The 71,789-nt window shown below is 49.2% G+C and overlaps 2 long non-coding RNA genes across 2 annotated transcripts; one reads left to right on the forward strand and one right to left on the reverse strand.

Annotated features, from left to right (window-relative positions):
- Positions 1-4,114: 4,114 nt before the first annotated feature.
- LOC309862340 lies at positions 4,115-24,997 on the reverse strand. The gene is made up of 3 exons (XR_014310475.1): positions 24,938-24,997; positions 6,270-6,414; positions 4,115-5,476 (listed from the first exon to the last, which is right to left on the reverse strand). It is a non-coding gene; the product is annotated as an uncharacterized lncRNA (long non-coding RNA).
- Positions 22,883-33,539, forward strand: LOC309862338. The gene is made up of 4 exons (XR_014310472.1): positions 22,883-23,037; positions 25,124-25,412; positions 32,417-32,614; positions 33,332-33,539. It is a non-coding gene; the product is annotated as an uncharacterized lncRNA (long non-coding RNA).
- Positions 33,540-71,789: the final 38,250 nt, after the last annotated feature.

A 71,789-nucleotide genomic window follows, 5' to 3' on the forward strand; every position in this document is an offset into this window, starting at 1 on the left:
GGAAGGGACAGGTCAATTGCTAAACTCAATAAAAATTTGCATGCTGGGGAGCCTGGGTGGCTCAGTGGGTTAAGCCTCTGCCTTCGGCTCAGGTCATGATCTCAGGGTCCTGGGATCGAGTCCCACATGAGCAGAGATCGCTCTCTGCTCAGCAGGGAGCCTGCTTCCCTCTCTCTCTCTCTGCCTGCCTCTCCGACTACTTGTGATTTCTCTCTGTCAAATAAATAAATAAAATCTTTAAAAAAAAAATAAAAAAATAAAAAAAAATTTGCATGCTGAGCCCTGCACTAGACCTTGGGGATACAGAGATCAATGAGGCACGGCTCCTGGTTCCACAAGTTCACAAGCAAGCTCAGAAGCAGGCTTATAGGAAGATGGCAAAGACTGTAGAGGAAGCCAAGTTCTGTGGCTCGATTTGTCTAGCAAGAGTCTCTGGGAGCACCAGAGCAACCTCCCTAGCCCAGGGACATGGAGAAGGCTTTCTAGAGATAGTGACACTGGAGCTGGGCCTTAAAAGATTACTAGGAGTTTGCCAGCTAGAGATTGTGGAACTCTCTTAACTCCATTATTCCCTCTTATTAAGACTGACTACACTGTAGTTACTTAGCCAATGTCTATCCTTTCTGCTGAGCTCCATAGTCGCGGGCACTCTGTCTGTCTGGTTCACTGAGTTTTCTCCTGTTCCAAAAAGAGTGTCTGGCATACAGTAGGTGCTCAATAATGTGTGTATGTGTGTGTGTGTGTGTGTGTGTGTGTGTGTACATGAGAGAGGAGCTTGTGCAAAGACTCAGTGGAGGGTGCACATACAGACAGCAGTACAAACTGGTTTGGGATAAGATGGATAGGACAGGCAGAGCACAGGGCAGAAATGACCCTGACTGCCCATCTGAGTAGTCTGGATTTTATCCTCTGAACGGGGAAGGACATAAACAAATTTGCATTCACTCCTTTATTGACAAATATTTATCAACCACCTACTATGTGCCAAGTATTGCATTAGACCCTAGGGGACATCATGAGAGCAAGACCAACTCCTTCCCCGTGTAAAGCCTACATTTTCCTGGGAAACCAGAGAGCAAACTTGTGAGCCATTAAGAAAGAATATCTTTTCAGCTAGTGATGAAGTACTAGGTAGAAAAATTTAAATGGGTAAGGGATCAGAAAGCGATGAGAAAGGGAAGGCTCAGGGCAGATGGGGAGTGTGTCTGTGTATAAGATTGTGTTCAGCTAAGTGCAGCAGAAAACCTGACTCACAGTAGCCTAACATATAGGAATCTATTTATATCTTGCAACAGGAAGTCCAAGAGGTAAGCAGTTCAGGGCTGGATGGCAAATTGGTGGTGATGTCAAGAAACCACGTTTGTCCATTCGTCCATCTTCCTGTTCTACGTCCTTAGCATTATCTCTGATGCTTTAACTTTTTTTTTTTAATGAGAAGGAATGTATGCATTTCATATTTATTTAAAGGTTCATAAATAAAGTAACTTAAGTTGATGCCTCACTGACATGGAAATTACTCCGTCCAAAAAAAATTTGGGGAAGTCTGATGCTCACAAAGATGACTGGTATGAGTTTTCTGGGGTGTAAAATAAAGAAAAGGACCAAATCCAGATCTGGGTTGATGTGATACAGGATTGTACCCCCCCAGTGGGTGGGTGTGGCTGTTGGTGTGCGTGCAGAGTCTTCGATTCCTATACTAGACTCCTTCCAGTAGAAACAGGTATTCAGAGCAAGAAATGTCCATGAAGAAAATAACCCTTGCCTCTTCCCACCTCCCACAAAGAAACTTGGAAAGATTTTAGGATGAGTATCAGGCTTCCAAAATTTCATTGAATGGGAGATGCAGGACAAGCTGATTGCAGCTGGTACTGGGCTTATAAAGGGATCGCTCTGGGACAGTAGGAAGATGGACTTGGGGACAAAAGTCTGGAAGCTCTAGTTCTGGGAGAAAAGGAGAAGCCCAGGCTTCTTCTTAGGGTGGGTGATAGGGATGGAAAAGAGAGAGCAGCTGTGACGCCTATGGAAGGGGGTGCAGAAAGGGTGACAGTTAATGTAGAGCTGAATGAAGGGTCTCACTGAGGTGAGGGGACCCAAATGCTGCTGGGACTGGTGGGCCAGTCCCAAGTCACCAACAATGTTGGCCTCTCCCACTGGAGAGTTGCTATTTAAGAGGCAAATCTCAAGATCGTTTGTAGACTTTTCTGGATGCTAAGAGGTTCCTAAAGTCAGCCTGCCCTTTTTTCACTGGGTACTGGGCATTCATTAGTGTCTTGGTGGCCAGTGATCAGCCCATTAAAAAACAAAAACATGACAGCAGAACTTTGCGGACTTTGGGAATGTGGACCAAATAACCTAGCCCTTGGGAACCTAGGCACTGGGCACTTGAGTTGGTCACAGACTGGGGGAAATTCTATGGAGAGGTGGTAACTCTATTCCAAACAACTTGGGGCCATGACTGTCATTTCCTTAACAAGGAAGGGAGGTTGACTGGCTTCAGAAAAGTCCCTTTCCAATAAATTATGGATTGTATTTGTTTGTCTTTAAAGTAGCCAGCTAAAATGGTTTCAGGGCATCAAATATTCTAGCTTTCCTGGGCGAGGCACTAAATAGTACTGGGGAACAAAACAGACAAAATGTCTCCCTCCAGGGAACTCTGACCGGAGGAGGTACCCAAAACCCCCAATAAACAAGTAGTCTATATAAACTAGTTGTTTCCTTTTGTTTTTCGATGTTAAGCAGGGTTCTGCAAACAACTTGGAGCCAAACACATCCTTCATTAAGTAATTTACTTACAAGTCATGCTGTTTTCTTCTTCAACTATGCTGTCAAAAGGAGATCTAGTGGGGTGACTGGGTAGCTCAGTGGGTTAAACCTCTGCCTTCAGCTCAGGTCACGATCTCAAGGTCCTGGGATCTCTGCTCAGCGGGGAGCCTGCTTCCCCCTCTCTCTCTGTCTGCCTCTCTGTCTACTTGTGATCTCTGTCTGTCAAATAAATAAATAAAATCTTTAAATTTAAAAAAAAAAAAGGAGATTTGGTTCAAACATGCGTCAGTCAATCAACAATAGGCAAAGTTCTCGGTACCTGTTGCTTCCACGTTTTTCATTCTAGCATTTGGGAGTATTAAAAATGGGAGCATTGAAGCCCCGAAGGTGAATGTCCAAAGATCAGCCAATTGAAAAACAAGACAAACAAGGCCCAGGTATCCAATCATGGGCTCCACATGAGAGGGTGCACATTTCCATCAGCTGATCATAAGTCTATCCATTCTCTGCTCCGAGCCAAGCTGGTGGTCTGTGGGTGGATATGCCTATGTGTCTGGAAAGAGATTTGGTATATAGCTCTTGGTAGGTGATAAAGCATCTTCACATTTATCTCTCTATATACTCTACATAAAGTTGTACATGTAGCAAGTAAAGTTACAGGACATCCAGTTAAATTTGAATGCAATATTTGGGACATAATTATATTATGAGGAAATCATCTATCTGAAATTCAAATTTTAACTGGATGGTAAATTTAGTTCAGTTTGGTGCATTTGGGCTGCTGTAACAAATTCCCATAGCCTAGCTTAAAAACAAATTTTAATTCTCATAATTCTGGAGGCTGGGAAGTCCCAGATCTAGGCGCCAGCAGATTCGATGTCTGGTGAGAGTCCTCTCTCTGGTTCACAGATGGCTGCCTTTTCTCTGGGTCCTTCCATGGTGGAGTCACCATGACCTAAGACCTCCCTATGCCTCCACCTTCTACTGCCATCACACTGGGCGTTAGGACTGAACACGTGAATTTGGGTGAAACACAGTCCACAGCATGGGACATTCTGCACCTTATCTGGAAATCCTAGCTATTACCCTCAGAGGTGGGCATAACCCTCCATTTGGCCACTGAGGCTCAGCAAGTAAATTTTTTAAGGTCAACAGACCAAGAGCATGTCAGAACTGGGAACTTCCCCTTCACTGGTCCCTGCTTCCGCTCTGTGTGGCATCTCTAAGGCATCAAGGATATGCTGGGGCAGAGGAGGAGGATCTCAGGGCTAGAGGGGAGGCCGTGGAGGGAGCCACTACCATGATTAGCAGAAGACCACGGTCTTCCCATGAGCGATCAGAGGAGGGAGGGTTTCCACTCTTGGTTGCAACATGTTTTCGGTTTTAGTGTACTGTACCAGGGCCCCGGGACCCCAGCCAACAAGACTGGAAAGGCAGGAAGCCATCTGGAGCGGCAAGCTGAGTCACGGGGCCTGGAGAAAAACAAGAACATCATGACAGCCGCGCAGGGGGTGGGGAGCAACCTCCCTCGAGGTGGAGATTGAGGTGGGTGCCGGAAATAGAAACTGCTCCCTCTGAAGCGCCTTTTTAGAAGGCCCAAGATCACCATGCATCTGCAATTCAGTTCCTATTAAGCGCCTACTGAATGCAGAGGTCTGAACAGTCTGTGAAAATGTCAGTAAATCAGGTGATATAACGGAAGTTTCTGGGTTTTGTTGTTGTTTCAAATCCAGGCCTCTCCTTTTCTCTGACTACCCATTTGCCTTTGGGCAGTTTACTTAAACTTTCTGACCCTGTTTCCTTTTTGGTAATAATAACTCTTATCTCCCTGAGATAGAGTGAGGATTTAAATGAAATCACATTTAAAAAAAAGTGTCTCACAAAGGCCTGCCACGCACTAGGTCGTCAACAAATGGTGTTATTATCAGAGAGACATAAAAATATCTTCCTGTCAGGTGGGTGTGGGGATTAAATCAGAGAACCTATCTTCACTCTCCAAGAGCTCTGGACCAACGTCTGAGGGACGATTCAGCTCCTGGTAGAGACTCTTTTCTCCTCCGGCCCCGAGATCCTGAGGTGACTGGTTCTGGTTTCCCCGAGTGCGGGTGAGCGAAGCTCGGTCCACACACAGGGAAGGCTCACATGACGTCCGTTCATTCCATTCCACAAATATTTCCTTTATCGTTGTGCCTGTTACCGGCTCAGCCTGTGCAGAGGTACAGAGGAACAAAATGAAGATAAACACTATTTTCTGTTGTTGTGTGCAGCAACTGTTCTGTGCCAGGCATGAAACGAAGGGCTTTATACGAATTCCCAGAACAACACTTTCGGGTCAGTACTATAATAATCTCAGTTTTGTGGATGGGGAAACTGAGGTCCGAAAGGATTAAAGAGGTTGTCCAAAGACACAAAGCGAGCAAGTACCAGAGACCAGTTTCCATCTCAGGCCTGATTCTCCCAAAGGTTCTGACTCAGACTGTGAACGAGTTCCTGGAGGGAGAAAAGCCCTGATTCAATGCCACAGGACAGGTGCGTGGTCAGAGTTGTAGCAGATCTGGGCTACTGAGGGGCTTCCTGGTGGGGAGCAGCGCTCGGCCTTGGGACAGGAGATGGAGCAGGGCACGGAGCAGGCAGGTGAGCGAAGGCACGGAGGAGTCGGCCAGGTAGAGGCAAGGTTCAAGCAAGAAGCCAGCTGGCCCATCCCAGGTGTGTTCTGGAGAGCAAAAGAAAAAACATCCAGGTCACAAGGTGTGTCTGGGCCAGGCTGTCATTAATTTCCAGAATGAGAAGTGCCTCGGCCTGGCTACAGTGACTTCTAGCCTTGGTGCCTTACCACCTGAAAGGATCGCTACACATCACAGATTGGGCCTGGTCAGTAGGGCTCAAAGTGTAGCTATTGTTGGGAAGGAAAGAGGTTTTTGCTGATTAAGTGGGTATGACCTGTCTTGCCCAATGGCCTCAACCTTAGCTCACTCCTGGATGAGGAGATAAGGACATTCTCTTTGCCTTCAGAGGATTCTACCAAGACTAGCGCAACTATGGGTCATTAAAACAAATTTGGAGACAGTCAGACTTTTCCTCAAGTCAGTCTGGCAATCCATATCAAGAGGGTTAAAATCCATACCCTTGGATCCCAGGGTTTCACCAGCAGGAATTAATCCTAGGGAAACGACAGGGAGGTGTGTGAAGCCTCGCTGTGTATGTACAAGGATGGTTGCTGTAATATTACTTACAAACACACCAATGAGAAATGCCCCAACTAATCAGTAACAGGGGCTTGGTTAAAAATGGTGATGTGTCGATATAATGGCGTACCGCACTGCCATTAAAGTCATTGTGGTCACATCATATTAAGTGAAAAAAATCAAGTTGCACAATATTGATCTAGGATGATCCCAGCTTAGAAGTGCATTAATCTAATCCATTCACTTATTGAATAGTTAAAGTGCTGTGTGCCGGGCAATATTCTGGGCACAGTGATACAGAAGGAAACGAGGTCAGCGTACCATGTGGGGCGAAGTCAGAAAACCAACAAGATAGTTACTAGCAGTAGGGCGATGCCATGGAAAGGACGTAGGATGGGCTGGTTTAGACGGAGTGACGGAGTGACGAGGAGAGAATGACCCGTGGCCGTGACATTCCGATCTTGACCTGCATGTTGCAAAACATCCATTCATGAGGATCCAGGAAAGAGCATTTCAGGCAAAGGGACAAAGGCCTTGAGGGGTGACGCAACTGCAGTTTGAGAGAGAAATAAATAAAGGCAGAGACACAGTGTGCAAGTGGAAAGAGGTGAGGTGGGAGGGACGCAGGCGCAGGCCACACGACACAGGGATGAAAGCCCAGGTTGGGAGTCTGGATTTTACTTCAACAGCAGGCGGAAACTACGGGATTTTAAGTCAGGCAGTGATTATACTTACATTTATTTCATATTTAGGAACCAGAAGGAAATACACCAATGGGTTAATAGAGATCACCAGTGGGTAGGGGAGGGTCATGAATGATTTGTATTTGCTTCTGTGTGCTCTTCTGTAATTCCCAAACTTTGGTAATTAGAAAAAAAACAGTGTATTTCTATTTTAAGGTAACTTGCAAGGGAGACACGTAAACCAACGGCGACACTAATGTGGAGCTTCAAGGTGAAAAGTCTTTCACCTACACACCCTTGTTGGACTTTCCCAATAACCCTGTGAGTGGAGTCAGGTCATTGGAATTAGCTCTGCTTGGCAGGTGAGGGAGCTGAGGCTGGGAGGGGCAAAGAGGTACAACTGAGGCCAGATTGAAGGTTCTGGAAGCCTTGCCCAGGCTTCCCGATTTTGCCACAGAGCAGGGCGTGCGGGCTGGTCTGGCTTAGATTTAACCAGAAATCCAGAGGTCCCAGGGAGAGGTGCATAGGATGACTCCCCGCCCTGGGGGAGGGCAGGGATGGACCCACAGCCCTCAGAGAGCACACGTGTGCTGGAAGAGGAGCCTTCCCCACAGGACAGAGGCTCCATAAGCATTTGTTGAATTAACAAAATAACTTGCTTTCCGGAAAACACCACTCTTGGGAGGTGGGTTATCTGACTTGACAATTCGGTAGCTGTGTGATCTTAGACCTGAGTCCTCCTCTGTAAAATGGAGATGAAGTTTAGGGCCGCCCACCTCCAGGAAACATTAACAGGGGCATGCGCAGAGCCAGACGCCCTGGACTCGATTTTCCGCCTACCTCGTGCTCACTGTGACCTTGCAGAGCTCCTGTTTTCTCATCGGTAAAGTAGGGGTGATTATACCTGCGTGAGGGCTGGCGAATGGGCCGACAGGCGACCGGGAACGTATGAAGAGCTTAGCGCAGGGTGCCCGCACGCGGCGGCTGCTTCTGCCCCTCCACCACTGTTCCTGCCTGTTATCACTCCTTCAGAAGTTCTCCGTAGGAAAAATACACAAATTCCCTGCCCATCTCTCCCTTGAGGGAGGAGACCCCTTACCCACGAGGATGGTCCTCTGCCGAGTTAAACAGACCCACTCTCTCTCATCTCAGGTTTCTGTCTGTTCAAAGGCTTATGAAGAGCTTCCAGGGTCTGTTTCTAATTCCGTGAAGGAGCCACCTTTTAAATCTTAAGCTTGCCTTTTGCTCTGGCCGGTGCCCCTAGAGTCACCGCGCCTCCCCTCCGCTCCCAACCCCAGGGTGCAAGCGGCAATCATGCGAGGACGACCTGGAGCGAGGACCACCGATCCTGGAGCGGTTCGCTGCATGCCACTTGGCCTCGTCTCTCCCTCATTATTTTTCTTTAATTTGTCTCACATTTAAAACTTAAATACATTTGTTCAAAAGGGAAATGTACTCATTACCATAAATGGAAGGCCAATACCACCTGCCAGAAAAAGAAGCTATCCATAAAAAGAAATACCCTGGAAAATAAAGCAATATTACTAAACTCTGGGGGAACAGGGGTGCCCATTGAAGACTCTAAGCTAGAGGGCTGTTTGATTTCCATTTAAAAGGGCGATCTGGAGAGGTGTTAAAGTTTCAGAGAGGTGCTAAAGACCTGTTAGTACCAGAGTGAGATTGCCTTCTTGGTGTGATAAGGACAGAAAGAGAATTCAAAGAGGAAAAATGCTCGAACCTCTTGATTTAATGTTTTTATTTCGTTGTGTGTTCACCTTCTAGAACTTTCTCCTGTCTGCCAGGAGGAGCAAGGGGCCCCCTTTTACGTGATTCAGTTCTTTATTGAGGAAAGCTAAGGAGGGAGCCGCCCACCCTCGGCTTCTCACTTACTAGGTCGTTTTAGGAACAGTCCTTCTCTCTGAATTGAGGGAGGTGAATCAGAGAAATGTTCTTCTCAGAGGATCACCAGGTCCTCAAAGTCTGGGAAGCCTCTTCCGAAAAGGGCTCCTGGCTGTGCATGGATGTCCTCTTACCTACTGGTTGGACAGGGGTGACGTCTCCCGGGAGGACAGCCTCGTGGCATGGTTTGGGTTGCTGGATCTCTGCAAGGAGCAAAGCTGTGGGATTCATCGCACATCCGCAAATAAATTCACGTTTCCTGGGGGTGGATTTTCTGTTTGTTGAGTTGAGCAGATGGCTGTGCTTGAGTTGAAAAAGGAGGTAGCCAAAACCGCTCTGTGCCTAGCCTAGACCCTAGGAAGAAAACGAGCAAACAACTCACGTGGACTTCAGGCTCCGTCCCCCTGCTAGGCAGCGCCTGCAGATGCTTCCTTTAACAGTGGCTGGTGGACAGCCGCTGAGGCATCACTCCTAAATTATGCTGTTTTCGTATGTCCTCCCTCCTGCTCCACCAGCCAGGATCTGCTACACCTGCACGGCATCCAGATTTCTCAGTCCAGCATTCGAGGCCCCCTCTCCAGTCTAGTTCCAACTTACATTTCCAGTCCTGGCTGCTGGGACACCCTTTCCTGAATCCCCCGCTTCTGACAAGCTGGTTACTGGGCACAGTCGGTGTGAAGAAATGCAGAATGAAAGAGTATGCCTTTGGCTGGGCTGCTCTACAGTTCATTTCAATATATATGTCTTGAATGTCAGGGACAAATGGTGCTCGAAGGCTTCTTCTATGCCAAGCCCTGGTAGGGTGGCCGCTGTCTTGATTTGCTGGGCATTTTCCTGGTTTTAGCACAGGCAGTCCCTGTCCCAGGAAACAGCCCGGGGGACAAAGGCAAACCGGGAAGGTTGGTCACCTTACTGGGTAGGTTCCCTATACTCCGTCTTCGTGGGCCTTCGGCATGGTGGGGGAGAATGGCATTAAGCAAATGATCCCACAAAGAAATGGGTAGTTACAAACCAGGGTGAGTGTAAAGCCAGAAGCCAGCCCTGAGCTGAGTGCTGTGAGGAAAAGCCTTCTCCCCACCCTGGAGAAGCTCCTGGTTGCTAGGAGATAGAGGGACATACAGCTTATTTAATATAAAGTGGTGAGTGCCGTGAATCAGAAATTGACACTCTCTTTTCCCTGTCCACATTTCACGATTTGTATTTTAATTGGGATTTCAAGCATCAGAAATCCACTGTGGTGAACTCAAAGGATATATATTGAAAGGGCGTTAGAAGGAAAAACAGAAATGAGGCTTTGGAAGAGAGAGAGAAAAACAGGTTGTTGAGAGAGCAGAAAATAATGACAGAACAATGTTCCGTTTTCATTAGAAAAATGGACTCTAGCCATTCTCTGCCTTTGGGTTTCTCTGCCCAGTATTCTAATTCCAGGAAGAAAGAATCTGATAGCCAAGCTTGGGTCTCATGCCAAGCCCTTGGCTAGACCAGGGGGCCACAGTGATTAGAAATTCCACGAAAATTGTGTGCTGTGCGGCTGGCGGGGGTTCGGGGGTGGGGCAGGATATTGCTGATGGAAGACAGAAGGGCTGGAATGCTTGGAAGGTGAAGGCTTCCCTTGTCTGTATCTCCTCTTCAAAAGGGCGCTCAGACCTCCGGCACTGCAGTCACTACCCTCAGAGACCCTACTGCTTGCCTTCTGACCGGAATATCCTGTGTTACCATGGACAGCCCCATGCTGACAGCTGCCTTCCTGGACTCAAGTGTCTCATCCAGCTGCCCCAGTTGTGATCACCTTGGGGCATGCACCATGACTTTGGACACAGCTGGTACAATGCCTGGCACAGACAAGAAACTCTGTAAGTGTAAGTGTGCTGAGTGGTTTTTAGAGAGTTTTCAAGAGCTGTGACAGCCCTGCCACCCCTATCCTGGCCCCCTGCCCTCCAGCCAAACTGATCTTCTTCCTGTTTCTCAAAGGCTCAGCCCGCCTTGCTTTCCCTTCCACCCACAGCGCTTGCCTTGCTGATCTCATGACTCAGGGATTCGCAACTCCGGTGATTTCACCATTCAGGGACATTTGGCAAGGTCACACTAGAGAGGGGCTACTACTGGCATCTCGTGGGTGGAGGCCAGAGATGCTGCCCAACAGCCGATTGTGCCCAGAACAGGCCTCTTAACAACGACCAGGCCCACAATCTCTCCGGTGCTGAGGCCAAGAAACCCCATGCCATTGCTGAATGATCCCATCTCTGCTCAGAGGCCCTGGGCTCCAGGAGACCTGCCCTGACCATCACCCATTTCTCCCTCTCATACCCCTCATTGTATTTTCTTTGCAGCATTTTACCACCACCTACAACGATCGCATCTGTTGTGCTTGTACTAGACATTCAGCCCTCTGAGAGAGGACCCCAGTGGGCTTTGTTCTCTGTTGGCCGCTCAGCAGGGAGAGCAGAGCAGCGCCTGGCACACTATGGGCTGCTCAGGAAAAGTATTTCGAATGAATGTTTCATAAAGGAGAGTGCCCTCGACACCTCGAATATCAGAGGTCAGAAAGCCCAGCTGGGAAGCCTGGCTTCTCTCAGGCTGGCCATCTCCATTGTGACTGTTTCCCCAACCAGTTCAATTCAGCCTGTGCTGTTTGCAGCTGCATGATCATCAGCAAACTTCTTAAGCCTTCTGGGCCTCCATTTCTGTATCTGTAAAGTGGGGCTGTTATTATTAGCCCCTTCCTTGCAGAGATGTAATCATGTGAAATGAATGACTCCAAAAAACCTTAAGGAAGTGTCTGACTCAAAAGAGCCTCGATCAATGTCATCTACCATCACCATCACCACATGATTTGGCTGGGGTAGGCAGTGAAGATGACAGAATGGGCTCTGGGGTCCTACCAGAAGATTAGGGGATTAATACCATTTGCAAGAACAACGCTATCCCTGTTTGGTTTTGCCAACCTCTCGATCCATCCGTAAAATAAACCGGATGAAGCCTTTATCCATCTCTTGTTTTGAGAAGGAGGCTAGCAGGGAACATGGATTTAATGTGGCAGATGGTGCTGTCCTTGAATTATGAAACCAAAGGAGGAAATTAAAGTGCTTGGTTGCAACAGCTATGGGCCAGCCAGGGTAGAGGCCAAGGGGTGAGGCATCAAGGAGGACAGAGGGTGTGTTGTATCGTCCAAGCACTGGCTATTCTTGAGGGTAGCGGGAGTCCTAGAATAACATAATTTTATAGCCTAAAATAATTTTAGGCTACCCCCTTCATTTTATATAGGCCAACGAGGCCCAGAGAGGGAAAGTAACCCCCAATGTCACACAGTGAGTGGCAGAACAATCCACACTGGGATTCCTTGAAAAGGGTTCTTTAATGGCTCCAGGCCACAGCCAGCAGCAAACCCTGTTCCACGGCATCCTGCCTTTGGGCTCCTCTGCTCTGCACCCATGGCCCCTCTCAGCATCTCAGGGCGAATATGAGTCAGAGCCCTGGAGCCATTCGAGCTGGTTGTGCAACAAACAGGAGCCAGTTTCATACCTCCTGGAAACTCAGTTACCTTGTCTGTCAAATGGGAATAATCGTAAGTGGTCACTGTGAGTATCTGATGGATGACTATCACGGACAATATTTAGCCTGGGCATTGGTGCAAAGTAAATGCTCAATAAAATATAAGTACCTATTGTGGAGCCAGAAGAGACTTCAGGTTCTAATGGTTCCCTGAGGTTGTGAGCCCCTCAGAGGGCGTGCCCTGGGTATTTATGGGACATCTTTTGCGCTCTACACCTTGCAGAGCAACTGACACCTACTGAGGACCTCTGTAAATGGTCGTGGCCAGCGACAGGCTCCTCCAGGGACGCCCATGTCTCAGTCGGCACCACGAGGAAGCCCAGGGACTGCCGCCAGCAATGCATGCGACTTTTTGTCCCTCCTTTAGACTTTAATCCTAAAGGGATAAAGCAGCCCTTGCATCCAACGGTGAGCTGGGCTCCTGATGAGGGCTGTGTTTGTTTTCCCAGGCCTTTAGTACAGCCAACGCCTTTCCCCAACTAGGCTTTGGGCTATTTGCATTTAAATTGGTTTTCTCTCATTATAGAAATCTCTTAGGTCAGCTGGAGTTTCCATTTTCCTCAGAATCGGTTTGGAAGCTCCATTTCTCGCTCGAGGGTCCCTTATGCCCTCCTCCCTCCCGCTGACAGTGAGATGTGGTCACAGATCCTCCTCTCGTTGTGGAGAACAGATAGCCTGAGAAAGTCGCCCCAATCCCTCACAAGTTTGGCATGTTTCTCACAGGAGAAGGTAGGGGTGAAAGGCAGGTGGGGTGGGGTGGGGTGGGGTGGGGGAGGGGCAGGAGGGTTCTGGCCCCTGTAACTGTAGGAAGGGGGCCCTGTGGTGGTTCAGCTTCAGGACCTAGACCTCGTTTTCTCATTTATTGGAAAAAAAAAAAATCAACTAAGGCCAGTGCTGGGCGCTTGGAATACAGATAATAAGACATACTTGCTGCCCTCCCGGAGCTCCCTGTCTAGTAAAGGAGAGAGGAAAGCAAAATAATCTTTTAAAATCATAATACAGTCAAATAATAGTCTTAATAAGGATCAGAATCGATGTGAGCCTGAGAAGCAGCTTTCAGCAAGTGCTCATCAAAACCACAGCCACACACACGTGCATATACACACGTGCTCCCACACACACATGCACTACCTCAAAAATGTTTACAGCACTTGCCATGTTGCTGGTAGCTTTGTAAGCTATGTATACAATTTATACACATATCTTAATATATTCATTGAATCTTCATGACAAGCCGTGAAGAAAGTTCTATCATTATCATGATTTTTCAGGTGAAGAAACTGAGGCACAGCGATTAAATCACTTGCCTAAGGTCATTGCTAATAAAATGGAGAGCCAGACTTGACCCCAGGCAGTGTGGCGCCAGAGCCTGTGTTACTCATCCTACGCTATGACAGCACCTGACTGAGGGCAGTGCACTCCTGTGTTTTCTAGACTAGTGCCTCTTTCAAACTGGTCAAGCTCCACCACCCTTGATTTCCTGACCCATGCATACGCAGTGAACTGTAGTGTGTGAAGACGTTTGAGAGGCTTGTGGTGGACCTGACAGAAGACTAGAAAGTTTTCCAATGAATAGAAGAAGGAATAAAGTATTTGATGAAGGACAAGACTGTGCCAGTCCCCAAAGTATGAACAGCATGGAGGTCTAGGTCAGGGGTACTCCAAGTTGTATGACAGTGCTCTGCTGCGAGGTAGGCTGAGTATGTGCTGAGGCGTGGGCCTGTGGGACTGGCAAAGACCAGACCATGACAGGCCTTAACTATTATGCACATGGGCTCTGTCATGAGGATGAGGAGAGCTATGGAGGGGTTGAGCAGGAGAGGGACACATCCTGTTAGAAAGCTCACTCCGGCTCTAGGGTGAAGGACTACCTGGATAGGGAAGTGAGGAGAATGTACAATCAATAGGTATAACCAGAAGGTGTAAGAGCTGTAACTGAATGGGTATAATCCATAAGGTCACGTGGCTTTTTTCCCTGATGTCACTGTGTGTGTCATGGAGCTGTAGCTACCCAGAGAAGACATCTTTATGTCTTCTAATTCACCCAGACATCTTAGAGGCTAGTGGTGGCCCTGGTGTGTGATAGTCAAGAGGGGTGGAGACAGAGCTAAACTAAAGCAGTGGACTTTGAGAAAGAGATGAGGGGGAAACATATGAGATATAGTGAAGCAGATAATCTGGTCTCGGTGAGCAACCTGATGTCAGGGCTGAGGGAGAGTGAGGAGATGGGATGATGCTCAGGTTACTGATTTAGCTCCACCAGATTATTTTTTAAATCCTGTTTCAATGGACTACCAGGTGTTGCCAAATTTTCCCTGCAAAGGTCCAGAGAGAAAACATTTTAGACTTTGCAAACCTTATAGTCTCTATTATAATTACTCAATTCTGCCATTAGAGTTCAAAAGCAGCCATTGACAAGATGTAAATGAACGGGCATGGCTGTGTTCCAATAAAACTTTATTTACAAAAACAGGTTGTGGGCCAGATTCGGCTTGAGGGATGTCATTTGTTGACCCCTGCTCTCCACCATGAGGTGGCCCATGTGCCAAGTTGATTGCCAACTAGGAGAGTCAGGTGGCTGCTGAGTGAGAGAAAGGCTCACACTGAAAGGCTCACACCTCATCAGGCAGATAGATGAATGTCTCTCCTCAAATGATGCCCACCTGACCATAAAAAGACTCATCTGAAATTGCAGAGTAGTTCCAACATCTTGTCCTGGTTGCCCAGCTCTGCAGAATGGAGGCAGAAGTTTGACTCCAAATGCTCAGTCTCTGTTCCAGACACAGCAGAGGTCCTGGTCTTTTGTTTCCATTGGGTACAAGTATAATACAGTAGGAACACTAGCCCACCTTCTCCGAACACTCACTCTCCACCAGGCACTGGGTTAAGGGCTTTACCTGAGCGATCTTTTTTAATGCTGACAAAACCCTGGTGTGGCAGCCGTGTATTATGATGTAACCTCATTTTACAGATGAGGAGACTGAGGTACAAAGAGGCTCAATACCTCCGGGACTTGGAATCAGGCAGTCCAATTCCAGATGCTGGGCCTCCAGCCACCCTCCAAAACTGATGCTGCGGGCTCACGCGGACACCCATGGTCACTGCAGCAAACCCACACATCCGCCCCAAAACACAGGCTGAAATGGGGCAAACACTTGGGCATCTTTTGTCCTCTGGCCTGTGTGGCACCGTGATTGGAGACAAGCAGTCCAGAGGAGATAAGCCCACCTGTTTCAAAAGCAAAACCCAAACAAAATCAACAGACACATCTTTCTAGATCTCTGTTATTGGACAAAATGGTTGTCAGAAGCGGGTCCAGATGAAACGAACACACTGCTGTCTAAAGGTATTGCATCTGAGGGAGGAGGGGGAGGAGACAGCTAATGTCCATGTGCTTGCTTTGCAGTCACTTAGGGCTCTGCGGTCCCCGTCCCTGCCTACTGGAGGGCACTGGATGGGAGGGAGTCAGGCGCAGAGAAGAACTTTCAAGCACCCTGGACGTCATGCATGGTGGAGTGAATGCACAGTGGACTGGGGGCACAGGGCAGGGACTTAGCCTGGGCAGAGGCACCTGGAGCCCAGCCCAGGTGATCTGGGGTTAGAGTGGTGGTGAGGAACATTCCAGGAGAGGGAAAGGCATCTTCCAAGGCAAGGGGGATTGAGGCTGGAGTGAGGAGATCATGTAGAAGAGATGCAGTTGGAAGGGCTGGGGCAGGTCCTGGGGAAGTCAGCCCCTAGCAGTTAGCTCTGGGCTGGAGGCTGTCTTGTTCTTAGCCTTTTGTGCAACCAGAATGGTCTCTCAGCTCTAGATGAAACGCAGAGCACTTGCCAAGAATATGGTGATGCCAAGAACACTCTACTGACACTGCATCTTGAAATAGTAAAAATAAATAATAGTAAATCACTTCCATCACGCTGCCCATGTCACCCTGCACTTCCAAAGGCTGTTCATGCTTATTATACTCACTGAAAGTTTGAAAGTACACAAATATTAATACTGCTATCACACTTGTTGTATTATTAAAAATATTAAGAGCTCTCATTTTGGGGGCCCTCGTGGTGGCCAGCCATGCGCTAAGTGCCTTATATATAATATCTTATTTAGTAGGGAAGCGATCTGAGGCTCCAAGAGGTATAGGAACTTGCTCTAGGTCACACACTGGGAAAAGAAGGGAGCCAGGGCCCAAACCCAGAGTTCCTTATGTCTGAGGCCCGAGTCCTCCTGGGGGGTCTCTCTGCCTTGACATCATTGCCATTGAAGGACTTTGTGGATTTCTGAGAACGTTTTCATCTGTTATTATATTTGTCCCTCCAAAGAACTTTCTGAATTTAGCAGAAAATGAACCGCGGCTCAGAGAGGTAAAGTGTCCTCTCCAAGGTCACACAGCTTTTGAAAGGTCCCACTGAAGATTTGAGCCAAGGTCTTTCCATTTTAAAGCCAAGGCTCTATCTCTTTTTCCATGACTTCCACGTCCACGGCAAAGAAACAGACAGCTAATGTTCCACCCCTAGTATGATTCTTTAAAAAAAGAAAGAAAGAAACCCAAAACTCGTGTTCTCTTAATCTCTGCATTGGCAGGTATTCATCAGGCAATCAAAAGACAAATACCTAAGAGAGCAGGACACGCAGATTACAGCCAAAATGACATCATAAGGAGCAGACTGTGCCAAGCAAATCTAATTTCCTCTGACAGAGTGGCAGGCTGCGAGATAAGGGGAAAGTCACTGCCATTGCCGTGTCCCCAATTCTGAAGGACAAGTTAGATCGGCTCCACAGAAACAACTGGGGGGGGTGGGGGAAGGGAACACGGCACACAGCACCCCCCACCGAGGCATGCACACATGCAGACACTCATGAACACTGGCACACGAACACATAGAGCCACACAGACACACAAAGACAGATCAACACGGGGAGACGGATACCAAAAAGCACTCACACGTGCAAATACACCCACATGTCTCCAAAGACACACATGCGGGTTGAGAGACACACACACAAATCCATACACATACATACACACAAATCTACCCACACACCCCCAACTCAGACACACACACAGGGTCACTAGCCCAGACACACACACGGCTGGAGACACATATAAATACAGAGCTATATAGACACACAGAGCAACACACACAAATACACAGACACACATACAGACAGGCACACCTGCCTGCCTCCCCTCCACAGGCAAAAGACATACGGATACACACACGGGGACAGAGATACATGCACAGAAATACGCACGGATACACGCATCTGCTCACAGACATGCGCGCACGCACACACACACACACACACACACACACCCCAACATACATCCAGCAACCCTCGGCAGCAGGAGGTGCTGACTTTTCTCAAATCCTCTCCTCTGTACCCTGAAATTACATCTTTCCCAAATTGGAGACTAAAAATTGAATACCTCGGTGTCTGTGGATTTTCTCAGCTCTGCCTGGCTGGATGTCTTCATCCAAAAGCTTGGAACACACCCTGACAACTGTGTATTGTTGAGAAAGCCTGGATGTTGGACTCGCGCTGGGGTGGGTGCCAGCTGAGGCTCTCCCACTCACTAGGTGTGGGGACCTGGGCCAGTCTCACCTTTCTGGGCTTCCATTTTCCCATCTACAGGGGGATTGACAATCCTGGTGATGAGCCCATTGGACTGGAACCCCTCAACCTTCTGGCATTCAGCAAGAACCCATCCATGCTGCACATTTTAGTCCTGTGAATGTTCGTCTTCCTCGCCAGGCAAGAGGACACCTTACGGGCAGGGGTCTCGCCTGCAGCCTCCTTAGTCTGTCCTCTAGGATGCAGCAGTGTCTGCCAGGCACATAGTAGGCGCTCAGCGAATATTCAGGAAATGAGTCAAACAAGTCAGTATCCTTAGTGTCTAGCATGGACCTGGCACGAAGTAAGTGCTCCCTCACAATTCAAGTGTGTTGAGAAAATTAAGACATGAAAATGTCATCACAACCACTAACTACATGCCCTAGCTGGGTCACTTCATTCCGTCCTCGCCGTGAACCTTCATCCCATCCTCTCTGTTTATAGATGAGGAAACAGAGATCCAGGGAAGTTAAATAATTTCCCCAAGGTTACTTCCTGGGGTGGCAACTCAAAAAGGATTATGACTGCTAAAGGCACGCTCAGAGCCCCACTGCTGTAGACTTCATGCATATTTTCCACCAGTGACACAAGTCACCTGATGACTCCTACAGCCAACCTCGCCTTCTCTAGGTGCGGAGTGACTCTTTAGACTGAATCACATTTTATCTTCTGTCCTGGGTTGACTTCTCAGCCTCCAGCCTCCATTGAGAGCACCTTGCGTAAGCCCACAGGGTTGCATTTTCCCCCTACAAATTCCAAAAACTCTGATGTCTGCATTTCCCCTTGCTCCCTCCCAATAACATCCACCCATCCATCCATTTATCTCCCTGATCACCTGACCATTTTCCATTTGAAGCCATTCTGCCCCCAGATGTTTTTTTTCTGTGTCCGTGTAAACCACCCAGCCCCATCCTGAATTTGTCCAATCTTGCATTGGTACAATTTCCTGGGTTTTAAAAACCAACCTAGGGGTGCCTGGGTGGCTCAGATGGTTAAGTGCCTGACCCTTGCTGTCAGCTTTGTCTTGATCTCAGGGTTGTGAGTTCAAGCACAGCATGGAGCCTCCTAAGGAAGGAAGGAAGGAAGGAAGGAAGGAAGGAAGGAAGGAAGGAAGGAAAAGAAAGGAAAGGAAAAAGAAAAGATGAAAAGAAAAGAAAGGGAAAGGAAAGGAAGAAGAAAAAACCAACTCAACCAATCTATAGGCCAATTAAGCCACCTGACGCAACGACCACACTGGGCAGTACTTGATGGCGTAGTTAAGCACTTTGCAAATCCCGAAAGGTTCTTAGATTTGCACAACCGCACTTCTCCACACCTCAGACTTGCTCAAATCCCCCCGACACCCCCGCCCCCAGTTTCCCTTAAAAAAAAAAAAAAAAAGAGGGTTTTGTGAAAGATCTCTACCTCTGTCTGGGCGGGCAGAATGGATACAGTCACAGGGCATGGAGGCCATAATTATCCCTCTCCACAAAGGAAAACAAAAATGTCCAAAGATAGTGGCCACCTGGCAGGCAGGGGACCAGGGCAGGCAGCGGTGACTCATCGGGCACACCAGGCAGTCGGTCTCCCCCTGCAAGCAGGCTCCAAGCTTACTCACAGCTTTGCCAAGTTAACGAGCAGGAGAACAGAGGCATCTGAGGGCGAGGGAGGCTCTGTTTCTGCTGGCTTGAACTCTAACGTGACACAGGTAGCTTTCAAGACTTTTTTTTTTTTTTTTTTTTTTTAAATCACTCTCTTGCTTCCCAGTTAGGACTCTATTCATTGGGATAGCCCCATGTGATCAGAGTAGATCTAAGCTATATATATATATCAAGCAGCCCAGATTTCCCCTGTCCTTGTCATCTCAAACCACTGTCCCACTCAGCATCTGCACAAAATTCTACCACCAGCAGGTCATTTCATGGGGCTGGACTGGGTGTTTTCCTGGGGTGTTCTTTAAAACGGCGTCATACCCTCGTGTGGATTAAGGTGAGTGGGGAAGTGTGGGCACTGAAGTGGTTAAGGGAAGGCTACTTCATGCCCAGAACTGTGCCAGGCACTCCATAAGAGTTATGTCCCTGAACACTCACAGCCCCTGATGGTCTCCGTTTCAGAGATGCTAAGAGACATTCAGAGAGGGGAAGTGACCTACTCAACATTCACAGAAAGGCCAGGATTCAGGTCTGTTTGGCCCCAACGGTGACACTCTTCCCTTGGGTCCCTGTCACCTCCCAAACAGTTTACAGTCCTCCTGAAATGCTGCGGAGACACACCACACTTTGCTCACACAGAAATGACAAAGAAATGCCATCTCCAGTGCCAATGCCAACATCCTGGCTGAACTGGGAAACATGTCCTGTTTCCTGGAACACTGGTCTAGTTCTCTGAAACTCTGAAATCTAGGATGTGGCGTGCATCTGCTAGCAAGAGGGATCGACTTGGAGACCAAAAGTCCAGAGCGGGGTGGAGCAGAAAGCAAAGGACATCCGGGTCCCTGATGGGAGAGCTGAGCACCTGAAAGCACCCCTTGACCTCTCTTCCTCCATGAGTCCTGATGTCTGGCTTTATCTGGGTCATGGTCGTCTGCATTTTATGGTCATCTGCTGTTAAAACTGCTTCATTGACCACAGTCGGTAGCAACTGTTAGAAAGTACTAGAGTTCTCAGGCTGCCTCTTTGGCGCACTTCTGATGTGGGCTTTTCTGCTCCAAAGTCTTCTGCTGAGGTTCCAAACCAGACGACCAAAAAGTCCCGTCTCCACAGAATCCTGAACTTCAGACTAAACTAACTCTTGCCTCCTCTCTGACCTTTCCCTCTTGGGGCTGCTGTCCTGTCAGCTCAGGAAATAGCAACCATCAGAGGCCCTGGAGTTGTCCTTGACTCTTAACTCTCTGCGCCTCCACAGCTTCTCAGATACCAAGCCGGGAAATCTGCCTCCTGCACCCCATCTCCATCTTCCCACTGCAGCCTTGTCTTTCCATGCCCAGGCGGCCATAGCGGGCTCCTCACTCGAATGCTGGCTCCAGCCTGCCCTCCACTTTGACTCAGAGAGAACATTCTGATGTACAAAGCTGGCCACATCACTGAGTGTTTAAAAATACTCCCATGGATCTACATTTCCTGAAGATAAAATTTGAATGCCTGGGCCTGACATCCAAGAACTTTCGTTACCGGACCCCCACTTATTTCTCCAACTTTATCTGAAGCTACTCCGGAGACACGACTTGTGGCGTTCCCCATCCCACAGACGCAGGGCAGCCATTCAGAGGCCGGCCTCCAGACCTCCCCCCTCTGAACAGGATCTTCTCTTGGCTGGAGAAGGATGCCCTCTCCTCGCTTGTGGAACTCCACTCATCTCTCAGCTCAGCTCTGGCCTCCCAGGCCCATCCTTCCCAGAAGGTCAGCCCAGATGGGCTGTCTCCTCTGGGCCTCCACACCCTCCGGTGTCCCATATCACACTGGCTCAGGAGTCTTTCTTGCCTTTTGAGCTTCCAAGACCAGACTCTGAGAAGAGTAGAAAGAACTCATGGCTTAGCCAAAAACATGTGGAGGAAGGCAATCACGAGCAAAGCAAGGTGTTCCCTCCCGCCTGCAGACAGAAGAATGTTCCCAGGAATGATGTGCAAAGGGCTGTGAGAGGGAGTGACGAGCGGGCCCACACTCTGTGGGAGGCCTGCACGCTTGGTTTGCAGGGCCAGGTGTGCGGCAGGAGCAAAGTCCCAGAGTCTTTGGGGTCTATGGGGTCTCTGAGCAGAAGGGACGAGGCAGTCCCAGGGAAGCAGGAAGGCCCAAAAGAGCAGAAGTGGCCACATGGCATCTAGGCAATAGGGGCTTGGATATTTCTTAGTTTCCTACAACAGTACATTGATTGGTTCTTCTAAATGGCCCCCTCCTTCCCCTTGAGGTTGGGCTGGACCTAGTGACTTGCTTCTAGAATAGACTAAAATAGCAATGGTATGCCTCTTCTGAGAGCAGCTTATCAAAGACTTCCTTTTTGCTCGCACTCCATCTCTGGCTTTCTCACTGGTTTGTCCTGAGGAAGCGAGCCGCCATGTTGTGAGCCACACCACAGAGAAACTCATGTGGCAAGAAACTGAGGGAGCCTCCAGCCAACAGCCAGTGATGACCTGACTCCTGCCAAGAGCTGCATGAGTGAGCTCGGAAGCCGAGTCACCCTGAGAGGAACCTCAAGATGACTGCCACCCAGATGATGGCAGTCTCCTGAGAGACACTGAGCCGGAAGATGCAGCCGAGCCACACCCAGATTCCCAACCCACAGAGACTGTGACAACGTAAACCTGTGTTGTTTTCTAAGCCACTGAGTTTCGGGGCCATTTGTCACACAGCTGTAGATAACCAACGCAACTAATCAGGTAGGGAGGTATGAGATAATGCGGAATAACTTAGATTGTGGTGGTTATTCTTAGGGTTTTCGGCTGTACCATAAAAGTGTTCAACCTGGGACCTATGTGTCAGCCAGCTAAGTTTCTGATTCTGAACCTTTCTGGCTCATAAGACCTATGTACCATCTGAAGTTGGGTGTAAGATTTACTAACAGTTGGATGTCTGATTTACTCACATCAGCGTGTGGGTGGGCAATGGGAGGTTGCAAGGGGCAGGACAGGGTCACCTTTGCTGACAACCCGTTCAGCACCAGGCCCTTGCTGGAGGCCCTGCCTTATGCATCTCACTGGTCCTTATGCGAATCCATGTTCCCCGAAGGAGTGCAGTTAAATAACCCACCCAGGGACAGCCAGTCAGTAAGACGTGCGGCCAGGATCTCTGCTTGTGAAGTCAGCTGTCTACCACAGCCCTCTGATATCACTCTCAACCAGTGAGTGGCCTTTCCAGAAATAGCTGGTCTGCTGGGTGAGAACTGATGGTAGAGAAGGCAGAAAACCAAGATGCGTTCTTGTTCCCGGGAAAAATACTCCTGATGTTGGTCCAGGCAGACCTGCCCCATGAAAGGAAAGAAGCTGCGGTACTGGCTACATATGGCAGGGATGACATTCTCCTATTGGGAGTGTCTACCCGCCCAGTACATTTCCCAGCCTCCCTTGCTTTAGGGGGTGACCAATAAGCTGAAAGTCATCGGGTGGACCTTCTTGTCATTTTTTTTTTTTTAAGTGCTGACTCATCTAAGAGGTAAACACTCTTACACTTCTCCTTTTCCTTTCTGTGCCTGGAATGTGGCATAATGGTTGAAGCTGAGCAGCATTCTACGGCCACACAATGACCTCAGTGATGGAAACTACATTCTAAGGACCGCAGAACACAGATAAAAGGAGTCTTGGCTCCTTGGAGGGGATGACCTGGGAGCCAGTCCTTGACTATTTGCATCAGAACTGCTTTTGTACAAGAGAAAAGTAAATCCTTATCTTTTTTAAGGCACCATAATCTGGGTTTTCTGTTACAGAGAGCGGATACTAGTCCTAAGTGATATACTCACATTCTCAGTAAGCTATTGAATAAGCAGGATTTGGGGATTTCATTTTCAAATTGCCAAGACTCCAGACTCTCAGAGATTTTCGCTTCTTGTTATGCCCTTCTTATTAAGAAGTTAGTATGCTCTCCAGAGTAGACGGGGGAGACCAAGATTCCTTGGGTACCTCCTTTTCTCCAGGCACTGAACTCAACTCATATTATCTGTACTCACCTCACAGTGTACCTGGGAAATGGGATTTTCACCCATTTTACAGATGAGGAAATGAAGTCCAGACAGATAATATAACTGTCCAGGGAACAGAGCTAGGCTTTGAACCCAGACCTATCTGGCCTCACAGCCCATACTTCTATGGCTTCCCACTGCCTCCTGGGTCTAGAACTCTGAGGAGGTGGGGCCGGTTGGACCATTCAGAGAGCCGCGGATCAGGCTGTCCAACCCTCACCAAATCTCCATCTGCAGCCACTGACCAAAGTCTTCTCCACTGCAAGGTGACTAAAGCAGACGGCCCAGCTGGTCATCTCCCTAACTCACTGCCATCCTGTTTACTGACCATCTGGCCTTCATCTCTGTGATTCTCCGACTGTCCCTCTTTAAGGACCCTCTTAAAGGGACAGAGGCCCTCCTTGGTTTCAGTAAAGGACCCTCATTCCCAAACCAATATATTCCCAAGCTGTCCAGTAAGCCTGACAAAGAAAAGGCCAGAACAGCAGGGATTTCTGGTTGCAACACAAGCCTGTTTCTAACCTCAGATTACAGTGCCCAGAAGGATTACCTGTTCCAACCAAACACAGTCCCACCCCCAACACCCTCGCCCTGCTCCCGGCACAAATGCCATCAGAGCAGACTGCCTCTTCAGCAGGCTCCAAATATTCTCTGCCGAAACTTGCTTTACCCTGCTTCAAACTCCTCTGTCTGTCCCAGGAGAGACTGGAAATATACTCTTTCTAGGAGCTGCTGAAAAATTAACCCACATTAGGGGAGAGATAGGTGATGCTGAATCGGGGACAGGAAGGTCCATTTGAAAGAAAAAAAAAATGTTCTTTGTAACCAGGACAAGGCTAAGCATGCCTTCTCTCTATTGGTCCAAATCTATGCCAGCCTCCCACTGGCATCCGTAGGTGTGCTCGGAACAAGCTATGGATTTCTATAGAGACGGTCACCATGGCACTAGGGGCCTTATTCTGCTATTTCAAGAGGGAAAACAAGCAAAAGGTCAAAGGAAGAAAATCTACCATAGGGATTTTCAAACTACAAATATTTATTAAAGCTTCAGTGTGCGCCTGGAACTACATTAGATGCTGTTCATAGCAAGCAGCGCCGGGAGAATTAACCTGTATTGTAACCCCCCTGGGTTAAGTGCAAGGCAAGGCATTGACAGTGCATGATCCGATATCTCTCTCACAACAGTATAATCCTGATTTTGTCAATTGGGGGGAAAAAATAACGTTTAAGTAACTTGCCCAAAGAGCATCTAGGAACATTGCACTGGATTGGGCCAAATCCCAGCTGGAAGTAGAGGGGACATGCAGGGGTGGGGGGGGGTGTTGGGATTCAAGGTTGGTTCACAGGGATGAGGAATGAGTTGGGGAGCCAATGGGGGCACTGAGGCAGCTGGTACTAGCATGGGGAGAGTCTCTAGCTGCCGACTGGCCTGAGGACCAAGGAAAGATAATAGTGTTGCCAGTCCACGAGGGACCACAAATGAGGAAGGGGCCCTGAGCCTGGAGCACGCAGGAGGTGGGCAGAGAGTAGGTGGCGGCGGGGGCGGGGGGGGGTTGGCAAATGGAGCACAGACAAATGCAGCACCAGCACAGACTCACCTACTGACTGCAGCTGGGTCACAGTCTCCTCCTTGAGTGGTGCCAAGCCCAGCAAACAAGTGCAAGTGGAAGGGGGATGCTTCTGTGTAGAAATTGGCAATTACTGCACTAATTCTGTGTAACAACCACCAAACCCAGTGGCTTACACTAACAAGCATTTTTTTTTTTCTTGCTCATGATTCTCAGGATAAATCGTGCTCCTGCTGGGGCTGCCTGGGCTTGGCTCCAGGCTGCAGGTCGAGTTGGGTCTGTGCCATGTGCTCCTCATCCCCTGTGGACCAGAAGATGTGCCTTTCTCATCTCAGATAACAGGAAGACACAAGACTGAATCACACAAGCACATTTAGAGCCTCTGCTCACCTCATGCCCACCCACATCCCAGCGGTCAATGCAAGTGTCTTGACCAAGTTCAACAACAACGCCATAAGGAGGTAATCTCCAGCTGATCTACCGAGAAGTATTGCAAACCCAAGAGGTAATGGTTATGATGGATATTCCTGTTACATGGGAATGAAGAATTAGACGTGGTGTTCCAATCTGCCATATTACTCAATGGAAAATAAATATGCTAATCACAAAAGAAGAGCTGCAAGTTAGAAACGACCAGTGCCCACCATGGTGGTCTTACACAATGTGCGTTCAGATAAGCTGTAAAAGTCTGAGGAGTATGAGGGCATGTTTGCTGGATTCCTTACTGTCCTTGGGCCATGACTCTAAGAATTTTGGTCGGTGAGATGGTAGAGGCTGGAGGGGGTAGGTCTCTGATGGAGACTTCAGGACTCTGAACTCAACAGTGTCCTATTCATACGTTCATAAATGTCATGATGATCATATTCTGGGGAATTTACAGAGGTGGGGTCATAGCACAGCCCTGGGTCCTGAAACACTTGGAACCCCAAAATATTGTAAATGGCATGTGTAAGAGACTGAATCCAATCACATGATGTTCATAGGGGTAGTCACAGGTCTTGCCTATTGTGGCTCAAAACTTGATCACATGGGCACAAGACCAAGGGATTGTCCTTAGTTCTGTGCTTCTAGGTATAGACCCTCTCTAAGCCTCAGTGGCCTCATCTACAAAGTGGAGCTAATGAGACCTGCCTTGGAGAAGAGTGGTGAAGGTTCAAAGCACAACCACATGTGAACTGAGCCTGGAATCTAGGAGGTGTTCAGGGCACATTGGTGCCTGTGCATCCTTGCCTGATTCTAGCTGACTCAAAGATCATGCTGTTTTAGGTGTGCCCAGCAGGAAAGCAGACAGAGCAAGTACTCAGTATGGAAGATGAGAAGGCGGCTCCTCCTTGCACTTCAGCCCTACTCTACAGTGGCCCATTTGACTTCAGGCATCTCTTAAAAGGGGACTTCGATAAAGGGTAGCACATCCACAGCGAAGGCAAGAGAACTCAACACACTTTCTAACAAGAAGGTCAAAGGAATAGGGGATCTTGAGGGAGGAGAGAGTCACAGTGCCAAACATTTCCCAGAGTGGTGTTGAAAAGAGAGACTGCCATTTTGGGAATGTTGTACCCAATGTTGGGTCCAACGCTAGAGATCATTGCACGCTAATGGCAGGCTGGAGATTTAAGCTTAGAGTAGGGACTTAGAACCCATTACAGTTGCCTACATTTAGAATGCACTGCCTTGGGCGCCTGGGTGCCTCAGTGGGTTAAAGCCTCTGTCTCCAGCTCAGGTCATGATCCCAGGGCCCTGGATAGAGCCTCACATCGAGCGCTCTGCTCGCCGGGGAGCCTGCTTCCCCTTCTCTCTCTGCCTGCCTCTCTGCCTACTTATGATCTCTGTCTGTCAAATAAATAGATAAAATCTTAAAAAAAAAAAAAAAAAGAATGCACTGCCTTTCTGTGGGGTTTGGGTCAGATACACCTTATTCAAATCCTGGTTTAGCTGCTTACTCCCTTTGTGACCTTGAATAAATATTTCTACTTCTCTGGGCCTCTGCCTGGGTCAGTGTTTTGAGCACATAACATGCCAAGGAAAAGGTAATAGATGACAAAGTTGCTCTGATTCCACCTGCCAATAAGAATCACTGCTCTCTCCAGAATCAGGGAGGAGGCAGAAGCCATATCAGGGGAAATAATAAATAAAGCTCCCCTGGCACCCCGGGAGAATGAAATGATTCAAGGATCATTGTTTTTGCCCACCTCCCTGTAAAATGGCAGGCTTGAGGTCTACAGAGAGTAAAGGACTCTGCCTGTTTGAGCTATCCCTCCAGGACCCAGCACTAGACTTGACCCAACTGCAGCCTTTGATCAAGATTACAAAGAAAGGAGGAGGGAGGGAGGAACGGAAGTGAATGTTCTATGTGCTAAGCACTCACTCCTCCTCCCTTACAGAATCTAATCTTCCTAAGTATTGATAAATAGGGAATTATCATCCCTTATTTGGGGGATGATAATTAAGGAGAACTGAGCTTACAAATTGCCTTTTGCAATAATGAGACCTTGGGCAATTTACTTAACTTCTCTGTGCCTCAGTTTCCTTATCTGAAAAATGGAGGTGACAGTAATAGCATCTAGCTCATAGATTTGTCCTGTGAGTTCTTTGTCTGGCATGTGATAAACCCTGACTACTTGTAAGCTATTATTATCATGTTGTTGCAAAGGGCAGTTTGGGACTCAAAGCCAGGTCTCTGATTAGAAGATTCTTGCTACCATACCCTGCATATCTACAAAGATTTTAGTGTTTCCAACCCTGTTATCAATGCCTGATACATAAATTAATTTTTAGCTATCGTCCTTCCCCCAAATTGAAGCCTGAGCACAATTTTGATAAGCCACAGATGTTTAAGTTGCTCTGAGCTGGATTTTCTTGGAGGATGTTGAAAATGCAGCACAGAGCAGAGGGGGGAAATAACTCTCATAAAATAGAGCCAAAGCAATAAATGCAGATCGTGGGATTCATGATGATGACAACTCATCAGTGTCCATGAATATTCGATCAGACCAGCTTCTGGGAGTGTGGCCTGGAATTCTCAGGCAGCCTGTGGTTTGGGCTCGCAAGTAATGTACACGTAGGAATGAAACTGACTCCACTCCTGGGCCTTCCTCCCGCCGGAAATTTCTGCTGTGCCAACCTGAAGCAGGTGGTGGGTCAACCAAAGGGACCAAGGGAAGAGGATGAGGAGGAGTGGGGGTGCTGCTCCGCACCGCCACCTCCCCCCTAGAGTGCCCCAAATGGCCAGTGGTTCTCCCTGGCATTGACCTGAGATGATGTCATTAACACAGGGTAAAGGCCACTTCGCCTACTAGGGAAGAGCTAGAATACTGTGAACCAATCCCCAAGCCGCACGCTATCTTCCAGCAACCTTGGGGACAGGTCTGGGAGCAGCTCAGGTTTCTGGTCGACTGACCAGCCCTAACTGGGGCCTCTCTAACCAGATCCAGCTACACCCCAGCAGTGCCTGCCTAAGCCAGGGACGCTCAGTTGAGGGAGGTCAGGCTTTGGCTCGCTGAAGACCCCAGGGCGAGGGACTAATGTTGCTCCTTGAAACTTCACTTAAAAGGAAGTGCCTGGTTTGATCTAGATCTGCTCCTTGCTAGCCTCTGAGATGTAAGCAAATCCCTTAGCCTCTCTGAGCCACACTATCCTCATCTTTAGTGTGAGAATCCAAAAAAGTACCCAGTTCTCGCATCTATGGGGACACAAGTGAGACAAGCCACGCAAAATATTTTGACAATGCGTGGCCCACAAACACCAGTTCCTTTTGTCATTTATTTTCTCTGCTGCTGTTCAGTGTGTGTTCCTAGGAAACAAAAGGATGTGTCATGTTGGCCAAGGTCATCTTCGTGGGACCCCAGTGGAACAACAAGGGAGTCTAGTGTTCAACCATTTCTTCGCAACTGGGACTTTGGACCCAGATAAGCAACTTCCTCCTGGTCACACAGGTAGCCGGCAGCAGAGCTGAGCCTGAATCCAGGCCTTCTGGTCTCTTCCTTACTGCACAATCTAGCATACAAAATGTTCTCCCATGTATCTGTTCCCATCAGGCCAGGCTGCCGCAACCCCCGATTTGAAGCCACATGCAGAACAAAGCTAATTGGGTCCAGGCCACCTTGTCTATTTTGCCTTTGTCCTCCTCTCCTGCAGTGCATTCTGGGAAGCTCCTCTGAGCTCTGGGAAGCTTGACAATTAACATCTTTCTGACAGGCTTTTCAATGTCTAGAGAAAATCAGCACAGGTAACCTCTCCAAGATTTCAGCTTGCCCTTAAATTCCAGCCCCCAGCCTCAATAATGTCTCTGTTCCTTGCTCCCCCCATTTTAAAGGACAGCTGGAGAAATGCGGCTGCCTCCAGGTTCTTTTTGTGGGATATTAAAGCAAATGCTCATGGCACAGGGACTTTCCCTATAATGAAGAGGAAAGGAAAAGTGAGGTTGGTAAAAATCATGCTCCAGGCACTAAGCTTGATGCTAAAACATGAAGTTCGCCTGTGTCGTTATGAATGGTATTTTTCCCATAAACCTGAATTGAATTGTAGCCCAGACAAAACAATGTTTGGCTAAAAATAAAATAAAACTCCTAAAACTCAAGCTGTGAGGTACCCGCAGGGCAAAGGAGGGGTGCCGGACATACAGGTGTTGAACACACACAGACCTGAGTTCAGAGACCCTGAACATGTCATGGCACATCCCTGGACCTCAGTCTTCTCATCCATAAAATAGGAACAATATTGCCCACCAAAAAGGCCCTTTGTCTGCTGTAAAAGGAGGAGACATTTGAAAAATACCCAACACAGGAGATGCATGATCAATATACCAGCTTTTGTCAAGTGTGACTGTTACCATGGGATAACATGGCATTTTGAGGCAGAAGCCCAGGATGGTTCTGCTGCTGGGAGCCTTGAAAAATCACTGAATCTCTAAATTTTCCAGAGGAGTGGACCAAGGTGAGTTAAAAATGGAAGTAGAAAAAAAGCTGGAAATGCCACAGAAAGTCTGTGCTTGAGCTTTTCCAGGGCCAATACTGCTGCCTCGAGGGGCTAGTGGTGGAGAAGCAGTAGGATTAGGATGTTTAAGGCTTATGTACAAGGCCAGCATCCACAGCCTTGACCCCAGTGACATCAGTGCCACGGCCGACTATACCGGTGGTTCCACGGGAGGATTTTTGGCTCCTGCTTGGCTCTGTCTTCAAGGTTGTGGATGGACAAGCTGATCAGCATTAGGTTCCCTCTGGTAAGCTTCCTTGCCATGAAGTGAGAATCCTTCCTCCATCCCAGGCTTACGGAAGGATGACTGCTATGTGGAACAGAAGAGCGGCCAACCTTGTCTCTGTGGCAGGCATGGCGCCGAGCACTTCCCATTCGCTCATTTGGCCCCAACAGCCACAGGAGACGAAAGCCATCACTTCCCTTCATTTGACACATATGGAAACTGAAGCCTGTGGAGGTGAAATCACCCCCTCAAGGTCACACAGCTGGAAGGAAGGAAGGAAATGGAAGGAAGAGGGGGGCCTTGGTCCCCGTCTGTCTGTCAGACTCCTGTCAGATTTCTGTGCTCTTAATCTCAGGGCTGTTCTGGGCATGCCTGGTGCCTGGTGGGTCCTTGGTAAGTGGCGACCACAACCAGCAGCAACTGATTGATCAGAACAGAGAGGACAGGTCCTCTACCCCCAGAAGGATAAGGCCATGGCAATGCAGACTTTTATACCCAAGTTGTCTGGGTCACAGCAGACTGCCCTCACTAACGCCTCTGAGTTCTGAGTGGGATGGGAGAGCCAGGGAGTGAAGGGTGGGTTTCTCACCTCCTGCGTTAGTTGCCAGGGCTACCACAACCGAGTACCACAGACTGGGTGGCCTGAACAACAGACACTTAGCTCCTGACAGTTCTGGAGACTGTAAGTCCAAGACCAAGGTGTTGGCAAGACTGGTTTCCTCTGAGGCCTCTCCTTGCCGTGTGGATCGCCATCTCCCCACTGTGCGCGTCTGTGTGCTTATTTCCTCTCTCTGTAAGGACGTCAGTTATACTGGATTAGGACCACCCAATAGGACCTCATTTTAACTGAACTACCTCTTTCTCTAAATACCGTCCCATCTTGAGGTACTAGAGGTTAGGACTTCCATATTTGAATTTAGGGGGAATATTATTCAGCTATAACCCTTCTCCTGGCTGGGAGGGGTCAGGGTGTTTTTCTGGGCTTCACACTCTGGTCTGCCTCTCAGGACAGAGGTCTCTGGTCTCAGGGCTCCCAGCAGTATCTGTGGCCATTCACAGACAGGCAGGGCCTGATCCAGTGTCTTCTCCTCAAAGAGGCCTCTTATGACCATGCTGGCTAAAGAAGAGGCCCCATTTCCCTCCCAAATATGCTCTTATCTCCTGAACTTATGTGTTATTTGCCTGTTTACTGTCTATCTCTCCCACTAGAATGTCAGGTCCACGAAGACAGAAGCTTTAGTTTGTCCCAGCTGGATCGCCAGCACTTAGGCCAGGAGATGGGGGAGGGGAGGGAGAGGAACAGGTGGAACAGGAGGCATTTTTAGGGCGGTGGAACTATGTGTGACGCTATAATGGTGGATATATGTCATTAGACATTTGTTCAAATACATAAACTGAACAACACAAAAAACGTGGATAAACTATGAAGTTTAGCTAATAATATATTAACGTTAGCTCCTCAGTTGTAGCCTATGCGCCTCCCTATAATAGGAGAAAGGGCAGGAGGCAGGAATTGGGGGTATATGGGAACTCTCTAACACTTTTCACTCATTTTTCTGTAAACCTAAAACTACTCAAGAAATGGCATATTAATTTAAAAAAAAAAAAGCAACCAATACATACACCTAGCATATAGTAGGTGTCCAGTACATCTTTGCTGATGACTGAAGGAATCAATGGTCAGCCTCAACTTAGGGAGGCTCTCTCCATACCCAGCACGGGGATATAAAAAGCCTAGATGAGGTAACAAGGCAGAGATCCACAGGAAGGGTTACAGAGCTAGCAGGAAGAAACACAAGGTCAGTGGTAGTTAAGTGTTGGTCCTAAAGCTCCTGCCAACCACCTGCAGGCTGGTGGTGCCATTGATCCCCTGCAGACAGGTCCCCTGCCCACCTGAGGCAGCAGGAACACCTTGGGGCCAATAAAGCAAGGGCAGCTTCCAATCCCGGGAAGGCCAGGAGTGGTGGGTTCCCTCCGTGTGACACTCGAGAATGTGAGGCATGTGATTTCCCAGAGGTCCCCAGTGGGCCAGAGCCCGGCTGCCCACGGCAGGAGCCTGCTCGTCATACACCATCTGGTGGTTTCCCTCCCTTCCCTGTGTCACTTCCCCACTCCCTCAGCAAGCCTGCCTCCTGGGGCCCGCTCTCAAACAAATATTTGCCCCATCTCTTTACCTCAGCGTATGCTTCTCGGGGACCCAAACGAAGACAATGTCACTGCAAAATGTGTTACAGATAAAGTATGCCGTAAATGGTAACTGCTATTATCATAAGTACTTCTGTCTTTGAAGATTTTGTTTATTTTTCTGACAGAGAGAGACACAGTGAGAGAGGGAACACAAGCAGAAGGAGTGGGAGAGGGAGAAGCCGACTGCCCACGGAGCAGGGAGCCCAATGAAGGGCTCAACCCCAGGACCCTGGGATCATGACCTGAGCCAAAGGCAGATGCCTAAACAGCTGAGCCACCCAGGTGTTAACGACAGCAATAACAAGAGTCACCATGATGAAAAAGTAAGGCCCCAAGTGGGGAGGTCTCTTGCCTAGGTTCACTTGCAGTGGGGAGAGGGCAGGGGGGGGGATCCTCATGTAGGTCTGCCTGACACCAGTGCCAGCGAGGCCCCACGTACCCACACACCCCCTCACTTTGGGGTAAGGTGCCTACTGCAGATTTCCAGGGCTCCCAAGGTTCTACCGTCAGATGTTCAGCTGATAAGAATACAGGGTAATCCCAGAGAGCTTCCTGGAAAAGTTAGCACCGGAGCCCCAATGGAAGAGCACAGATTCTGGAGTCAAGCTCAAATTTGTGACTGGATTCTGTGGCCCTTTGGATTCTGTGACTTTAATGACTCTGGGTCTCAGTAGTCTTGTTAGAAAATGGGAATAACTGGGTCCATCTCACAAGCTCCTTATGAAAATTAAGAGAACAGGTTTTTAGTGTGAGACGGCTCTGGGCTGGGGTTCCAGTGCTGTCGTATGCAAGGCTAAGAGAACATTTTAAATCTCTAATCGTTCTTTAATCTGCGAAATGGATATAGTAACAGCATTTACCAAATAGAAATATATGGAAGTATATAAACACCTGCCTGTAAATTGCTTAGCATGCCACATGAAATACTGTAAGTGCTCACACAATATTTGGTACTTTAAATCAAGATATCAGGGGCAGAGGGGTATATTTGGATAATAATGTGGCAGATCAAATTTCAAATGCCTTTACCTCTGGCTCAGCAATTCCACTTTCAGGAGTTTATCCCATGGCTCTATCAAGATTTATGTGAGAGGATACTGATTGAAGCATCACTTCCAACAGCAAAATACTGGAAAGAACTCAAAAGCCCACTGTCGGGGAACTGGTCCTATCAATTGGGGCAGGACCCACAAAGAAAGAGCACGCAGCTGCTGGAAGGTGAAATGCAAGTTTGTGTGTGTACATAAAGATGGCCACAGTACATTAAGTAAAAAAAAAAGCAAGTGGTAGAAGAGTTGTCTACTTTCTTCCATCTTTGTTTAAAAAAAAAAAATTGGGCATACACATGTGCTTAGAAATAGTCTGAAAAGGTTTACAAGAAACTATTAACAATGATTAGAGTGGTGGTTGTTGGCAGAGGTGATTTTCCCAGGGACATCTGACAAAACCTGGAGACATTTCTGATTGCCACAACTGGGAAATAAGGTGGGGGGCTGGCATCCACATCTAGGGGCAGAGGCCAAGGTGGTGGCTGACATCCTACAATGCACAGGAGAGCCCTTCCTCCCCCAGCAAAGAACCATCTAGTCCTAAATGGCCATAGTGTCGAGGCTGAGAAAAGCCTGCTGTAGAGTGAGAGAAGGGCTCTGGAACGTGAGGAAGGAGCCTTAGTTTTCATACTTCAGTAAGGCTTGAATGGAGTAACACAACGACACCTGTCTGCTCTAGACTGGGAGACGATGCCAGCACAAAGTAGCCATTCTCTCCCTGCGTTTCAGTTTCCACATCCACAGAAATGGGTGTGCTGACCCAAGTGGGTGGCCGCTGGGCTCCCTAAAGACATACCGTACCACATGTCGGGCCATCCGCGTCTCAGGAGCTGTGGTCACTGCATAGCGGCAGGTGGACGCAGCCTCAGGGACGCGCCTGGTGTGGGTGAGGGCAGGGCTGGTAAGCCTGGGAGGGCGGAGATGGGCGCCAGCAGCTTACGCTCTGGGGCCACTGGACCTGCAGCTGTCACAAGTCAGGAGAGGGTGGGGCTCCAGAGGAGCTCCCTGGAAAAACAGCTCGGCGGGCCACCTGCCAGCACCTACTTCAGGAGCAAAGATGCCAGGCACGTACAATGCAGAACAGAGGGTTCCACACAAGGGGTGCCCATCTGGTCAGCACATACATGCACCTGAGATCCCTCTGGCTGCTACTTTCAGCAGAGCAGGTCCAATAGTTTGGGCAAATGTCTTTTTTATCCTAAATGGCTGACAATAAAAACCTAACTTGGGGCAAGTCACCACTGACTTCTAGACATACATTTTACAACCTATGTGTTCATATTGCATGTTCACACACCCAAGGACATCGAAACTGTCATTTTACAGGTGGAAAAAGAGGGTCAGAGAGGAGAGGTAAGATCTCACAACTTGAGATCTAATATTCATACATCGGGTGGTCTGACTCGGAGCCACCAACCTGCTTGGGGGCCAGCTGCCCCATATCCCTTCGGTCACAAGGTACTCTCTAGTGACTTCTCAGATCAGGAACACTTCTGAAAAACACACCCTGAGTGTGGATAGCTACATCCTTGCCTCAGAAAGAAGAGTCGGGAGCTCCACTGCTAAAATCAATTTCGTTTCCTGTGGCACTGAACCTGACTTTGCCGAGTCCCTGCCAGAGAGGCCAGAGAGAATACAGGACTCCCGAGCAAATGTCCCATGCAAAATGTGCCATCCTACACTAAGCAATTATATGTTGTTTATCTGAAATTCAAATTTAATTTGGTGTCCCATATTTTTATTTGCTAAATCTGACAAACCTCCCGTCAGAGCAAGGAGGAGATTAACTGTTCCCTCCATCCTAAGTAGCTGATCTCATCCGAGAGAGATGTGGCATTTGTGCCATCTGTCTTGCTCCCTTAGCAAGGAGGTTGGAGACTGCTAAAGGCCGAGGTGGTTACTGCCCTGGGCAGTTACCCAGGCTGGGTGCGAGGGACTTTTCGGGAAGCTGGTTGGCACACGCACCATGGAGGAGAAGAAGTTAAGAGCAGAGAATCATCTAGTATGTAGCCTTTTCAGACTGGTTTCCTTTACTTAGGTGTATGCATTTAAGTCCCTCCATGTCTTCGCATGGCTTGATAGCTCATTTCTTTTTCGGGCTGAATCCTACTCCATTGTGTGAGTGTATGCTACATTTTATGCAATTCATTCACCTATTGAAGGACCTCTGGGTTGCTTCCAAGTTTTGAATAAAGTTTTGAATAAAGCTGCAATAAACATCTTTGTGTAGGTTTTTGTGTAGACGTCAGTTTTCAGTTCTTCTGCGTAAATATCAAGGAGCTCGACTGCTGGATCCTACAGTAAGAATATGTTTAGTTTTATAAGAAACCATCAAACTGTTGAACAGAGTGGCAGAATGAGCTTGCATTCCCACCAGCACTGAATGGGCGCTCCTGCTGCTCTCTACATCCTTGTCAGCATTTGGTGATGTCAGTGTTCCAGATTTGGGCCATTATAATAGATGCATAGTGATATCTCATTCTTTTTTTGTTTTTTGTTTTAGAGGGGTGGAGAGGCAGGGGGAGAGAGAGAATCTTAAGCAGGTTGCATGCCCAGCGCAGAGCCATGACTCGGGGCTCGATCTCACAATCCTGAGATCATGAACTCAGCCAAAATGAAGAGACAGACACTTAACCAACTGAGCCCCTTAGGAGTGCCTCATTTTTGTTTTAATTCACATTTCCATGATGACATATGATGTTGGAGTATCTTTTCAAGTGCTTATTTGCAATATGTGTATTTTCTTTGGTGTGTGTCTGTCAAAGTCTTTGGCCCACTGTTTAACTGGGCAGTTTGCCTCCTTATTGTTGAATTTTAATAGTTCTTTGTATATTTCAAAGAACCATCTATTATCAGATATGCGTTTTGCAAATATTTCTCCCTGTGACTGGTTTTCTCATTCTCTTGATAATGACTTTTGCAGAAGTTTTTAATTTTCATGAAGTCCAGCTTAGCAATTATTTCTTGCATGGTCCTGTTTTGGGGGCTGTATCTGAAAAGGCATCACAATACCCAAGTCATGCAGATTTTCTCCTCTGTTGTCTTCTATGAGTTTTATAGCTTTGAGTTTTATATTTAGGTCTGTGATTTATATTGAGTTAAATTTTGTGAAAGGTATAAAGTCTGTATCTAATTTTTCTTTCTTTCTTTCTTTCTTTCTTTTTTTTTTTTGCATGTGGATGCCCAGTTCTTAGCACCATTTTTTGGGAAAACTATCTTTTCTCCACTGTATTGTCTTTGGTCTTTTGTCAAAGATCAGTTGACTCTATTTATGGGGGTCTATTTCTGGCCTCTCTATTCTGTTTCATTGATCTATTTGTCTGTTCTTCTGCCAACACAACACTGTCTTGATGACTGTAGCTCTTTTTAGCTTTCAAGTAAGTCTTGAGGTCAGGCAGTGTCAATCCTCCAACTTTTTTTTCACCTTCAATATTATGTTGGTTATTCTGGGTCTTTGGCCTCTTCATATAAGCTTTAAAATCATTTTGTCAATACTCACAAGACAATTTTCTGGGATTTTGATTGGGGTTGCACTGAATCTATAGAACTAACATTCTGAGAATATCAAGTCTTCCTACTCATCGATGTATATTTAATTCTTTGATTTCAATCATCACAGTTTTGTAGTTTTCCCCATGTAAATCTTACACATATTTTGTTAGATTTATACCAAAGTATTTCATCTGGAGGGGTGCTAGCGTAAATGGTATTGTTTTGTTTTTTCTTTTTAAGTTCAAATGCCATGTTTATTTTTAGTATGTAAGAAGCAATTAACTTTCACTTTTTTAAAAGATTTTATTTATTTGACAGAGAGGGAGAGAGAAAGCATAAGCAGGGAGAGCAGCAGGCAGCAGGCAGCAGGCAAGGGAGAAGCAGGGACCCTGGGATCATGACCTGAGTCAAAGGCAGACGCTTAACAACTGAGCCACCCAGGCGCCCCAACACCTGACTTTTATATATTAACATGGGTCTAAGTGCTTATGAATTCCAACATGGACGCTCTTTCTTAAAGAGGCCTCCCCTATTGTCTGGGCTCCAGGGTCCACTGAACCTGCTTTGAAAAGGAAGCCCAGCCTCAGTTTGGGAGATAAGCTGTTGAACATCAACTCCGCTCTCAGACACAAGCACACCTAACCATTACACCAACACCCTGGGCCTGGCCTCATTGTGAGAATTCCACAAATGAGGAAATTGAGCCTTGGTGTGATGAAGTAGCAGCTCACACCTCACACAGCTGGGAAGTGGCGGTGACAGGAGGCAAACCCAGGCCGAATTTCCTTCTGGCAGTGAGCACAGTGCTCAGGCCCTTGTTTGCTCCCCAGGGCTTGTGGGAAGGACAGAGTGGGGCCCCTGAGGGTCTTGCCGGTCTAGAGCACTGCCAGGAAGGGCTGTCTTCTCAGGGAAAGCTAAAGCCCTTGCTAGGACCTGAGCAGGAGGGGATTCTAGCAGCACAAGTGAAAGATTCAGAATTATCTTCAACTAAAAATATCCTCAAGCACCAATTTTGTGCCAGGCGCGGTTGCTAAGAGACGTCACAAGCGTCATTTCATTGAACCCTCGCAGCCAGCCAGGGAGGCCAGTTAGATAATGAGCTGCATTTTGAAGAGGACAGAACCAAGGCTCAAAGAAATGATGTGGGTGCCCAGGAGCACCCCTTGGGACTTAAAGCCTGGTCTTCTGAGAGCATGGAGGAGGCTGGAGACTCAGGGAGAGGCAGTACTGGGCTACTGTGTAAGAAGGTCAAGAACTGCTGTGTTAGCGTCCAATGGCGGCTGTAACAAATAACCGTGGACATTCTGGCTGAAATCAACCCAAATGTATTATCCTATAGTCCTGGAGGTCAGAAGTTCGAACTGGGTCTCACTGGGCTAAAATCAAGGTTGTGTTCCTTCTGGACACTTCCCTCACCTTTTCTAGTTTCTGGAAGTCACTTCTATCTCTTGGCTCATGGTGCCTTTCTCCATCTCCAAAGCCAGCAGCATAGCATCTACCAATGTCTCTCTCTCACTTTCTGCCTCCTCCTTCCACCTTTTAAGGACTCTTGTAGTTACTTGGGCCCACGTGGAGAATGTAGGATGACCTTCTCACCTCAAGATGCCTAACTCCATCACATCCATAAAGTCCCGTTTGTCACGTAAAGCAACATAATCACAAGTTTCACGAACTAGGAGATAGACATCTTTGGAGAGGGCAATGTCTGGCTACCACAACTTCCTTGGCCTACTTTGGAGTTTGCCTCTGTTCTGGGGGTCAGGGCTGAAGTCACTGGGCTGGAGGTGGGGGTAAGAGAGAGACTGGGCTGATGGGCAAAGAGAAGCCATGAAGACAGGTGTCCTTGAGGTGGGCCACAGGATAACCCTTCCTGAGAGGTATCTGGCCAAGAGTCCAAGGAGAGTACTCTGGGTGCTGCCATCCTCTGAGGAAGGGGTGGTTCCTACCTATTGAGCTATGCCAGGGCCACATGTCTGGGCACAGCGAATCACAGGAGTGTCATCCAGGTCTCATCATTGGGCAGGAGTAGGGAGGAGCTCAGATAGGACAGGTGGGGTAGCCTGGAGCCTCATGCCTGGTCTTGTTAAAATAGTGTGACCTTTTGATCTAGCAGTTTCATTCATATGAATTTATGTTGTCAGTAGGCTTACTCAGTTTTGAAATGATGTATACAAACAAAATTATTGCAAGATTATTTATAAATTGAAAGCAACCTATATGTCCATCAGCTGGGAACTATCTCTGTGGTATAGCCATACAGTGGAATCCTATGCTGTCGTGAAAAAGGTGAAGATACTCTTTACATGCTTCATGAAAAATCTCTGTTTGACAAAAGTAAGGTACTTGATAGTGCGTGCAATAATTTAGTGGGAAAAATATACATGTTACTTACATATGTACAAAACATTGCTGGAAGTATACCCAAGAAACTGATAACACTGGCTACTTTCAGGGAGACGTGGATGCTTAGCAGACAACATGGAAGAAAGATTTTATGTTTTATGCTTTTGCACTTTAAAAATTTTGAACCATATGAGTGTGCTACCTATCAACAAATAAAAAATTAAAACATGATTTTAAAAATCCTGTGAATTCATATGCTCATGGAAATAATCGAGTTGGAAGGAACTTCAGCCATTCGACCCAAGCTAAGGCTGATTTATAATCTTGAGCATGAGCTTCTGTCCATGGCCCCCCTTTAAGGTCCAGAGTGAACCTGATGACCAACCAGTCACTTCCTTGTCACCATTTCCTTCTCCTACAATAATGACAGCCAGACTAACTATGTGATAGCTGCCCAGTGTGCTTTGCTAGCTTTCTTCCAGACCTCTGCATACAATGGTCCCTCTGTCTGTAGTGCCCACCTTCCCCCTTTTTAAATACAATGTCCATGTTCCTCTTCTTCCTGAGCACAAGGCTGGACCGCATTTCCCAGCATTCCCTAGAGTTAGGTGTGGCCAAAAGACTGACTTCAAGCCAATGGAGAGTGAGGTGATGTTGCTATATCCTGACTCAGCTCATTAAAGACCTCCCATGCACAACCCTGCTCCTCTATGATAAGAGGAGACTCCAAAGACCTAGCAGAAAGTCCAGGCAGAAGGACCTGGAGACTCTGAATGACTGCATGAAGTAGAGTCCCACCTACCTTGGGCAGACTGTGACACGAGCCACAAACAGCCTTGTATTACTCTAAGTCACTAAGATTTGGGGTTGTTAACATTAAATGGCCTACCTTGACACATATTCTGAATAACCCCAATTCACACTTCAGGCCTTGGCTTAAATGTCCCTTTGTCTTTGGGGCTGAATTCCTGGTTGTCCTATATGCCTGGAGGTGGGACAGAAAGGTTGCTGGAAACAACCACAGGACGTGCCTGGGGCTTGGTCTGGGTTAAGACCAGAGAAGGGCAGACAGCATTCACATTGAATATTGCACTTGGTCTGGCACTGAGTTCCTTAAAACCTTTAACTGGTAGTTGTAGCAGTAGAGACTCAGGGTTCTCTAAAGGAAGCCTACGAGTCTCGTAATAGTGGCTGAAGCATTTTACCAGATTCCTAAGAGAGAGAGCCAACATCCTTTCGGGTGTGATGATAAAGTCCACAGTGATACTGCAAAAACTGGCTTTTTTGAGGCTTGTTTTGTGTTGACTCGAGAATTAATCAGTCATTACTCAACTTATTTGTCCTCCTAACTTTCACTGAGCTTCTTCTTTACAACAGACTCTGGGCTGGGCACCGAGAATACAGACAATCATACCCAGCTTCTGCCCTTGCATGGCTTACAGTCTAAATGGGGACTCAGGTACAATTATGATCCAGTGTGCTGAATGCTAGGATGGGAGGTGGGGGGGTGTTCCTACACGGGCCTGTGGAGCCCAGAGGAAGGAAGCTTACCTGAGGTGTGTGATCTACAACCTTTATGACTATTCAGCCTAACGAGTTTGGCCCACTTTTTCACTCACCCATTCATTCATTCATTCATTCACCTAACCCTTATGCCCCATGCTGTGCCAGGCCCTATACTAAGACCTAAGGGGTATACCTCGAGCAGGAGAAACCCAGTTATGGCCTCACAGAGCTGAGAGTCTAAAAGGCAGACAAATAAACAGAAGCGGATGAGACGATTTGGTCGGGACGCGTGCCATGTAGACAGTAAAATGAGAGGCTGAAGACAGCTGGGAGGTGGCACCTTAGATGGGGTGGCAGAGAAGGCCTCTGAGTAGATGAATTTACAACGTAATCAGGGACACAAGGAAGAGCAAGGCCTGAAGAGCTGGGAAGAATGGAGTTGTGCGGCTGGTGCTCAGCGGGCCACGCTGACCAGGATGTGGGGGCTCCTACAAGGCCAGAGGCATGGCCCAGCCCAGGCCCACACAGCCCACGTTCGTAATGAAGAGTTCAGAGTTGACTCCAGCAGCCAGTGTCAGCTCCCTACCCAGGGGCCTCTTGGAAACAGTCCAGCTCACAGACAGCTGTGACGAGAGTCAAGGCCCTCCTCGTTCTGGGTGGGGCTGGGCACATGTCACCGGTCCCTGCTCAACTGGTCAAGGAGCGTGGCTTTCCCCGGAGAACAGCAGCCGCGACCCGGTCCCCACCCTCTGTCCTTCACCTGGGGAATGGCGTCCTTAGCGGGGCCTCTGACATTCTTCAGATCATGTGCTTCTTCTGCCCCAGGGTTGGCGGCCCTATGAAGCCTCCGGTGCTAGAGCAGAGAAAGGCTAAGACTGGCATGGTGTGGCTCAGCAGGTCCCCAGGGCAGACGGCTCTCGAACGTTTGAATTCGGCCCTACATCTCTGGCTAAAGTCCACCCTCGCTCGTCTCTCTGTCAGACAGTGTGGGCTTCTTTCTATTCCTGAGCTCCAGCCTGGGCTTAAGTAAACCAAATGTGCTTTAAAAGGTCAAGGTTTTCTCTGACCTCTCTGTATTTTTCTTTTGTTAATGTCTAACGTTCTCTTTTCTGTAATCATCCATCCATCATTTCTTTGTTCCTTGCAGTCATTCATTCACTTGACTAAACAGTCACTAAGTCCCCACTCTGTCACTACCAGGAAGAACAAATGGGGACCCTTTATTCTGTGAGCTCACGGCCTAGCCAAGGGGTCAGGGCATAGCTGGGGCGGGATGGAGCGGGGAGGGGGTTATGACCATTGCCATACAGTGTGATGGGATTGTATCAAAAGCATAACAAATCACTGTGGGGGTACAATGGAGAAAGTGACTAACTGCTTGGAATCAGGGAAGGCTTCACAGAGGAGGTAACATTTGAGTCGGGCCTTGGAAAATCAGTAGGAGTTTGCTAAGCCAAGTCATGCAGGGCCTTAGTCTTGTGGCTACAAGAACAGCCACGTGCAAGGCCTATTTCGGGAGGAAACAGGATGAAACCAAGCTCAAAAATACAGTAATAGCTACGATTTATTGTTCAAAGTGCTGTACGTCCACATTTTTACATCTGTTCCAATGAACTGCAGAAGTATCATTTCCCCCATCTTATGGATGGAAAATTGGAGACTTGCAACACTGAAGTCATTTGCCAAAGGTCACACAACTGATCAGAGGCAGAATATGTGTTGAGATCTGGTCTACCCTGCACTCCTCTGGCTGAGGCTGAGATGTCAGGATAAGGAGAGTCACGCCAAGGAACCCCAAGGAACCCTCATTTCTTCCAGCATCTGCAAGGACAGAGCCTGGCAGGACTCCAGGCTGGAGTCCTGATGGAGGACCTTTTAGAGTTTTTTTTCTACTATGCTTTCCCTTGCCTTCCCTGTCCTGGCCTGGGTCCTTGCCTTGGGTCCTGGCCTGACAGGCGCCTCCTCCTCCATGTCACACAGGACTCGTGTCCACTGCTCCCACGTTCAGAAGGGTCTCAGGAAGAATGCCATGGCCTCCTTTCCAAGGATGTCCCTGGGCCCACCGATGAGGTCTTGTCAACAAGCAAAGGAGCCCCACAGAGGCAAGGGAGCCGGGGGTGCTGACAGGCACGTTCTCCAAAGCCGAGCAACAGCTTAATTACAGGCCAACTCCATAATGAGAAGTGTGCTGGCCGGGACGAGGAGAGGCCCTGGGGTAGAGAGGAGCCTGCAGGAGGGCTCTGGTGGGCCCACCAGCTCAGCGTCTAGCTAGTTCCAGACCACACGCGTTGGTTGGCCCTGGAGTCAGGGAAGGGAAGATGGTAGAGAGAACTGTGCCGAATGCTGGCCACGGGCCAGGTGCTAAGCTGGGACTTTTACCTCTACGCTCTCATGTTATCTTCCCAACTGCCTAGAGAAACAGGTATAATTCACTCTGTTTTACTGAGGAGAAAATGAAAGCTTCCAGAAGTGAAGCAGACCGCTCGAAGTTCAGACACCAGAAAATGGTAGAATGGGGATACAAACTTGGGTGGGGTGAATCTAAAAGCCTGTTTCCTTCCCAGGGCAAAATGAAGGAAGGGGAGGAGCCATTCCGGAGCTGGGGGAGACTGAGAGGAACAGGAGGGAGACAGTGAAGAATGGAGATGAGGCTTGGCCTCGGGCTGGCTAGGGGACAAGCACATCCCTAAGCAACATAGTAGGTAGGGCCCTGAGGCATCATTTCAGATATGAAAGCACAAGGTGACAGTGGAAGGCTGACAAATCTGGAACTCTTATATTTTGCCTCTTTGTTTCCTTCCTTGCTTTCCTTTGGTATAAATCCCTGGGAAAGCAAACCACACACCCCCCAACCCTGAACCCAGGCTGTCTGAGGCCACCTCCTTCTGATAGTCCTCAGAAAATCTGTCCTGAGTGACTCTCCTCGGAAGGTCCAGGTGATTTCTTAGCAAGAGATTCGTGCTATTTCCCTGAACATTTCGGGGCTGTGAAGGAGGAATTTCAGTAGTCAGGACTTGGCTGCATCTGTGGGGGCCAAGGAGCTCTGACTAACTCTGTGAGCAAGTGCTGGGCCCCTGTGGCCCACTGAAGTGGCCGCCAAGGCAGGCCCGGCATTCTCAGCCCCTCGGCAGCGTCACCTGCTCCTGACTCAGCCCGGGGCCCCGTGGCAGCAGCTGCTCGCCTCTGCTCACATCATGGGGCCCGCGGGCCTTGCGCCCGGCAGGACAATTCACAGCACGTTCTGGGCCTGTCCAAAGCGTCACGAGGGACCTTTCTGCTTGAGAAGTTGCCCCTCATGGCCGGACGGCACCTCCCTGTGTCTGAGAGGCTCTTCTGCATATTCTTGTGACCCGGCAGGATGGACAAAGTTTGGAAATAACGGACTGCGTTTCAAACACCCGGCTTTGCAACTTAGCCATATGGCCTCGGGCATGTGATTTCCAGGCAGCTTCTGTTTTCTTTCCTGTCCACTGGGGGTAAAAATCGCCAGCCCCCACATTTGTTTGAAAGAGAGCCACAAGGTTGTGTGAACGCCAAGGCTCTGGAAGGTGGTGTCCTGACCGAGAATCCTGGCGCTGCCAGCAGTGACATCCTGATGGCCTTCCTTGGTCTCTCTGAGCCCATCTCCTATAAAATGGAGATAATGATGATACCCGCCTCAAGGGGTTGTGGTGAATGTCGGGCAGGGTGAGCCAGGTGCCTCCGAAAGTGCTACCCCACTGGTCATTAGCAGCCCTTCACTAAGCATGCTCACAGCCAGACGCAAAGACCCCGAAGATGCTCTGGCTACCGACATTTCCCTCTTTCAGGAGTACCACCCAGTCACTGGAAGGTGATTTTCTCCCATCATCCAGGAAGCAGAAGAGATGTTATCACACTCTCTGCAGAAGGGGTCTCTTCTCCAAACAGGACATCGCCTGTGACAGCAGCTAGGGAAAGAGGCCAATGGGGTGGGGCCCCGTGTTAGTACCGTGAATGCTGGCCCAGGAGCTGAACTTACCCATGACTCCATCCGTGTCATAGAGTAGGTCTTCCCCCCATTCTGGGGGTGGCTGGCAGAGCAATGACAGGCCTCCACTTCCACCCATGGAGCTTGTCTCATTGTACCACCAGATCAGCTGTAGGAGGCCCCTTGGGCCCCCCAGAAAAACAGGGGGTGGTGATGAGGGTCTGGTAGAAGGCTGGTGTTAGAAGAAGGTGGAAGGGCCTCGTGTGTCTTGTTGTCAGAGGCTCAAATCCCATCTTGCCATCTCCGTGGCTGATTTGCCTTGCTGGGAAGGCCAAGCAGCTGGCATTGCCATGACAACCAGGCAGCATCAACATCCAAATCACTCCTGAATGAATGTTCTATCACAACGGCAGAGCCGCTGAAAACATGTTTGGGAAGTGAGAGCCACGAACAGAAAATTGCACCCGGGAACTGTAGGGAGCTGAAAAGGAAGGGCAGTTATGTTTCCTGCCTTTTGGGGTAACAAAGAACGCAGCAAAAAGACAAGGGATCAATGCAGATTCAGGCCGAGGGAAAGCAATGTTCCTGAGTTACCTGTGTTGGGATATGAAGACCGGGGATTACTACCCGATTGTAATCACATGCACTGTTAACTGTTGTTGCTCTGGGTCCGATCCTGGAAATGAGAGGCTAAGGAGATGAGACAAAAGATAGGACCTAGTTGTCTGTGGGATGCAAGCACCAGGAACATAGATTAGAGAAGACTTCATGGAAGGGAGGTCTTCAGTAGATTTCCAAGATCCCCAGAAGGTTCATCAGCACTAGGTACCTGGTGTTAGGAAGACTGGCTCCATGTCAATCATCTTATCCGCCTCATAAAGGTCCTGGTCTCTCCTTCCCATTTTATATTTGGCCACATGATTATTTTAATGTTTCTGGTAGCCACATTAAGAAGTGTTAAGAAGAAACAGGTGAAATTAATTTTAATCCTATGTTCTATTGACCCCATACCACTAGGTATAAAATATTACCCTTTCAACATGTAATCAATATATAAATTGATTATAATGAAGCATTTTATATTCTTTTTTCTTACAAGGTCCTGGAAATCTGGTGTGTCTCAGTTTGAAGGAGCACATTCCAAGAACTTAGTAGGCACATGGGTAAGACGCTGGACGTCTCAGTTCTAATCTTGGAAATGGAGGCTTGGCTATGTGATATGCTTTGTCTCAGGTCACCTGCTCACACACTGCAGAGCTTGGAATCCAATCCATGAGTGTGATCATGGGAAGCAGTTTGAATAGTGGGGACAGTCTTGGTTGGGAGATCTGTTGCAGCAGGGTTTCCTGATGTCACTGACATTTTGAGCAGGATGATTATTGTGGGAGACTCTCCTGTCCATTGTAGGATGCTTACAACATCTCTGGTCTCTCCCCACTAGATGCCATTAACATCTCATGAATGTGGCAATCAAAAACCTCTCCAGACATTGCCCAGATGTCCCCTTTCAGGGGTGGGGAGTAAAGTCATCCTCATTTGAGAACTGCTGTGTGAGAGTAAGACAGAGACAGGTGGGTGAAGGTGTACTATTGGCTTATATAACCAAAATACGGGAAAGGCTGGGGATAAGGCTGGGTCTCAAGGAGAAACAGAATTAGCTACTGAAATATCACCAGAACATTCTGTTCTCATCTCTTATTGTTGCTTCTCTAGCCACCTCAGATCTATGGGACAGGAGCCAGGGCAGCTGTCAGGTTTCAGCTTTACCACAGAGAAGGACTCTCCACCCCCTACTATAGTATTCATTTCTAAACTCTCAGGGCAGGTCTCTGGTGGGCCCAACCTGGGTCACATGGTCCCTCCTGGTCTGGAGGAGGGCAGGATTCCTAGAGCAGGTGGTAGGAGCAGGGGAGCAGTGGGTTAAGTGTTGGGAAGATACAAAGGGTTGTCCTCTTCAGGACAGCCTGGTGTCCAGGAGCCAGGATTGAGAGAGGAGATTGTGTGGAGAGCAACACAAGGATCACTGTCCTCAGAAAACACAAGTACAGTGGGTGACAGGGAGCCAGCAAAGAGCCTGCAGCCCAGGAAGAGAGTGGTAACAGAATCCACATCTTCACTAAACTTTGAGCTGTGCAATGTCAGGAATCTTTTTTTCTTTTTCGTTGATAGTCTCCTTAGCCTAGAGCAGAGCATTGGGCAGATAATAGTTGTCATGGTTAATTTATATGCCAACTTGGAGGGTATTTTTGGATGAGAATAATATTTAAGTCAGTGAACTCTGGGTAGAACAGATTGCCCTTTATAATGTGGGTGAGCCTCGTCCAGTCAGTAGAAGCCTGCCCTCCAACCAAGAGGGAATTTTACAGAATACCACCTTTGGAATTCATCTGTACCACTGGTTTTCCTGCTTTAGTCTACCAGCCCACACTGCAGAGTTTGGCCTTGTCAGGCAATTCCTTATAATGAACTTCTCTTCATCTTCCTCCCTCTCCCCCTCTTTCCCACCCTGCTCTCTCTCTCTCTCTCTCTCAGCACACACACACACACACACACACACACGCACACACATCCCATTGGTGTGTGTAAATAATAAAATCCAAAAAATTGGTTTTTATTTCTCTGGAGAACCCTAACTAATACAATATGTTTTCATTAGCTGCTTCCCAAACAAATAGGAGAAAAATGAATTTGTTTTCTGCAAGAATCAGGAATAAAGGCAGTGTTTAAAGAAGGAATGTGGCAAAGTTAAGGTGGCCCCTGAGGGAGATCTTTCTTGTCATCAGATATCTAAGACACTGGAATGTTGAATAGAGGAGAAGGTGGTGGCTTTAAATAAGACCTAAGTCGAGTATGGGATGCACCACACTAGGTCCCAACTGGGCTGGTGGCAGGAGAGGGAGAAGGGCTGACTCTTACAGGGGTAATAGATGGGACCCACCACACTCGGCTGCAGTGGTGGGGAGCTCACGAGATGGAAGCCCAGTTGGTCAGCTAAACTGTGAGGCTGGGACCCTGGGGAACATGAATGGGGGTGGTTATGGATGGTGACAGGAAAGACAAGACGGTTCTGGTGCACAATGATGAGTTCTTAATGGGACCCTGCTCAATTGCACTTAGTTGTGTGGCATCGAGGGGGAAATGGACCAGATGCACTGAGGAATGTGGAACCTGAAAAAAAGGGGTCCATCGGGAGCCCTGAGAGTAGACAAGCTCCCCAATGAGAAGAGCAGATCCTGCAATGGATCCCTGGAGACCAGGCCTGGGGCGTGAGAGACAAGAAGCCAACAAGGGAAAGAAAAGAGGTTTGGCTAGCAACACCATGCAAGTCCAGCTAAGGAGCAAAGGCTCATCCCTGAGAAGCCCTTCTTCTCAGAGGACATGGGGGCAGCAAGATGAGCCTGGGCTCCTTCACGCCCCACTGTGTGACCTTGGGCAGGACTTCAGAGTTACAGAAAAGATCAGATGGGATTGTAACAGCTAAGTATGGGGCACTTAATAGGTGTTGAAAAAGCCCCCCAGCCTGTTTGTTAGCAAGGGCCTAGCTTTCGAGCACACATGCAGTTCTGCCCTGTGTACAGAGAAGAGCATACTGGCCTTTTGCTACTCTATGAGCCACCGGGCCGGCACTCCTTGTGGACCAAGTGCTACTCTCCATACTTCCCACATAGCCCCTCACCCCTCAAACAACCCTCTCTGGGGCACTAGTAGTATTATCCCATTTTTGCAGATGGGGAAACTGAGGCTCCGAGACCTACCCAAAGGCACACAGCTCTCAGGGTGGGAGCTGCTCATCTCTGCTCGGCCACCCCAGGAGGTTCTGCCCCCAGACCCTGAGATCCTCGAGGACAGGGAGGGCCTCACGGAGAACCTGTCAGGAGCCTGACGTGGCAGGACTGACAGACGCTTCTGCAGAGTGTTCAAAGGGGGCCCTAGGGTACAGCAGTTTGACAGGCCCTTCTTGGGGCCCTCCATGCAGCTTCTCCTCAGAGTGCGTGAGAGCTGTGCCTGGAACAAGAATGGTCAGACTGAGGATGATAGTTCCCCGGGGGGAATCGATGGCTGGATCTTCCAGAAGCCTGAGGCTGGGCTCCAGACCTTGAACCCACCACTTCCTAACTGAGGAGACTCTGGGCAAAGTTAGATAGCACCCTGGGCTCCGTGACCTCAAACGTAAGGCAGATCATGAAAATACAAACCACCCAGGGTTGGATCACATGGGTAAAGCCTACTGCATGGTGAGTGCTGAAGAAACGTTCCTCACATCCAGATGCAACACTGAGGCCTAGAAACGAAAGACGGCACCTGCACCACCTGCCTGGGAGGTGACTGGCGGATGAGGAAGTTAAGGGTAGAGAGGGCCAGGGAGGGCCCCAGCTCACACAGCTGAATGACAAAGCCAGCACGTCCTTTGTTTTCTGACTCAAAACACCACACCCTCTCCTGTCCTCAATATCTTAGGGAATGGTGAAGGGGAACACAGACCTGTTTGCCCGATGGCAGAGAGCCAAGCAAGGGCAGAGGGGAAGGGGGGAGAGGGGTGATGGAGGAGGATGGGGGAGTGGAGACTCTCACTGGCTGGGCCCTGGGGAGAAGAGGTTTAGAGATGCTCTCACCCTGTGCTGCCTTATCCCAGGGGAGGTTCGGTTAAGTAAAAGGCCCTGCCCAAGGTCACTGAGCCCCATGAGAACAGGGTCTGGCTCTAAATCAGTGAACGTGAAGGCTTCCTACCTCTTTGCCCAGGACGCCCTGGAGGAGGAGAGGGCTGGCAGGTGAGTGCGAGAAGGGGAGGGGAACGGGCTCCCACAGGTGTCCCGAGAAAGGCCGGGGGGCCTGGAATATTCAGGGGACCATGAGTCCGCTAAGTGGATCTCTGAATCCCACACGGATCATGAGAAGGGTTAGCTCCCTCCCAAGAGAGAAGGGGGGGGCTCTGGGGACAGAGCCAGGATTCACTAAGCACGCCGGTCTCTAGTAAGCATCCCTCTGCACAATCCCATCGCAGTCCAATCCCACCGTCTGCTTTCTGTCTGTCTCCCCACGGGGATGCAAGTTCCTAGAAGGAAGGCACTGGGTCTCTATCTGCGTACCCCTGGCAATTTCACCAGCCAGCACAGAGTATCTGAACTCCGATCACATCCTCTCATCCACAACACCCGCCCCTTGCTTGCTATCCTCATACCCTTGGTTTTTCCTCAAAGGACGTGTCCCTACCTGACATCAGATATTTACATAGGTATTGATTTATTGTCTGTCTCCATCACACATGCCAGAATGTGAGGATGAGAACCAGTCTGTTATGTACACGACTGCGAGCACCTGGTAGGATTCTCGGCACATGGGAGGCCGTTCATAAACACCTGCCAAACAACTCAACAAGTCGTAGGTGTTCAGTATGGTTTTTATAAGAATCAGTGACAGGGCAGTAGCACTCTATGGAGGGCAGGTACATGTGTTACTGTGTCGAATTCTCCCACATGCTACTGACGGAAGAATGACAGATCAGGCGAGAGAGGAGAGGTGACCAGCCATGGTCACAGGTCTCGTTGATGGCAGGGGTGGGCTTCAAGCCCACTTCTGTCCGACTTCAGAGCCTGGGCCCAATCGGCTTCTCCTTGCTGTCCCGAACCTAATGGGGAAATCAGAAAACAAGGTACCTGCCTCCCCCAGGAGAAGTGGCCTCATTTTCTGGTTAGCTCGCAAGATTTGTGGTCTACTCATTGGAGGAGAAGGACCAGCCAGGCTGACTTACAGAAAACGCCCCACTGCACCGTTTCGTGAGGGCCTCTATGCAGTGGATGACGACGTACCTGGTCTCCCCTGGAGGTCTCCTAATAGCTCTGGTGTTCTCATTTCCTGACTTTACAGAGGCTCAGAGAGGTGAGGCAACTTGCGCTTGGCCACAGAACCAGCTCTTGGGAGGGGTGGGCAGAGTTGAACCAAGCTCTGCTTGACTCCAAAGCCTGTGGTTTTTCCCAAGCTAGTTTCCTTTATGTTTTAAGCCGGCATCGGTAGGCCCTGGAGCCAAACCACAAAACCATCCCAGGTCGGCATCTCGTCTTATCCTATTCCCATAGGATTTCAGGTCCTTGGTAGTGAATTTCAACTTCAGTGTGAGTTTAGTAGTTTTAACAGGAGCCTCTGGAGACTGAAACACCTCGCAGGGGTCCAGTGAATATAACCTTCTGAAGGAAATCCAAGCATTTGGGCTGAAAATTGGGCATCATTGATGACCATCACCCTACCCACCCAGTGCCAAGCCATGGCCTGGGAACTGCTCTGTCCCCACTCCAGCCACAGACCTCGAGCTGAAGAGGCCAAATCTCGTAGAACGCCGCTCCCCAGTCTCTGTTGATTGGCCCAAACTGAGCCAGTCACTGTCCACGCCTTCTTCAAGCCTAAGTTTTGATTGGTCCTATCCAGAGCAATGGGAGACCTTCTCCAGGAGTTTCTGAATGGGACCTGGAGGAGGAGGTCATTCGTCCCTCTCTGGTGAGGGATGTGCAGGATGTGCAAGCTGTTCGAATCCAGAATCAAGAGGTAACATATTCACAGAGAGGTATTTGAAGGTTGGGACCACCTCCCGTGTGTCCCTGAGGACACACCAGGCAAAGATGGGGGCCTCTTCTGTGCATGCCCTTGTTCGGTGCCAAGGGCCTCTCCTGGGGATCTCTCCGTGGAGATGCTGTCCACACTCGGGCCACCCTCACTTTGGTCCCACATCCTTTCAAAGGTTTTACTCTACAGCCTTTCCCTAGCCTAAATTTCACCCAGCCGGGCTTGGTATGGCAATATCCAGAACTCGTGGCTGGCTGAGCCCCAAGCTCTTCTGTTTGCATCTGAAATCCACTCCCAGAAGAGCCCCTCCCACCTAGGTCTGCTCCCTGGTCTTCAGGAGGCCGGGGATGGTGTGCACCAGTGCATGAAGCCACACTATGCGCACGTGCACACACACACACACGCACACACACGCAGATCATGCCTGCTCTCCCTCTCACAGATACATTTATACACACAAATCCGGCCATCACACAGTACATCTGTGTCCTTGCATGCAGAGCTCACATGGCCACTCATACCCACACACAATCTCCCACATCGGGCACACGGGCCCAGGGGCGTCCGCCATGCCTGCGCTGTCATGTGCAACTCACACTCACATGTGCCTCTTCTGTGTGACAACGGACTCTGCCTGGGAAGGACCTGTACCCCAGAAGGTGCAAAGTCAAGAGAGCAGGAGGAAGTCAGTAATGGATGGCAGGCTAGGGGAGGGGAGGAACACGTGGCAGGAATGGAAACATGCTTTATACCCATAATGGTGCAAAGAGGTGGCTCTATTCTTCAGTGACACTAACAGCTCCCTTTGCTGATACCCTCTGTGCCAGCCCTGGGCAAAGCAAGCTTTACTCCAAGACCTTCTCTGGAAGGCCTTCTCTAGCCTGACCGTGCAAACCCCACCCTCTTAACACACACACACACCACACACACGTGCATACAGATATGGGTGCATATGTGCTTCCTAGCCTGTGTGGACATTTCCACGCACCTGCTTATGTGAAAGTCATTTTACATTTCAAAATGGCGTGTGTTTCTTATTTTTGTATTTCTAACTCTTTATCCTTGGATGTAGAAAGTGAACTTCCTTTCCTTCCCTAAGTACGCTCTCTGCACCCCTCACATTTCGTTATGTATTTATTCATTATGTATTTCATTATGTATTTATGTATTATTTCGTTATGTTCTTGTACACAGTCTGACCGGTGCTGTAAATGGGTGTATCATATAGAGAAAAATCACTGTGATCACCAAATCACTAAAATACTCAAGATTTTAATTTTATTTATTTTATTTTTTTTAAAGATTTATTTATTTGTCAGAGAGAGAGAGAGCGAGAGCGAGCACAGGCAGACAGAGTGGAAGGCAGAGTCAGAGGGAGAAGCGAGCTCCCTGCGGAGCAAGGAGCCCGATGTGGGACTCGATCTCAGGACGCTGGGATCATGACCTGAGCCGAAGGCAGCTGCTTAACCAACTGAGCCACCCAGGCGTCCCAAGATTTTAATTTTAAAAAACATCTGACCCATTGTTTATTCCTATACTCTAGAAAATATGCCTCCTGCAGGCAGAGCTCTTTTTTTCTGTTCTGGTGACCAATAAATTTCCAATACTACAGCACATCGTAGGCACTCGGTAAAAATGTGGTCTTTGGAATACTTCACTTCATACCCCGGGCCACACCATGAGGTGGGTACCATTTGGACTCTCATCTTACAGACCAGGCAATGGGGGCTTGGGATGTAAGTGGTCGACTCAGGCACACAGCCACAAGTCACAAGGCAGGTTCTGGCCCGGGCTGTCTAGTTCCAGAACTTGGGCTATCCGTGCCATGCTCCACCAGATGGTCTGAGAGAGGGCAAGTTCACGGCCCTTCTCAGGGCTGAGCTTGCTCAGCTGCGAAATGAAGGTAAAGGAAATCTTTTCTCGTGTCTCCTTCTGCTCAAGGTTTGTGTGATTTCACAACTGACACTTTGCACTTGTGAAAACTCGATACTTAACAAAGCATTTCCAAACGGCTTACCTGATTGGATTCACGTGACCCACACAGGTTGCCTTGAGGCTCAGGGAGGTGAATCTGTGGCCCAAGTCCTACCCCCTATGAGTGGTGGGGCCAGCCATGCGCGCCCGAGTGTCCCCAAGGTCGCGGGTTGCTGGAGTGGCACAGACATCCGGCCTCCTGCCTCCATCAGCAGGCTCTGTTTGTTGCCCTAGAGAAGCCCTTGCTACCTGTGGCGCCTCTCTCCTTTCTTTCCTTCAAATACCATCGAGGAACACCTGCTAGGTTTCAGGCACCGCACCGGGCACAAGGGGGTGTAGGCCGTCTCCACCCGTATAAGCTTGCTTTCCAGAAAAGAGGCAGATAAACTGCAGCCTGGTTATGCTCAGTGGGCCAAAGGTGACTCTTAGGGACACATGGGTGAGGCCCCTCGGGTCCAGGAAGACTTCCCCAAAGAGGACTCAGTGCCTTTCCTGAGACCAGTGAATCTGTAGGAATAAATGGAGTGGGGGAGCTCACTGCAGCGTGGAGGCCCTGGGGTCAGTAAGCCAGACCACTGGGAGGGCCCACTCTGCCCACCGATCACCTCTGGGGACACAGTGCTACACAGCCAATGCCTCCGAGGCCCCTGACTTGTCAGGAGGGAGTTCCTTCCAACTCCTTCACCCAAAAGCTGGCTGCTGCCAGGCTCGAAGGCCCTCCCATAGTTCCCCTGCCTGGCCCGCCTCTCTCTATCTCCAGGGAAGGAGGATTCATCCTAGGCCTGATTTATTAGCCTCATCCTGGAATCATCCCAGATGCTGTTGCTGGTCTCATTTACTGACCTGCCTGAGGGCCGGAGAAGGAAATTCATTAGACCAGGCAGAGCTGGCGGCCAGGCCCATCTGTCTGGGCATCTGTCCCCCTTTCCCCCTCCTCCTCCCCTTCTCTCCTCTCCACCTGCAAGGGGAGTTTTGTGCCTGCAACCCTGCTCAGGATCGCCAAGGCAATGACACCACTGAGCCGCCGGGTCCCCGGGGGGGGGGGGGGGGGGATCCAGACTGAGAAGGAGGAGGAGGCACTGAGCTCCCCTAGAATCTCCTTTGCAGTCAGCTGCCCGCACTGCATCCCCAGGCTGTCCTGACCCAGGAAACAAAGCATTTTCCACTGTGGATGTGGAAACCTCTCTCCCAGTAGCTGATGGCAGGTACACCAGACCTGCCGGTTTGTATGCAAACAGTGTCTGCCTAAGCAAGTGGTATGGAAACGAACGCGTCCACACATCCTGCCGCCTTTATAGCAAAAGACCGGAGGGCACTTCAGAAGCACTCTCATCCCAACATGGGGCGAGCAAGGTGATGTTAGGGAGTATAGGAATCAAAGCTTATTACTTTACATTTTTAAATTCAAATTTATAATTAGCCTAGATAACCCTTGATTACATTAGTTACAAATGCTTTGACTAGAGCTTAAATGGGTATTTACATTTTTAAAAGCAGGCCAATTTTTTTAATGCTAAGTAAGTTAACAGGTACAGGAATTGTACAGATATGGCAAAAATACCAGAGTTCGGGACACACTAATTTAAAAGAACAGGGTAGTGAATGCATTGCCAAGGTTACATTCTTCTCGAGGTGGGGCAAACCTTATTAAGCCAGTCTGTTTCGTGGAGGGAAACTGCAACCCCAGGTAACTTGCTCAGCCAGCACCTGCTCTCCTCAGCCTGCAGAGGGGAAAGCACTTGAACCAGAAATTGCATGTGTGCAGTGACCCTAGAGTTTAAGCAAACATGGCCTCAGGCCTCAGTAAATGTTTAGCCTCAGTGACGGGCTGGCAGGGGGGCAAGGCCCAAGGACCTCTGTCCCTGACAGCTGGCACCATGGGAGCCAGCTGGGGCAACGGAGGAGGGGAGGGAAAGCCTGGGTCCCCTCTCCTCCCCCTGGTGACCTCTTCTAAAGTAAGAAGAGGTAAGGTGCAGAGATTCTTGGAGGCTGCAAGGAACAAATGAGGGGCAGTGTTTGCAGCTGCGTTTCTGTTAGTAATATCCTGGAGTTTCTCTCTCTCTCTCTCTCTCTCTCACACACACACACACACACAATCACTGAGCACAGTCCCCTCCATTTGTATGCACAGACACAAGTATATATTGACACACAGACACACTGACTCCAACACAGAGCTGTCGATCGAGACCCACATACCCCACCAAAAAATGTACACGGAAAAACAGCAACACACCTTCATGTCATTTCATACACGTATAGCTGCAATAACCATGATCGACCACAGTCACCTACCTATATGCGTGCACGTTTTCATACAGCGTCCACACAGAGCTAAATGTGCACACAGATGTGTCGGCCTAGATAGCCAAACACAGGCAAACACACAGAAAAAGAAAGACAGCACATACACAAAGAAAGAGACATATGCACCAAGGTATAAGCCTGTTCCACATTTACGTGCACACCCACAGATCCATTCTGATACACACAGATAAGCACAAGCGCAGGTGATCATACACACACACATACACATGGAGAATGGAAATATATATTCCTAGCCATAGTACAGAACCGCCCGCTTTTAGCTTGGAAATGTCACCTCAGACGTAACAGAATCCACCTCTCACGTGTCCCTTCTGCTGCCAGCAGCCCAGCTCATCCTAGCTCAGAAGCTGAGCCCGAGCCAGGTGTCTGCATGCAGCGAGGAAGACACCCTGGTCCCTTTGTCACTCTCCTTCCCCACCCCACCCCCCGAGGAGCTTAGGGGCTGGGGGCATCAGAAGGAGACCTCGCCTTCGCTATCCCCGAAGTTCCTAGGGGCACAGCTATCACACCAGGCCCTCCCTCCACACCACACATACAGCTTTGGCACACGGTTAGGATTAGATCCCTGTCTGGGCTATAGCATGAAGCCACTTAACCCACTGGCACTCAGCCACAGGGACAGGGAAGAGAAGGGGGAGCCAGAGATCACTGGGGTAGTGGAGTCAAACAGACCAGAGTTCAAATGCTCCTTCTAGCACTCCACAGCTGTGGATCTCAAGCAGGTTACTTCACCCCCCAAGCCTCAGTGTCCTCATCTATAAAGTGGGTGTGATGATAATAATACCTAGCTCAACTAACAGACCCAAGGACTAAATTAGATAATGCACATAGAACCTCTAGCCCAGCTCTCATCACACAGTAAGTATGCTATAAACCAGGATTTCTCAACCTTGATGCTATGGACATCTGGGACCAGATAATTCTTTGCTGGGGGGGGGGCGCTGTCCTGTGCACTGTAAGGAATTTAGCTATCATCCCTGGACTCTACCCCCTAGATGCCAAAGCACCTCCATCCAAGTTGTGACAACAAAAAAAGTCCCCAGACATTGCTAAAGGTCCCTTGGCAATGGGCGGGGGGGGGGGGGGATCTTCCCATGTTGAGAATCACTGCTTTAAATTATATTTACTTATTTGAGAGGAGAGAGAGCAGGAGAGCAGGAGGAGGGGAGGGGGGAGAGGCAGAGAGAGAGGGAGAAGCAGACTCCCTGCTGGGCAGGGAGCTGGATAAAGGCTAGGTCTCAGGACATGAGATGGTGACCTGAGCGGAAGACAGACGCTTAGCCGACTGAGCCACCCAGATGCCCCGAGATTCACGGCTCTAAATGTGGACTCATATTTTTGTTGCTGTTGTTGCTATGACTGTTAACCATCATCATTAGTACCACATTAGCTATAAGGCAATCAGAACAGAAAGGGGGACCCAGAGGGAAATGAGAAGATGCTCTTGCTCCAATAGTCATTCCCTCCTCTCTGAACTTTCCCCTGCCCTTCCTCCGCTTTTGTTCCTGAAGCCGCCTCACCGGACCAGACCTGGCCTCGCTGAGCAGCCAGGCGAAGGCAGTGTGGTATGCTCAGGGGAGTGGGGAGAGGGGTTGGAATGGCTTCCTAAGAATAAGGAGACAGCCCAGGAGCAACTACACACCTGGGAACTGGGCCTCCTGGGAAGAAGTACAGGATGCCCCTAGCTTCCGGGTGAATTTGGGTGGGGTCGGGGTATGAGCCGGAGGACCAGGGGAGTCAAGAGCAAAGATAGCCACATGGGAAAGCAAAGGGACATGACAAGTGACTTCTTGAAAAATAACTTGATTGTGTCTAAAAGCATGAAATATTCATATCTGTTGAGCGACTAATGAACACAGTTCTAAGTAACGTGGCATCAACTTTTTAATTAGAAACAAAGGTGAAAGTAGCTGATGTTTGGTTGTACATACAACCCAGTTAAAAAGACGCCAAAATTGATGAACGACTTGGAGTTACTTTGTTGTTACAGCAGAGAATGCAAGGAAAATTGTCAGCAGACTAAATGAATCCCTCTTTCCTCCCTGTTCCATGGGAAACCTAGAGGTTTCGAGCAAAAGGGGACTCCTGTATTGTTTAAGCCTTGACATAGGCCACACGATTATGCCCATTTCACTGATAAGCCGAGCAGGACTCCAAGAGGTGCTGTCACTTGCCCAAGGTTATAAGGACTCAAATCCAGGTCTGTATGACTCCAACGCCAGAAAGAACTCGAAGTATTCGAAGCGTTGAAAATAGGCCAGGGTGGCTGGAACATAGTGTGTGGAGGCCAGATAGTGGAGGGATTTGTAGGTCACGAAGAGAAGCCTGGGTTTTATTAACGGGGCCCTGGGGAGCCACCAGCAGGTTTTTAAGCAGAGGAGTGCCTGGGCCAGATCTGCATTTTATAAAAATTCCTCTGGCCACCGTATCAAGAATAGATTGGAAAGGAGCAAGGGTGAATGCGGAGATCTGTGGGAGGCTGTGGAACGCAGGCGCAGGCAGGCGAAGTTAACACATCCACGAGACGTTTCGGGAGAGCCCCAGATTTGGGCAGTGGGTTGAATGTGGAGCTTGAGGGAAAGGAAGAGAAGGAGAATCCCATGTGTGTGACTCCAACAACCGAGAAGAAAGAGGTGACGTTTGAAATCACTGAAGAAAAAGCGATTGGGGTGGTGGGGGGGAGCTTTTTCATTAAATAGGCCCGCCGGTTTCCGTCCCAAGTGCCCGCATTCGAATAAAGGAGCAGGCACGAGCTGCGTTAGGAGTCACCCCTTCATGGAAACTGATGCCCCATGGGCCTGCCCGGGCCTGTGCGAGTCCCTGTTAGGCTGCCAGGCTGAGACCCCCTAGTGCGTCTGGTATTGACTGTTCATTGCTCTCGCTTCTCTTAAGGCCCTCCAGTCCCCTGCCTTTTGAAAGGCTGGAAAGAATCCTCAAAAATCTATACATAAGCTACCAAAAATAGCTGTTTAGGTTTGCTAGAAATCGGGTAGCAGCCTTAAAACTAACTGAATATGTTTCCCTGTCCCCTGAGCATGACCTGAATTATTTAATGATTTGCTTTCACTGAGAACAGGAGAATGGAGTGTTTCAGCCCGTGGCCTTTGGAGGCCGACAGATCTAGTTTGGAGGCCAGCCTCTGGCCCATTAAAAGCTGCATGTGATCTAGAAAGAGGAAGCACAGGGCCTGGCACACAGTAGGGTCTCTGCTGATGGAAGGTGGTAGTAATCTGGGGAAGCTGAGCAAAGAAAATTTCAGCTGACGGGGCCCTTAGAGATCTTCCTGCCATTATATAGGTGAGGTAAACTGAGGCCTAGGGGGATCAAAGGATCCCCATTAGAGATAAATGCCACACCTGGAGCCCCAGCCCAGTTCTCCCTCCAGATCTCCTGTGGGAAGAGGCGTATACTGTGCATTTTCTTTTGGTTGCAAGGTTGGCTCAGAGTGGAGGTGGTGCACACAGGTATACCACAGACTGGATGGGTTTCACTAATGTGTACAGAGCTGACAGCATGATGTTTTGAAAATATCTAAGCTAGTTGCTGTAACTTGCAAATCAGGTGGTTTCATATAAAAATCCAAATTTCTGAATTTGGGGGGAAATCTCAGAAACCATGCTTACTCTGGACCTGTGTTCCTATGTGGCAACAAGCAATTGGAGCTGAGCTGGTGCTGCTCCTTCTAGCTGGTCCTGCCATCTCTGGTTTGCCACAGTCCCCACCCCTCTCTATTGTCTCTTGGACATGAAAGTCTGGTGTTCCCTGGTGTCATCTGCAGTCAACCACCAGGCTGGAGCTATTGTGCATCTGGTATTTATACAACCTGTCCTGTCCCTGGAGGCATGTGTTTATGTTTCTGGCCCTAAAGCGTCTCCTTTTTAAAAAAATGCTTTAGGAGATAAATCCATACATAGGCTCCAACCCCTCAGTACCATGTTACCTGTTGTTATGTAATCCTGAGTCATCCCTCTCCAACTCTCCTGGCAACTGTGTTCCTTCTGAAATCTTCTTCCTCACATCCATTTGGAAATAGAAAATTCTGCTTGTCTTTGTAGATGGGACTTTTCCCTGCATTCCCTACTTTTCCTCTCCTTTTTCTCTTGGACCATGTCAAGCATTAGGGTCCTCATTCTTCCGGGTTCTTTCCCTTCCCCATTCTAACGGCCCCGCCACCGTCACTCCTGCCAACCAGGTGACTCTCTTCCCCTCCTCCCTGCAGAAGGCCGGCCCAGTGCTCTGCCCCTTCCACTGCTCTGTAGGGCCAGCCTTGCTTTCTACATCTGGGGTCCCAGAGGATCCAAGGACAGACAGCATTGCTAAGTGCCATACTCACTGGGGGGGGCATAGTGATTGGATTTTCTGAGCTCCTTGGAGTAGCTCAAGGATCATCACTAACCACCCATTCCCATGGGTTGCTCTAGATGGTGGGATAAAGGATCTTTACTTGTCTCCCCTCCACTTTTAGAGATGAATAAATGAGGATGTCCTGTCTGAGATATTTGGGGCGTGGCCCTTTGATCCTCTATTTCCACCTTCACCACTTTCAAACTTGCCATGTCCTCCCAACCAGCCTCCCCACCTCCGTTTCAGATACTTCTGCCCCTTTTCCACCTGCCTCTTGCTTGACCACATTGTCTGGCTGCCGAAACAGCTTCAAGAGTTCCCTGTCGCCTTCAGAATAAAGCTTAAGGCCTTGGCCAACCAGATGGGGCTCACCAAACTTCCCAGCCTCATCTCTCACCTTCTCCATGAGCAGTGAGCACTTTGGCCAAGAAGACGCAGACTTTCACCGAGTCCTTCCAATCTGCCACTGCTTCTTCCTCCAGCAGGACAACCCTTCCTGATCCTTTGGGAATCAGCCTCGTCCCTGATCCATTCCCACCGAAGTGGCTCAGTTGTTTTTCACCTGCTCTGTGCTCACAGCCCTCTGCTGTGGCCTGCCTGGCTGCTCTGTGTTTATAGATTGGTCTCCCAGACTCTGAGGCTCTCAGACAAGGACCCTCTGGTTTGTCTGTGTCCTCAGAACCTGGCACAGGGCCTGGCATGAGAAAGAGTCACAGACAACCGGAAGAACTGAAAAAAACCACAGCATTGGGTTTCAGCAAAGACACAGGCCATTCACAGTTGGAAGAGGTTGTCCTTGGGTCTTTGAGAAGCTACCTCCTGTTTCATACGTACAAGGGCAGTCCTTCAGTGAGATGATTGCAGGCCCTTCCCCTGCCTTTCCTCTCCCAGGACTAGGTCCTTCCACCACTGGGTGCAACACGCTTGACCACAAAGTGTCTTGACTTACTGCTGACCATCTTCAGGGTTGAGATCTTGTGACTCCACGTGGACAGTAAGTTCCTCAAGAGCAAGTCTGTGGTACCTCTCCATCCATCCCTCCATCCATCCAGGAAAGCATTTACACTGTACCACACATGCCAACCGGGTGCTGGGGCTGAAACGGAAAGCAAAATCCGACAGCACTTCTGCCTCCCTTCATCTGACAGTGTGGTCTGCTGGTCTGGGCATCTAAACAGACCATTATGAATAACTGGAGAGTATCAACCGCGACAAGAGCCTTGAAGGAGAAATCAGCGATTCTGTGAAGGCCTGTCACAGGTACACGGCTCCTGATGGGAGGGACTAGAAAAGCCCAGTGTGGTGGCAGCAGCAAGAAGGCTGGAGAGTGGGGTACAGAGGAGCAGGCACCTCAGACCTGGGAGGCCATGAGCATGAGCCCTGTCTTGGGGTATTGGCAACAGGAAGACACTGGCCAGTGTTTATGCAGCACGATGCTCCTGAGTTGGCATCCTAAATGTTTTTTCTTTGTTCATTCCTTCATACAAATATGCTCAATAAAATGTGTACTTTTCCTGCGATGTCATTTTTTTCTTATATAGTACAAAGTGTATATTTATATACCATATATGTCTGTCGATATATAAATACACAGACACACTCGCACATGAACCAGCACACATGCTTAGAGCTTCCCTTTTCTCCTTGACACTCAGTTCTACAGAAGGTAGTCGTCCATTGAAATGCATCCATCACCATCGTCACCTTCTTGACTAATAACTATCACCTCTTATGTTTTTATATTATGTCATATGCTTGATATTTATATAACTTTTCAGCCAGTGCAATGCACCAGGAAACTTTTATGCATTGTCCCGACTCCTCACAAAAGTCCCACAGGTTATTTCTGCTTCCCCGTTTCACAGATGGGGAGACTAAGGCTTGGGGATGGGAAGCTGCTTGCCCAGGGTCACACAGCCAGAAATGGCGGAAGGCAGCGTTGGATCCCAGTTCTGCGGGATCCCACCCCCATGCTTTCTCCTTCCTAGCATTTCAGGACCCAAAGGGACCTGAAAGAATGGCCAGACAGCTGGCTGAGTTAGGAGCCACCTGTGGCTGCTTGAGTTTGCCTCTGTTTCAAGAAAGAGCCATTCAAGGAATGGGGACCATGACCGTGGCTGCACGGACCAGCTGGGCTCTGGGGACTCGATGGAACTGCCCAGCCATTGACAGCCCCAGCACAATGGATCCGCTGACCCAGCAGTCAGAGGTGAGCCCCAGAGGTCACTGGCCCTCAGCCAAGGAGAAGCAGCACGGATGTGTGATCCCTTTGCCTGTGGACCACACAGGGAGGGTGACAGGAGACTCCAAACTCAGATGGCCAACCTCAAAGCCCACAGGGCACTTGACCCTGGCCTCTGGGGTCAGACTTAGATTCATATGCAACCAGCTTGGGTTGTGTGTCTGACATTTGCTGGGCACTTTCACATGTGTCTTTCCATCCAGCCCCACAGTGACCCTTTGAGGAAAGTACTATTAATATCCCCAGTTAAAGAGGAAGAAAGGGAGGCTGAGAGAGGTTCAGCGTCTGACCTAAGCTCAGACAGCTACTAGATGGTAGAATTCCCCTCAGTAGACTTCAATCTCCATTCATTCAGTAAACATTTATGGCATGTCTACATGCTGCAGGCACTATTGTAAGGCCTCTGGAACACAAAGCTAAACCAAATAGACAGAACCCCTGCCCTCGTGGGGCTCACGTTCGAGTGACCCAGAGCCAGAGCCTGTGCAGTCACTACTGGAACAAAAACATAAAACTAAGACCAGTTCCTATCTTTGGGGAGCTTGAGGCAGTGGAAGAGACCCAGATACAGGACATTTCAAGGCACTGTGGAAAGTTCAGGGTACCCTGACAGCTGTCAGCCGCGGGGCTGTGAGAACAGAGGGTAGGCATCAGGGAAGGTTCCTGGGGGAGGAGGTACCTGAAACAGTCCCTTCAGGATCAACGGGGCCAAGACCATCCGTCCAGGTTGAATTCACAGCGGGGGAAGTAGCCCAGACCTGGTGTGGAAGTAGCTCAGACCATCCGCTGTGGTCTGAGGCTCAACAAAGCTGCCTGGGCAGCTCCTCTTGCTCTCCCATATACAGCTTGGAAAAAGGCCCAGCAGCAAGAGTCCTGTCTTTGGTTCAGGGAACCCTCTGTCTGGCTACAGTCAGGCTTTGACATGGCTGAAGAAGAGAACAGGGGCCCAGAAGGCCTCAGGCTTTCAGGAAGTACAGTAAGTTTGATGGTTTCAAAGATGCTCTGGGGCTGAGGAGAGGTCCAAGTGGGGGGGACAAAGACGGAGGCAGCAGGGAGGTCTTCGGGCGTCTGGGCCATAGTGGGACTGGGAGGGGGCTACTCCAAGCCCAGGGCTCTGAAATTGTTTAATTTATCTTTCCAGAGGCAAAATTATCCTTGCTCATTTAAAACAAAAAGCAAAGCAGAAGAAGGAAGAAAAGAAAAGAAAAAAAAAAAAGGAAAAAACCTAGAGTGAAGGTCGGTGGGGAGAAGCATCTCAAAGCAGCAAAAGTCAAGCCCAGTGTTCTTTTTAAAACGTTTTATTATGAAATACTTCATACCAAGGAATGTATGCAGTTTATATTAGATTCTAAAGCACAATCATAAAACACCTGTGACCCCAGCATTCAACGATGTAAGAACTGAAACCTGTCGAGGTGATCAGAGTCTTCCTGAGCCTCCCTCTGCTCCCCACCCCCATCCCCTGGCCTCCACCAAGAGCTAACTACCCCCTGAATTTCATTTTGGTCTCTTTGTCTTCCTTCATCTTTTCTGTTTACAACATATAAATGTGTCCCTAAATGACATAATACTTGATTTGCTTGTTTTCAAGTTTTGTTAAAAATGTACCTTATGTTTTAAATCCAGTGTTCTGTGTCTCTAACCCACCATGTTGGTGCACGAAGCCGCAAAGATTTCGCTCTCATGAGTATATGGTGTGTTCGCCGCATGCATACAAACACCACACCACACCCCACTCCCCGTTGTATCTCTTCTCCTGCTGGTGAGCCCCTGGGCGGTGGCCCTCCATGAGCCATCACAAGTGACACCGCACTAGGCATTCTTGTGCTTGCCTCCTAGAACACACGTGCATGGGTTTCTCTAGGAAATTCTGGGGGTGGACCTGCTGGGCTGTGGGGCCCAGTGCGCTTTCTGATTTTCTGTCCCAAGCTGGGCCCAGCCTCCCTGTACCAGCATGCTAGAGCTGAGTGTGGCTGCCCAGTGCAGGCAGGCCCAGGCCAGGCCCTCAGCCATCTCCCAGGACTTAGCAGAGTCCCTGGATGGCCCTCTTCCGCCAGCAAGTCCAGCACTCCTCCAACTGCCTCCTAACTAGGTCAGGAGAGTGTCAGTCTCTCGCTCTGGGTTTGTTTCATTTCCTTCCGTGCTCAGGCCTTGGCAGGCTCTGTCTGCAAGCAACTGGGTCTGAGGGAAACGGAAGCCTACCAGCTAGGCTGGCCACACACTAGTACCATTCAAAGCACCTTCCCTCTGTCCCGACTCAGTCTTCACAACCGACAGCACGAGGCAGCAACTACTGTAGCACCATTTTCTAGATGAGAAGGTGAGGCACAGGAAGGCAGGAGCTTGCCCAGAGCCGTGCATTCAGAAAGCAAACGTCAAACCCAGGCCGCGGGCTCCTGCCTTCCCGGCCATTCTGCCAGCTCATGTCCTGCAAGAGGGACAGCACCGCCTCCTGCCCATTCCTGAATCCCAAAGCATTCCCTTGCATGCAAAGAAAAGAAACAGAACCTGAATGAAGGTAAGTACAAAGGGGGACTTCCTGGCTGACGGAAATAAATCCAGAAGCCAGGCAGAAAGCAGACCTCAGGCCCACTGGGCCCCGGGGTGGGGGCAAACACTACCCTCACCTTGATGTCCCTGTATGTGTGGTCTTCTTTCTGTTAGCTCAAGAGGGGCAGGAACATGGCTGCCTGTGGCTCCCGCTTCACCTTTTGACAGACCCACCAATTGCTGTTAAAAAAACAAATCACGAAAAGACAAACAACATAACCAGCAGGAAAGGATCGGGGAAGGGTGCTGATGAGCTCAGGCTGGGCCAGCCTGTCCTCTCCTGAACAATGCCAGTGGCCAGGGGAGGGTGGCAGTGGCGCAGGGGCCCCGGCCTATAGCTATTAAGGCTGTATCTGTTCCCAGGAGGGGGACCGCACAGACCCCCGTACCGCCGAGTAGGGAATTGTGACCAGGCCAGCCCACCTGTGATGACAGTTTCAGGTGCTACTAGGGCCCTATCTGCACCAAAGCTCTTCCTTTTTGAGCAAGGCCAGGGTCATTACCCAGAATCCAACTAGGCTGCAAAGAACTCTTCCCTTAATCTCTTCCTATTTGGTATTCAGGGAAAAGAGGTTTCCACCTGGTATTTTTAACCAACACAAACTTCTGTACATCTAACCCATGGACAGTCCTGGGACCAGCTGAGGGAGTATGGACATAATGCCCAGACGGCTCAGGGAAGTCACAGAGCCGTGGGAGGGGGGCAATTAGGCCACTCAAGAAAGCCCAAGGAGGGGCATGTCCTTACTTTTTAATGAGAATGGGACTCAGGGCATAGGGAAGGGAAGCAGAAAGCAGGGCAGGGGACACATGACTTGACAGAAGAAAATGTTACACAGAAAATGACCTGGCTTCTCACTGTGTACCTTTCCCCTAAAGCCTACCCAACCCTTACCTCGCTCTGGGCCCCGGCCACCCCTGTGGACCCCGGCGAATGTCTGATGAGTCCTTCGTGAAACCAGGTCAGAGAGCATTTGAGAAGCAACTCAGGGAGTCAAGCAGACGCAAATCTGGACAGCAGAACAAAGCCAACCTGTCGGCCAAGGAAACTCAATCCGATTATGCCCCGGAGCCCCTGTGGCCGGAGCAGCCTTGTGACAGAGAAGAAAGGGCGCTTTCATGGACCTGGTCCTGTCTGCTGGCAGAACAGGCCCTGCAGGGGCCCTGCCCTCTCTCTAAGCGGCCCCACAGGACCTACTGGCCCCTCGGCCTGCCTGGGGGTGGGGGTGGGGAAGGGAGCCCTTCATCAGGTCTCTGAGGAGACGAGGAGACGGGTAGTGGGAAAGGGATCGCAGGAAAAACCACAGGCAACGAATGGCTTCAAGGTTAAGTCTCGGGAGATTAAAAAAAAAAAAAAAGACAGTGTGTGTTTGTCCTGGAAATTGGCTCATGGACAGATTAAATTTAGGAGTAACTGGGGCAGATACGCAGGGAAGCATGTTTCCTTAATGAGCCCGTCTTTATTTAACTGCTTAATCATTTACTGGGCCAAAAAATCTAGAGGTGACTCCAAATGTCACGACGATGAAGACAGTGATAGATTGAGCCCGGTCTGACTGTTTCAAGGGCGGGGCTCCTATGACATCAGGTCCCTGCGCCCATCGTCCTTGTCATCCTGCTGGGACAGGGCTGGACTGTACTCACGCCCTGATAACCCCCGGGGTGGCACAGCTGCTTTGCTCCGAACAGCCTCTCTTTGCCATTTCATTGGAGGTGACTAGGATGGGTAGTTCATTTGGGTGCTGCTTCCCCCTCCTGGCCTGATACGGCCTCCCTCCCTCCAGCTTGCTCCAGGAGTCCTTGGGCCTCTTGTGTTCCCTCCACTTCACTTCCCCTCCATCTCCCCATTCATTTGTTCCACAAAGTGTTTTCAAGCTACCAACATATAGTGTTCATGGTGTTAAAATATGGTGTAGAGAAAGTCCAGTGAGGTGGCTGCTTCTGGAAGCATCTTACACCCCAGTGGGCGAAGCAGACCCCATCCAGTAATCCTACAATATTATCATTATAAACTGCAACAAGGGCACTGATGAAAAAGTGGGGGGGGGGGGACTGGGTTCACGGGGAGGGGAGAGGAATGAATGGGTGAAGCACAGGGCATTTTCCGTGCAGGAAAGTGATCCTGTATGTCACTGTATTGGTGGATAGAGACGCCATGCATTTGTAAAACCCATAGAATGTACAACCCCAGGAGTGAGCCCCCATGTAACTAGGGGCCTTAGTTAATAACATATTGGTATCAGCTCAGCAGTAATAACAAGCCTCCCCCCCTAATGCAAGATGCTCATAATAGGGAAATCTGGGAGAGTCAGGAGAGGGGGTCCAAGGGAACTCTATGCTATTTCTCTGCAAACTTTAAACTGCTCTGAAAATGTCTATTAAAAGAAGTGAAGACAACTCTAAATGACTCTCAGAGACAGCCTGATCTCCATTCAGGTGTCTGCAGACCACACTGGTTGGCCGTTACTCGTCTTGGTCACATTTCCCCTGCAGGGGTAGGGTGGGAGTGGGGGTGGGCAGGGAACCACTGTTTAGTGAGTTCCCCGTAATGTGCCACTCATCGTCAGGCTCTGCTCAACTGTTACGCTTGCTGTAGAAGGGGGAGAAGGAGTCTTGATCTTCTAGGGGATGACATCGGAAGCAACATGGCGAGAGGAGAGGAGGGGGAATGTGTATAGTTCAAAACAACAGAGCTAGCATCATAATTTATATTTTGGGAGAAAATCTTTTATTTCAGACAGAATGTGGGAAAGCTGAACAAAGTGTTCTTGGCTGGTGGATGTGCAGAAAATCCTTATCAGCGGGCCATGGAGAGGCAGAGCCTTAGAGGGAGGGAGACTTTTGTATTTAGCAAAAGAGGACATAGACTAGAAAAGGATGAGAATCGCTACCCCACCCCACGCAAACTCAGTACCACCCACTAGCACTATGATAGGACTCCCACTTTCCAGAAGAGGAAACTGAGGTTGAATAAGGGTAAGTCACATGTCCGTGTCACACTGCTAAGAAGTCACAGAGGTAGAATTCGAACCCCAACAGGGCCCACAAATGCAGTAGCCGTCACTGCTAATAGATGGTGCTGGGGGCTTTACTGGACACGGGTGGCACTCCTGGATCATATGTCATCAGTTCACCCTCTGCCTGCAAGGTGTGTGTGGGATGGTGGCAATGGGACCCGGGTGGGGCTGTGCTCCAGGAGACACACGACCCTGCAATCTTGATGCTGTCCAGAAGCCAGAGGTGGCAGCCCAGGACACAGAGTAAACGCTTCATTCATTTGGATGTCACTAAGGCAGGACATTGTTTACCTAGCTTGGGCTGAGCCTGGTCGGAACCTGGAGCTGTCCCCAGGTGTCAAAAACGGTTTGCAGAGCTAAGCAGGCAGCAGGGGTGGGGGAGGGAGGAGGTGGAGCCTCAGAGCATACTTAACCTCACTCAGTTAACTTTGTGTTTCACATAATCTGGTGCTTTTTTTTTTTTTAAAGTGGGAGCTAATGAAGTCACACAGTGGGTGATTTCAAATGCCTGTTTCCCTCTCCTAAAAGCAGAGGACTTCCAAAAGGCTGTGTCCTTCACCACATTAGATGGGAAAATAACAAGCACCTGGGCACTTTGAGACACAGCAGCACAACCTTCCCCCACAGTGGCCGTGTCCCCCACCTCTGCTGCTTCACCTGGGGCTACTGGCCGCAGGTGGCTATCACACACTTGAAATGCCTCGGCTGCCGCGGAGAAACTGCATGGTTAATTTTATTTCGTTTATATTAGCTTCAATGGTGCCTATCTTTGGGATTTTGTGTCTCTGTGGATTTCCCCATATATATGAAATCAAATTTTATTTTCCATTAAAAAAAACAAATATTCATTAATCAGATTATATTAAAGAGGCACATGTGGTAAGCGGCTGCCACTTCGGACAGTGCTGAGTTCTCCCTCCTTTAGGCCAAATTCCTGCTCTCTCTAAAGCAGCCTGGCCAGAGCTCACCTCTCTAGCATGTTCCACGGCCACAGAAGCCTTTTACTTCATGCCTGCCGAACTGGCAGATAGCCTGGGAAGGAGGCTTGGCAGGAGAATACCTGCATCCCGGAGAAGAGAGGTGACTTTCCCCAAAGTCTCTCAGCACGGAGGGGCGGAACGGGAATTGAGGCCTCTGAGAGGCCTCGGAGGCTGGAGTCCTGGTGCTTTCCAAGGAGATCTTGCTTCCCGCTTATGCCCTTGTGCTCCAAGCTCCTGGCAGAAGATGCATTCATTTCTCCAGATCAGCCAGTGAGGCTGGCTGGTGGAGGGAGGCCCTGCTGAGTACTTTGAGCTACAAGATATAAATATCCGCACCAACAAACAAGCATTATAGATCAAGCACCAGCCATGTGCCTGACGCTGTGCTGGCCTTGGGGATACAGCACAAGATACTGCAGACAGGACCCCTCCTGGTTCCCTCAGCACCTTCAGGCCAGGTGAGCACATCCCAGGCACCCAGCTGTCTGAGCAGGAGGGAAGGTGCTTTGGAGTCAAGAGGATGAGTCAGGAAACCTCAGCTCCCTAGTATCTGATTTTCACAAGGTGTTCTGCCCTTAAAAAAAAAAGAAGAAGAAAAAGAAAAAAGAAACAACAAAAAAAGTTTCAACCAACAAATATGCTTGGGAGTCACTGAAAACAACACTTGTCCTGTAGGAGATTGACAAATGCTCACTAGCATTTTAAGGAAAGGGACCGGGAGGAAAGAGGTAGACAGGGAAGCAGAAAGAGGCCTGGGTTTGGGGTTGGCATGCCTCACTTCTAAATCCTTGCTCTGTCCTCCTTACTGGCTGGGTAGCTTTTGGTGAGAGCCTCTCTAAGACACAGTGTGTTCATCTGTAAAATGGGAATAATGGGAACACTGTATCTTAACATACGGTGTGTGGGTCTGTGCCTGGCCTGGGGAGATGCTCTGTGATCAGTTTCCTTTTCCTTCACTTAGCGGGAATATGGAGGGCAGAGAGTGGAGGAGAAGAAGGGGAGATTGATTAGGGATTTTCTGGCTGGCCAGCCTGGGCCAGGTAAGAAAGGGGATCCTCTAATTAACCATCACCAGGTTCCCTGTAGAGCACATACCACCACAGACAGTGCGACAGAGCGGAGAACACACACTCTGCCCGGATCCTCCCTGCCCTTCGCCTGCCCCAGTGCTGGCCCCTCTGACTGCCCGTCGCAGCTGGGGTCCCCCCGTGCAAGCACAGACTGGTTTCAAGAGGAGACCCAAGCAGCCCGCAGAAAGGACCGGCTGGCCTGTGCACACATCCTCTCATCAGGGGCCCACTGGGGCCCAGACTAAGCCTGTAGGGGAACGTGACTAGGCTCCTGGAGCCCTGCGGGAGACGTCATGTTAGAAGCAAGCCAGGATAGCATTTTCTGTGCTCCTTCTGGAGAGGCAAAAGCAAAACGATACATCGGCCTCCCTGAAGCCATTATCTTCAGATGGCAAATCAGAGTCCGGGGCTGAGTCCCAACTCTGCGAGCTCCCTGCACCTCCTTCAAATCCCACACACTAGCTAAGAGACTTCCAGAAAGCAAATCCAGCTCTTCAAGTCTTTACTGCCCTTTCAGGAAAATGGCAGTGGGAACACCTCTCCTGCTTGGGCGGTACAAAGTTTACAGTAGGTGCTCCCTAGGGCAGCAGTTCTCTGAGTTGGGGTCCCTGCACCAACAGCATCAGCATCACCGGGGATTGCTTGAAATGCAAATTCTCAGGTTCTGCCCCAGATCTACTGAATTATAACTCTGGGGTGGGGCCTGGCAATTTGTTCGTTTTAATGAGACCTCCAGGGGCTTCTGAGTTTGCAAAGCACTGCATTAAGTAGCTATAGGGGAGTTACCGACAGTCTCAAAACCCCTTCCAGCTCCCATTCTGACTGCCAGCAGAGAGCTGAGCTTGGGGTTAGGCGTGGGAGGAGTTTCCGTGCCTCCACTTCTAGCCCGTGGACTTGGGCAAGCCAGTGGCTCTCTGGGCCTCAGCTTCCTCATCTGTGAACTCAGAGTGATACTTGACTTCACAGCAAGGCACCAGACACAATGATCTTGATGTCTGGGACACTGGAAGAGCTCGGTCCCTCATAGTTACTACTACCGCCGTTGGTTTTCTTCTTAAACAAACAGGTACCAGAGATCTGTGTTCTTTAAAAAGGGTCAAGTTTCACTGGCATGAATCCCTATCATCATCCCACAAATAATGTTCCCGTATGGACTGGTGAATAAATTGCTAAAGGGCCCTCTGCTGCCCATCAGACGGGAAGCTTTCCGCGTTTGAATGAAGCCGAGGATTTCAATTACCCAGGATTACAAAGGAGGGCCTCCGATGCACCATATGGCCTGGGCCTGGCCGCCCTGTCGTTCTGCGTGATCAGAGGCTCTCGTGTGCGATATTAACATAATATCCCTTCCAAAAGCGATTACCGAGTTGCAGGCAGCAGAATGTCATTTGGTGGCTGTAGCCCGCTCTCATCAGCAGCGATGACTAAACAAGCTAATCAAATCAGCACAAATTTGCACACGGGCCTGGCAGCTGGGCCTCGAAATCGCCGTGGTGAAGGCATAATCCTGCCGAAGGATGACTTGACTAATGTGCTCCCGGTGGGCAGCCGGGCCCTAGTGGGCTGCCTGGCATGTCTGCGTGGCGAGGGTGGCTGCGCACAGGCCGCCACAGCGTCAGCCCGGAAGGGACAGAGGCCGCCTCCGCAAACAGTAAGCAGGGAGGAGCAGAAAGGACACGCGCCTGTGTACCAGTCTCTCCTACCCAGCAGCGTTACTCTGTGTGTGTGTGTGTGTGTGTGTGTGTGTGTGTGTGTGTAGACACAGAGAGAGGGACAGAGAGACACTGGCTGTCACCTGCACTTTCCCATCACTGCCCGAGAATATGGATTCTGGAGGTCAGCTTGGCTCAAGGTTCAGTTCTATCATTTGCTCTGTGTCCTTGAGCAAGATATTTAACGTCTCTGAGTTCAGTGTCCTCATTCAGAAAATGGGCATAGTGAATGTCCCAATCTCTCAAGGTTGTTGAGGATTAAATGAAATACTGTAAAGTGCATCACATGTTTGACAGTGTTCAATAAAGAGCAGATGATGATGATGATGATGATGATGATTATATTGTGCAACAAACTTCACCGTGGGATTTCAAGACGCCAGGCCC

The sequence above is a fragment of the Mustela nivalis genome (genome assembly GCF_964662115.1).
Source record: "Mustela nivalis genome assembly, chromosome: 3".
In the NCBI taxonomy this organism is placed as follows: Eukaryota; Metazoa; Chordata; class Mammalia; order Carnivora; family Mustelidae; genus Mustela; species Mustela nivalis.